Source organism: Rutidosis leptorrhynchoides, chromosome 4 (assembly GCF_046630445.1).
Source record: "Rutidosis leptorrhynchoides isolate AG116_Rl617_1_P2 chromosome 4, CSIRO_AGI_Rlap_v1, whole genome shotgun sequence".
NCBI classification, from domain to species: domain Eukaryota; kingdom Viridiplantae; phylum Streptophyta; class Magnoliopsida; order Asterales; family Asteraceae; genus Rutidosis; species Rutidosis leptorrhynchoides.
This window is the reverse complement of record NC_092336.1, coordinates 169,229,443-169,301,531: the sequence shown is the minus strand read 5'-3', so window position 1 is coordinate 169,301,531 and position 72,089 is coordinate 169,229,443. Positions and strand designations below refer to the sequence as shown.

General features: G+C 32.3%; 1 long non-coding RNA gene across 1 annotated transcript; it reads right to left on the bottom strand.

Moving 5' to 3' along the window:
* Positions 1-27,724: 27,724 nt before the first annotated feature.
* Positions 27,725-36,188, bottom strand: LOC139843401 (uncharacterized). The gene is made up of 5 exons (XR_011757569.1): positions 36,053-36,188; positions 34,592-34,649; positions 33,327-34,069; positions 28,443-28,500; positions 27,725-27,920 (listed from the first exon to the last, which is right to left on the bottom strand). It is a non-coding gene; the product is annotated as an uncharacterized lncRNA (long non-coding RNA).
* Positions 36,189-72,089: the final 35,901 nt, after the last annotated feature.

Below are 72,089 nucleotides of genomic sequence, written 5' to 3'. Positions count from 1 at the left end.
ATGAAGGATTTGAACGCAGTTTGTAATCATCGAGATACAATTGAGGTTTAAGATGAAATCAAGTGGCAAACTTGAAGAAATGTTTAGTTTCATATGTTATAATCCATATTTTAATTCATTTTAATTGTCCAATGTTATTAGTCCACAGTGGATAGTCCACAGTTAACAGTCCAATAATTCATATATAGTTTAATATATAATATTCGAATTAATTAATACGTATCATGACCCGTGTACATGTCTCAGACTCGATCACAACTCAAACTATATATATTATTGTAGAATCAACCTCAACCCTGTATAGCTAACTCCAGCATTACTGCATATAGAGTGTCTATGGTTATTCCAAATAATATATATAGATGCGTCGATATGATATGTCAAAACCTTGTATACGTGTCCCAATATTTAAAGTGCATAAAAATAAATAGCAGAAATTAAATGACAATAAATAAAGTGCGTAAAGTAAATAACAGAAATTAAATGACGATAAATAAAATTGCGAGAATATAAATTGCGATAATTAAATTGCGATAATTAAATTGCGATAATAAAATGTAATCAGTTAGCTAGGAACAGTTAGCTGGAAACAGTTAGCATGGATTCTTAACAAAATTTTTGTCATAGTTAATTTGTTTGTTTCTAACAATTTGTATTTTGTCCAATGTTTTCTTCATTATGCCACTTGTTGGATTCTAATAAGTCAAAATCCAATTATGAAATTGAATGAAAATGGTTACTATGTGGTGAACGGATTCGTATAGCTGTGGGTGTAAGTAGGATAGTAAATGACTGTTGAATCAGATTCAAAGAATGTACAGTATACTTATTAATGTGAAATCTAAATATTCCTCGGGTATTACCTACCCGTTAAAATATTTTCACCATTAACAGTTTGTACAAAAGAATTTTTAACTACAATCTTTATGAAAACATATATACATATATATTTTCTTTAGATGTAATCATGGATTTAATGAGTCAATTATGATATTAATCTCATTTGATTTATCGTTAGAACAAGAATATATAATCTCTAAAACATTAGAGATTACATAATCGCCATGTCGAACGAAGATAAATGATGTAAAACGATTCGCAGATTGATGATTATGCTCGTGGTACAGATTGTGATATCGAGGCGTGTGATGCGGATGTTGTTTTTGGTGGTAATGATACTGTTGATGTTGGTGCCGTTGTTGAAGCTGGTACGTTTTGCACCATATTTTCCAAAGCTACAACTCGGGCCCGAAGCTCGTTGGCTTCTGCTATTACTCCGGGATGATTGTCGGTCAGAACGAGCGGATGAATAAAATATAGAATTCGAGATATTGTATAATCATGACAAGATACTCTGGAAATGAGAGAGAAAATGGTATTTCGAACAGGTTCGCCGGTAAGTGCTTCAGGTTCTTTGCCAAGAGGTGAATTCAGTTGGTGAAAAGGATCGACTTATTCTCATCTTCATTGATTAAGTCGACTACAAACTCATCAGATGAATTGGGGATGGATGATTGGCTGATTCATTCTGGTGACGCTTCTTTCGGAGCTTAGGTGAACATCCATGTCAGAATAGTTGTCGGAATAACTATCGAAATAGCTATCGGAATCTGAGGGACTCGAACTGGTTGAGGGATTCATCTCGTACGATCAGATGAAGAATTTTCGATAAGAAATATATTATAGGATATAGATTAGTACCCTGCAATACATAATTTACATATGCATATATAATACTAAAATCCCATAAGTTACGAAAGAATCTACGAAAGCTGTCAGGCAAAGGTAACAATAACAGATACGCTAAGATATGAATTTATCTATACACTGTCTATGCAATAGAGGCAGTAAGACATGTCTAGACTAAGAATAATAAGCAGGTAATTTCCTAAGGATGATAAGCAGATGATTTCCGACAAAAAGATAAGTAAAACTTTTGACATGCAGACACGGTCGAAGTCCAGACTCACTAATGCATCCTAATAACTATCAATTAGACACACTAATGCAAGACATAGTTCGCTAAGACCACCGCTCTGATACCAACTCTAATGACCCGTCCTAATCCATCTGGATGAAGTCCATATCGATTATAAACGATTCATAATAGTTGATTACATCGCGAGGTACTTGACCTCTATATGATACATTTTACAAACATTGCATTCGTTTTTAAAAGACAAACTTGCTTTACATCGAAAGTTGACGGCATGCATATCATTTCATAATATATCCAACTATAATTGACTTAATAATAATCTTGATAAACTCAACGACTCAAATGCAACGTCTTTTGAAATATGCCATGATTGACTCCAAGTAATATCTTTAAAATGAGCAAATGCACAGCGGAAGATTTCTTTCGTACCTAAGAATAAACATGCTTTGAAGTGTCAACCAAAAGGTTGGTGAGTTCATTAGTTTAACATAAATAATCATTTCCATCATTTTAATAGACCACAAGAATTTCATTTCTCATAAATATACGTCACATGCATAGAGACAAAAATAATCATTCATATGGTGAACACCTGGTAACCGACATTAACAAGATGCATATAAGAATATCCCCTATCATTCCGGGAAATCCTTCGGACATGATAAAAACAACATCGAAGTACTAAAGCATCTAGTACTTTGGATGGGGTTCGTTAGATCCAATAGATCTATCTTTAGGATTCACGTCAATTAGTAGATTGGTTTACTAATTCTTAGGTTACCAAGCAAAAGGGGCATATTCGGCTTCGATCATTCACCTATATAATGTAGTTTCAATTACTTGTGTCTATTTCGTAAAACATTTATAAAAATTGCGCATGTATTCCCAGCCCAAAAATATAAAGGGTAAAAAGGCAAATGAAACTCACCTAATGTATTTTGTAGTAAAAATACATATGACTATATTGAACAACTGAACAATGCAGGGTTGGCCTCGGATTCACGAACCTATATCATTTGTATATTCATTAATACATATAATCTTAATCGAATGATTTCATATATTATAATTTTATATACTATTTATTTAGTTTGTAAATATATTTGAAAATGATAATTATTTATATAATTTTATGTAACTATTATTCATCATTAATAATAATAAAATTGTATATTAAGGTTTATATATGATAAAATATGTATTGATATTTTAATTGATATCTTTTACATACAGCTTAATTTATATCTTTCTAATAATAAAAGGGTAGCGTAATGTATTTTTATATAAAAATATCTATTTATGATAATATCGATATTTTTTTTAGTGATAACAAAATAATAATTTTAGTAAGAACGATAATAATGATATTAAGTTTAATAATAATAATAATAATAATAATAATAATAATATTTATGAAAGTACCAATAATATTAATAACTAAAATGATAATTTTCCTGCTAGTAGTAGTTATGCTAATAATATTAGTAATAACAATAATAATAATAATCCTAATTATAATTTTTAATCATGATAATAATAATAATAACTGATAACTAATATTTATCTTAGTAACAATAATAATAATTATAATACTAATTGATAATACTAATAATAACAATAATGATATTATTATTAGTTTGATTAATGATATTAATAATCATTTTATTATTGTTTGTACTAGTAACACATAACATGGTAACACTAATTAATAATAATAATAATAATAATAATAATAATAATAATAATAATAATAATAATAATAATAATAATAATAATAATAATAATAATAATAATAATAATAATAATAATAATAATAATAATAATAAAATGTATACCATTCCTAAAAAGAATTGCTCCAGATGGGACTCGAACCCGCGACCTCCCGCATACCCGGAAACACTCCAAACCACTCGACCATTGCTCTTTTTCTGATTATAACAGAACCTATATCTAGTTAACCCATTTAAGTCTGTTTTCCTCTTCCATCTTCTTCCTCACTCAAATTCCAAATCGAACAGAGAATCAAAACTGAGTAATAATGTGTTACTAATTGGCTTTAGTATTTAAAATCGACACATAACAATTAATGAATGATTAAATGGATTGCAAAAAGAAAAAAAAAATGAACAACATCACACACTGTTGCTCGACATTGTAAAGAAGGAAACAACATTTCTTGATTATGAAATAGAGAACGTTTTAAATAAAAGTTTCTACACGAATTAGTTTGTAAATCGTATATGCAAACTTTTGGATTCATCAATTTTACTCAAAACATTAAAACGATTTCGAATTTCACTATGAACACAAACGTTGACTTTTTCTTTTTAAACCTTGACTTCAAAAATTGGAAATCGATAAAAAGAATTGAGAGTTAAGATTTCACAGATACCTTTAGTAAAAGGATTTTATCAATACTGCATTAACACAATTTTGAATGGAATTCGGATTTGAACAATCGCAAGAATGAAACCAAACAGGGGACGGAAAACTGGTTACTGACTCTTTCTGTTTTTTTAATTCGCTGAAATAAAAAGGCTGTGAAGTTGTTGGTGATTGATAAAAGTAGTAGTGGTTGAATGATTTGTATAACAGTTGGATTGATCAAATATATCAAGATTGGGTGTTCAATATTTTTTCTCAATCGGCCAAAATATAACCGAACAAATAAATAAAAAAAATATTAAATCGTACGTTCCTTTCTCTCTGATTTGTACTATGATAGAGATGGGGAAAATTCAATCTAATACAGTAGGTCAATGATTTATAACAGATTTAAGATCCCATTGTTAAAATTCGTATTTGTCTATATTTATATAGGTTTAAATCCTTATTTATCTATCTATATCCATAATTGTATATATATATTTATAAATCTGTATTTTTATATATGATATGTATATATATATATATATATATATATATATATATATATCATTAGTTATATTACTTGTTTATTAAATTTAACTAATATTAACAAGTACTAATGTATTAATGATAATAATATTATTTAACACTTACGATAATAACACTATCCTAATTATTTATATTATTACTGATAATAATATTAGTAATAGTAATAATAATGTAACAATTTATATATCTCCGATTTCATATCTTGTATGTCATTTATTTAAAATAATAGTACTAATAATATTAACCTAGATGTTAAGATTGAAAGTAATAATAATTTATAATAATAATAATAATAATAATAATAATAATAATAATAATAATAATAAATGATCAAAATATTTAATAAAAATAATACACATGATAATACTAGAAGCAACATCAAAATAATATTAATAATAATAAGAATAATGTTTAAAGTAATGAAAAGGACAATTTTTAGCAATCATAATAGTAATCAAAATTATAAATTTTGCTACTATATATAGTACTACTAATATCGATAAAGATAATATTAGTAATTAAATGTATTTAATTATATATATATATATATATATATATATATATATATATATATATATATATATATATATATATATATATATATATATATATATATATATATATATATATTAATAATACTGATAATAATAATGAAAGTAATAACATTAATATAATAACTTATACTCTAACTTGTAGTTTAATACATTACCATTACCATTACATATTAAATATATGATATATATAATATATATATATCTTTTATATAGATTCAAATATATATATCGTAATAATTATTTATAAAAATCATATATATTATTATAAATAACATTAGTATGGATATTAATATTGAAAGTATTGACAATATTATAATAACAATTATATCCAAACTTGTAATTATATTTTAATATATTACCATTTATTAATTATATCATATTTACTAAATATGTAATATATTGAATCTTTAATATATATATATATATATATATATATATATATATATATATATATATAATATTACTTATGTATAGAATTCATATATATGTATATCTTCATTTTAATAACAACTTAATTATTCTGTATATTATTTTACACATTAACTTTCTAATGATTCAATTACATTTTATTATTTCCACTACTTAAATTTATATGTATATTTATATTTATTTACAAAGAATTGTTTCGTGAATCGTCGGGACTGGTCGAAGGGTAAGTGAACAGTTCAAAAATTTTAAGACTCGGTTTAACAGACTTCACTTATCTTGTCAAGATCATATAAAAATTAAGTTTAAATTTGGTCGGAAATTTCCGGGTCATCACATACAAGACCATGTGGGAATGCAGAAGTTTAATGCATGTGCAGACATGGGTTATACTTTGTCAACACCTAGGGAACACAACATTCTATTTTTTTAATCAAATAGTGGTGCCAAACCGAATTGGGGTGTTCCTGCAAATAGCTACCAAAGAGGAAAGAGGAGAGCATGCTCTCTGATGCAGTTGTCCCCACAAGTACAAACATCCTATGTACCAGTGGACAATAGAACCATTACACGGTTAATAGGACTACTATAAATTGGTGTATCCACTATTGTAACAACTAGTGGTGTGGGTTTATTTATTTAGAGTCAAAAACGTGTAATAGCTTTTAGTTTACCTCTTAGCTATATTCTAGGTAATCTGTATCAACCAACTATCATTCCGTCAAGGATAGTTGTGATTCTTTGTGATTCAATCAATAAAGAATAACCGTTAAAAATTACGTGTGACTCTATTTAATTTACATGCTTGAATACTAATCGTGTTTAACTATTAAGTTAATTAAAAGAAATTGTATTCACCCCCCTCTACAATACTCCTGTTGTTATCAAGGGACCAACACTTACATTGGTATTTTTTGGGGTATATAGCCTACATTGAAACAAAATTGAAAGTATATGGCCTATTTATGGCTTTAACCCTAAAAAAAATACTACCGTTAAGAAAAGTGTACATCAAGCTACGAGAGTTAAATAGTTATTATATATATATATATATATATATATGTATATATATATATATATATATATATATATATATATATATATATATATATATATATATATATATATATATATATATATATATATATATATATATATATATTGATGTGTTAAATATAACCTCTAAATTAACCTATAATTACTATTAACAATTAACATATAAGTAGGAAACTATCGTAATCGTGCAATAATAGATTAATGATAAATCCTTTGTTCCACACGGAACAAGTGTATTAAGAATTTTAAATTAATAATTATATAAGTTAAAAAGCGGGTTCTGTAGACTGAATTGTATTAAACTAAAAATAACACGTCAAATAAATGAACAAGAAATCAATTGAGACAAATGTATCCACTTAGATTCAATTCCCCTGACTAGGATTGTTATGTTGAACCTGTTATAACAATTGTAAATATAGTGACACTTGAATTATCTATCGATTTTCACCAATTCTTAACAAGTATTTAACCGAGGATCTGTGACTAACCTAGATACCAGTCAATTCACTGCTAAGTTAAATAAGAATGTGACTTAAATCAGTTTTACTCATATAAACCAAGGTTACACTGGTATCCCGAATAAAACCACACGGCTGTAAGAATTAGACGCAAACCAATCACCAATTATGTTCCTACACTGGTATCCTGCATGTAATCACACAATTGTCCAGATCACTCTGAAAGGACCCGTCCTAATCCATCCGGATGAAGTCCATATCGATTATAAACGATTCACAACAGTTGATTACATCACGAGGTACTTGACCTCTATATGATACATTTTACAAACATTGCATTCGTTTTGAAAAGACAATTTTTCATTACATCTAAAGTTGACAGACATGCATACCATTTCATAATATATCCAACTATAATTGACTTAATAATGGTCTTGATAAACTCAATGACTCGAATGCAACGTCTTTTGAAATATGTCATGAATGACTCCAAGTAATATCTTTAAAATGATCAAATGCACAACGGAAGATTTCTTTCGTACCTGAGAATAAACATGCTTTCAAGTGTCAACCAAAAGGTTGGTGAGTTCATTAGTTTAGCATAAATAATCATTTCATAATTTTAATAGACCACAAGATTTCATATTTCCATTTCTCATAAACATACGTCCCATGCATAGAGACAAAAATATCATTCATATGGATTGAACACCTGGTAACCGACATTCACAATATATATAAGAATATCCCCATCATTCCGGGATCCTCCTTCGGACATGATATAAATTTTGAAGTACTAAAGCATCCGGTACTTTGGATGGGGCTTGTTGGGCCCGATAGATCTATCTTTAGAGTTCACGTCAATTAGGGTGTCTGTTCCCTAATTCTTAGATTACCAGACTTAATAAAAAGGGGCATATTCGATTTCGATCATTCAACCATATAATGTAGTTTCGATTACTTGTGTCTATTTCGTAAAACATTTATAAAAGCGCATGCATTCTCAGTCCCAAAAATATATATTGCAAAAGCATTTAAAAGGGGATTAATGAAACTTACGCATATAAATATTGCAAAAACAGTTATTTAAACGTTGCATGTATTCTCAGCCCAAAAATGTAATGAGTAAAAAGGGAATCAAATGAAACTCACCAAATGTATTTTGTAGTAAAAATACATATGACTATTTTGAACAATGCGGGGTTAGCCTCGGATTCACGAACCTATATCATTTGTATATTTATTAATATACATAGTTGTAATCGAACGAATATATATATATATATATATATATATATATATATATATATATATATATATATATATCAATTTATTAGTTATACCCTTTTTATATTAGTAATATATATATATATATATATATATATATATATATATATATATATATATATATATATATATATATATATATATATATATATATATATATATATGTTTCTTATAGTCAATTTTGTTATATAAAAATATTAATCTTTGTTATCTTATATGTGTTAAATATATTTTTAATATATATAATCATTTGTATATTAATTATAATAGTAGTCAAAATAATATTATTAGTGGTAAAAATGATAATAATTATAATACTTAATATAACTAATAAAAAGTTAATGTTAATAATTCTATTAATAATTATAACTATAAAAACACTAATTTTACTGTTACTGATAATTTTAATAAAAATGATATCTTTAAAAAATTTTAATTTAATGACACTTTACTTTAATAGTATAATAATGATAATAATAATAATAACAATCATGGTTATGATACTTATAACTATAGTAATATTAATAATTCTATTATTTATGGAATGATACTAATACTAATATCTATAATAATAAGTTGTATTAATTTTATAGTAACAATAGTGGTACTAACACTAGTAATACTTATATTATTAATAATAATATTAATTATAATACTTATAGCAATGAAAATAGTGATAATAATAATTGTATTAATAATATTAATCATAATAACATTAGTAATAATAATAATAATAATAATCCTAATAATATCAATAATAATAATAAAAATAATAACACTTGTAATAATAACAATTATTAATAATAATAGTAATAATAATGAAAAATAATAAAAGGTTTATACCTTGTAAATGATTCTGTAAAAAGATTTGCATGCGACAAGGCTTGAACCCACGACCACTCGCTAACCGCACACCATCTAAACCACCAGTCTATATCTATTTTTCTGTTATCATACCCAATCGAAACTTATTTATAACCTGCTTACTTTTGTGTTCTATATTCTCTTCTCTTTAACCAATTCAAACCGTCACGAACCAGAACCAAATTGACAGATATTAAATGTTTTAATTTAGGATTTTATATTGAAATACAAATTCAACTTGTAATTGGAATTTTTAAATTAACAGATACTAAATAAATATTAAAACAGACAGGAAACTGGTACGCGAGGAAGAAGAAAAAAAAATGAATTCAACATTTGATCCAACAAAATACCAATTTTGATTCATCACTTGGAATTTTAAATAGAACGCATAAGTATTTGACTTGGATTATCAGAAGAGAAAGAAAAAAAAATAATAAATGTAAATATATGTATCTGTTTCAGTTCATCACGAAGAACACTAAACCCAAAACTTGATTTTTGAAATTCAGATGCGTTAAGATAATAATTACAAAATGAAAAGTGTTTTAAACGTTTCACAGAAACTTTAGAATTCATAAATTTCAACAGATACAAGCTGTAAATCCTCAATTTGATCTTTAAACATTCGTTTGACTTTTTACTCGTAAACTTTGACTCCCAAATTTGAAATCAATAAAATGAATTGAAGGTTCAAATCTTGCAGATAGCTTAAATTAAAGATTCCTAACAGAACTGAAATTAGAGATTTTGAGGATTGAAAAACAAATCGAGATTTTTATAAAATTGAATACAACAGAGATATCGACTAAAAAAAAACCTTTGCTTACATTATCTGATTTTAAGAATCAATGGATGTAAGATGTGATGTAGAGGGTGGAGAAGAACGTGCGTTAATCAATTGAATAGAGGATCGATTATTATACCACCCAAAGTGTCGTCCAGTGTTTTAAATCAGACAAGGCAATAAAAGAAAATAATAAAGCCAATAAAAAGTGATCCTGATTGCTAACAAACTTTGTCTGTAACTGTGGATGAAGAATCATCTAATTGATATACAAACAAATAAAAGAAGGGATCGATTGAGACTTTGTTTTGTGGTTGAATGGTTGAGTCGATAGCTCTTCACGAGCAGAAGGAAAAAGAGTAAAAAAAAAACAAAAGATTGATAGTGATATGATAATCAATTATGAGTAAATATATATTTATATAAATTTATAGTTAACTGTATTTTTATTTATATTTATTTGCTGTATTTATATATCGTATTTATCTGCTATATATTTATATTTATTTACATCTATTTATCTGTTTATATATAACAGTATTTTATGTATGTATTTATATTTGAGTACAACTTGTATGTTATATACGTATTTTATTATTATTACTAGTTATAATTATATAAATAATAATAATAATTATTATTATAAATGATAATATCTAATAATACTAGTAATAACAAATTATATGTTTCAATTCCTACATCTGTATATTATATATTATAATAATACTACTAATACAGATAATGCTATGTATAGAAGTAATAATAGCAATATTAATATAACAATTATAATTTAACTCATAATACAGCTTAATACATTAACCTTATATTTCATTAATTATGTATTAGTTATTTTATATAAAAATTTTATTTGAATATTTATATTATATACATATATACATATTACAATATACATATTAATTATTTGTAGTAATCATATATCGGTTCGTGAATCGTCGAAAATAGTCAAAGGCGTAAATGATGTAGTGACCCGAACTTTTCCATGTTTATATATATTAATTGAGATTGATATTTACATGATTAAATGTTTCCAACATGTTAAGCAATTAAACTTGTTAAGACTTGATTAATTGAAATATGTTTCATATAGACAATTGACCACCCAAGTTGACCGGTGATTCACGAACGTTAAAACTTATAAAAACTATATGATGACATATATATGGATATATATATATATATATAGTTAACATGATACTATGATAAGTAAACATATCATTAAGTATATTAACAATGAACTACATATGTAAAAACAAGACTACTAACTTAATGATTTTTAAACGAGACATATATGTAACGATTATCGTTGTAAAGACATTTAATGTATACATATCATATTAAGAGATATTCATACATGATAATATCATGATAATATAATAATTTAAAATCTCATTTGATATTATAAACATTGGGTTAACAACATTTAACAAGATCGTTAACCTAAAGGTTTCAAAACAACACTTACATGTAACGACTAACGATGACTTAACGACTCAGTTAAAATGTATATACATGTAGTGTTTTAATATGTATTTATACACTTTTGAAAGGCTTCAATACACTTATCAAAATACTTCTACTTAACAAAAATGCTTACAATTACATCCTCGTTCAGTTTCATCAACAATTCTACTCGTATGCACCCGTATTCGTACTCGTACAATACACAGCTTTTAGATGTATGTACTATTAGTATATACACTCCAATAATCAGCTCTTAGCAGCCCATGTGAGTCACCTAAAACATGTGGGAACCATCATTTGGCAACTAGCATGAAATATCTCATAAAATTACAAAAAAAATGAGTAATCATTCATGACTTATTTACATGAAAACAAAATTACATATCCTTTATATCTAATCCATACACCAACGACCAAAAACACCTACAAACACTTTTATTATTCAATTTTCTTCATCTAATTGATCTCTCTCAAGTTCTATCTTCAAGTTCTAAGTGTTCTTCATAAATTCCAAAAGTTCTAGTTTCATAAAATCAAGAATACTTCCAAGATTGCAAGTTTACTTCCAAGTTTTCTAAATCCATTCCAAGTAATCATCCAAGATTAAGAAACCTTTGTTACTTACAGTAGGTTATCTTTCTAATACAAGGTAATAATCATATTCAAACTTTAATTCAATTTCTATAACTATAACAATCTTATTTCGAGTGGAAATCTTACTTGAAATTGTTTTCGTGTCATGATTCTGCTTCAAGAACTTTCAAGCCATCCAAGGATCCTTTGAAGCTAGATCCATTTTTTCTCTTTTCCAGTAGGTTTATCCAAGGAACTTAAGGTAGTAATGATGTTCATAACATCATTCGATTCATACATATAAAGCTATCTTATTCGAAGGTTTAAACTTGTAATCACTAGAACATAGTTTAGTTAATTCTAAACTTGTTCACAAATAAAAGTTAATCCTTCTAACTTGACTTTTAAAATCAACTAAACACATGTTCTATATCTATATGATATTCTAACTTAATGATTTAAAACCTGGAAACACGAAAAACACCATAAAACCAGATTTACGCCGTCGTAGTAACACCGCGGGCTGTTTTGGGTTAGTTAATTAAAAACTATGATAAACTTTGATTTAAAAATTGTTATTCTGGGAAAATGATTTTTATTATTAACATGAAACTATATCCAAAAATTATGGTTAAACTCAAAGTGGAAGTATGTTTTCTAAAATGGTCATCTAGACGTCGTTCTTTCGACTGAAATGGCTACCTTTACAAAAATGACTTGTAACTTATTTTTCTGACTATAAACCTATACTTTTTCTGTTTAGATTCATAAAATAGAGTTTAATATGAAACCATAGCAATTTGATTCACTCAAAACGGATTTAAAATGAAGAAGTTATGGGTAAAACAAGATTGGATAATTTTTCTCATTTTGGCTACGTGAAAATTGGTAACAAATCTATTCCAACCATAACTTAATCAACTTGTATTGTATATTATGTAATCTTGAGATACCATAGACACGTATACAATGTTTCGACCTATCATGTCGACACATCTATATATATTTCGGAACAACCATAGACACTCTATATGTGAATGTTGGAGTTAGCTATACAGGGTTGAGGTTGATTCCAAAATATATATAGTTTGAGTTGTGATCAATACTGAGATACGTATACACTGGGTCGTGGATTGATTCAAGATAATATTTATCGATTTATTTCTGTACATCTAACTGTGGACAACTAGTTGTAGGTTACTAACGAGGACAGCTGACTTAATAAACTTAAAACATCAAAATATATTAAAAGTGTTGTAAATATATTTTGAACATACTTTGATATATATGTATATATTGTTATAGGTTCGTGAATCAACCAGTGGCCAAGTCTTACTTTCCGACGAAGTAAAAATCTGTGAAAGTGAGTTATAGCCCCACTTTTAAAATCTAATATTTTTGGGATGAGAATACATGCAGGTTTTATAAATGATTTACAAAATAGACACAAGTACGTGAAACTACATTCTATGGTTGAATTATCGAAATCGAATATGCCCCTTTTTATTAAGTCTGGTAATCTAAGAATTAGGGAACAGACACCCTAATTGACGCGAATCCTAAAGATAGATCTATTGGGCCTAACAAACCCCATCCAAAGTACCGGATGCTTTAGTACTTCGAAATTTATATCATATCCGAAGGGTGTCCCGGAATGATGGGGATATTCTTATATATGCATCTTGTTAATGTCGGTTACCAGGTGTTCACCATATGAATGATTTTTATCTCTATGTATGGGATGTATATTGAAATATGAAATCTTGTGGTCTATTATTATGATTTGATATATATAGGTTAAACCTATAACTCACCAACATTTTTGTTGACGTTTTAAGCATGTTTATTCTCAGGTGATTATTAAGAGCTTCCGCTATCGCATACTTAAATAAGGACGAGATTTGGAGTCCATGCTTGTATGATATTGTGTAAAAACTGCATTCAAGAAACTTATTTTGTTGTAACATATTTGTATTGTAAACCATTATGTAATGGTCGTGTGTAAACAGGATATTTTAAATTATCATTATTTGATAATCTACGTAAAGCTTTTTTTTAAACCTTTATTGATGAAATAAAGGTTATGGTTTGTTTTAAAATGAATGCAGTCTTTGAAAAACGTCTCATATAGAGGTCAAAACCTCGCAACGAAATCAATTAATATGGAACGTTTTTAATCAATAAGAACGGGACATTTCAAATGAATCTATGTAAACAGTTACAGAATTTTAAGACTCGACATTATAGACTTTGCTTATCATGTCGAATTCGTATGAAGACCAAGTTTAAATTTAGTTGAAATTTTCCGGGTTGTCACAGTACCTACCCGTTAAAGAAATTTCGTCCCGAAATTTGAGTGAGATGGTCATGGATAACAATAAAAATGTTTTCATGACGAATATGAGTCGATAAATAGAGTTTTATCATTATTGAATAATAAAGATAAAACAATTCAATTATGTGAAGCGTACGAGTGAAGCTGTCACAACAGATTGAGATAGAGATTTAACTGTTGACGTAGTTACGGTGGAAATTAGAAAATAAGGTGCGTCTTAGCTTTTGACCTTGTCTTGGTTGAATTCCGGAATTCAAGGGATTTAAAGAAAATCTTCGAAATCTAAAGATTTGATTCTTCGGGATTTATGGAAATTAAGATCTTTTTAATTAAATGCGATCATTTGTCTCAATTGCTCTGTCAGGTATTTCCATTATAAATGAACTTCTTCCGTTCCATTATTTTCACCATTCCAATACTTTCTTTCTTAGTTCGTACATCCAAAGGGTTGTGAAAATGCTTAATCCATTTCTAATCCTTGATATTTTCCTAATTATCATTTCTGTCATCCTTCTTTTCAATCTTCCACCAGAAAAGTCTATTTACTTCTACTATTATCTTGGGGTGCTAGTGCTTTTAATCCTCTCGTGTCTTTATGTTGCTATAAACATTGATATACACGGTTTGTAATTTATGTGTTGTTATCGGGCTTTATATTTTCCCTTATACCTCGAAGTCCTTGCTTCTGTTTTCTATAATCATTGTCATCCACAGTTAATACTCCCTCCTATTTGCTGCGATTTATACTCCAATTTCTATTTCAGAGCTTAGTCCTTTCGTTTCTTCTTCTGGCGATTTGGCATCTCTTGTAATGGTCCAGAATTCGTAGATATGGAGTTTTTGAATGAACTCCATGTTCTAAGCAAGAAAGAACGTGATCGCACGATTTGATTTGTCAAATTACCAGAATCACTGAGAATAGAACTATCAAGAACATATTTTCTTGATATGTTCAGAAGTTAAACAGAATGAAAGAGTTATGTAGCATGACACATGATGATGTTATAATCTGTGATTCATCATGTTCCAATTAAAAACTCAGCATGAATTACTGTAATATAATCACGTTGATTGTTATTATATTATACTAACTCATGCATCAGTTCCCAACATTACTTCAATAACATTCATATTTTAAGCTCGAAAGTTTACAGAATATAGTAACTAACAGTTTCTATATGATGTAATACTGATAGCACGAAGAGATTAATGATTTCAGATAAGAATAGTTATAAAAATATCTCCAGAATATGGAGGATATATATAATGAGAGATATGATAATATCTCAGATTATCTAAGATCAGAGGATGATATAAACTATTGCCTGCAAGGGTTTAGAGTAAGGAGCAAGATATTCACTAAAGACTTTAGCAGACATTGAATCATTTGGATTCTTTGAAGTCAAACTTATTCTTTGTGATTTGTCCACGGCTTTCTTCATAGTTTCGCATAATCTGCTTTTCGGTACTAAATTTTCTGTTGAATGTTTCCAATATAATGATACACAGGAAGCACGAAGAGGTATATAATTTCGGATGAGAATATTTATGAAAATATCCTCAGAAATATCGAAGATATTGATGATGATATTTTGGAATTTCTAAGTTCGATGGTTGATGAAGAAAAATTTTCCGCAAGATTTTAACATGACTTCGGAGTAAGATATTCTATAAAGATTTCAACGGATCCCGAGTTACCTGGATTCTTTGAGTATAGGGTATGGTCCTTGTATTTGTCATTGGGCTCCTTCATGGTTAGCTCAATCCGTTTTCCATTTCCAACTTTTCTGAGCTTTTCCAATATACTATTCTTTATCATCAAACTTTCGATGATTATGGTCATTTACGGTTGTCTATGGCTTCTGCTGCTTTATTCAGCTTTTTCAACCTTCAGAGTATTGATTTGTGACTGAGTGCTTTTCAGAATTCCAGAAGGAGAGATCATAATTCTAAGAGATAAATTTCATACATATAACTGTTGATGTAGATATGCTGTGAGTTTTTAAAGTACTGATTGCTGATTCCCGGTAATTGGTATGACGGTTCTCGTTACAAGATGCGGATGAGTATATGATAGGGTTTCAATGAACAAATATAATGATTTGTCAGAGAGATTTAAGCCAAGAAGTAACGAGGTTGCTGGTATGTCTGCTGGTAATATGGTGGAATATAAAAGAATTCTCCGGTATCAAAAGGGTAATCGTATATACCAGGATTATAGTAAGGCTACTTCGAATGAAAAGTCGAAGTTGACTTGCTGGAGCTGTGACAAAATTGGTTACCTTGAAAAGGGATCGCAAAATTATTTTTGCTAATAAATGCCAAAGGATCTGACGCGGCTACGTGTTAAACTTTTACTCAGTTGCCGAGAGTTTCTCAAGTGCATAACTATATGCATAAGTCTTTCCTTCTGTAGATGAAGTGCGGTTGGTTCATCCTATCGATTAAGGTGTTTTCAAGAATCATGAAAGGTTTGAACGCAGATTGTAATCGTCAAGATACTAATGAAGTTTAGAATGAAATCAAGTGGCAAACTTGAAGAATTGTTTAGTTTCATATGTTATAATCAATATTTTAATTCATTTTAATTGTTTAATGTTATTAGTTCACAGTCGATAGTCCACAGTTGACAGTCCAATAATTCATATATATAGTTTAATATATAATATTCGAATTAATTAATACGTGTCGTGACCCGTATACGTCTCAGACTCGATCACAACTCAAACTATATATATTATTGTAGAATCAACCTCAACCCTGTATAGAGTGTCTATGGTGATTCCAAATAATATATATAGATGCGTCGATATGATATGTCAAAACCTTGAATACGTATCCCGGTATTTAAAGTGCGTAAAATAAATAACAGAAATTAAATAACGATAAATAAAGTGCGTAAAGTAAATAACAGAAATTTAATAACAATAAATGAAATTGAGAGAATTAAATTGCGATAAAATAAATTGCGATAATTAAATTGCGATAAATAAAATGTAATACGGAATTTACAGTTAGCTAGGAACAGTTAGCTAGGATTTTGTTAGCGTGGATTCTTAACAAAATTTCATATTGTTAATTAGTCTGTTTCTAATCAATTTTTATTGTGTCCATTTTTTCTTCATTATGCCACTTGTTGGATTCTGATATGTCAAAATCCTAATATGAAATTTGAATTTGAATGAAAATAGTTATTCTTTGGTGAACGGATACGTATATCGATGGATGTAAGTAGGATAGTATATGACTGTTGAAACATATTCGAAGAACGTACAATGTAACTTATTAATGTGAAATTAAAATATTCCTCGGGTATTACCTACCCGTTAAAATATTTTCACCGTTAACAGTTTGTACAAGAGAATTTTTAATTACAATCTTTATGAAAACATATATACATATATATTTTCTTCAGATGTATTCATGGATTTAATGAATTAATATGATATTAAACTCATTTGCTTTTCGGTTGGAACTAGAATAAATAATCTCTAAAACTTTAGAGATTACATATTCGTCATGTCGAACGAAGATAAATGAGGTAGAACGATACGTAGAACGAAGATCATACTCAAAGTACAGATGATGATATTGAAGCATGGATTGTTGATGGTACTGGTGCTGTTATTGATGGTACCGTTGGTGCCGGTGATATTGCTGAAGCTGGTACATTTTGCACCATATTCTCCGAATTGATTATTCGAGCGCGAAGTTCGTTGACTTACTACTCCAGGATGATTGTCGGTCGAAAAGAGCTGATGAATAAGGTTTAAAACTTGAGTTATGATATAGTCGTGGCGAGATATTTGGGAAATTAGGGTGAAATGGTGTTACGAACAGGTTCGCCAGTAAGTACTTCAGGTTCTTCACCAAGAGGTGAATTTGGTTGATGGAAAGGATTGCCTTCTTCTCGTCTCCATTAATTAAGTCGACTACGAACTCATCATATGAATTGGGGATGGTTGATTGGTTGGTTGATTCATTCTGGTGACGCTGATTTCGGAGCTTAGGTGAACGTCCACGTCGAAATAGCTGTCGGAATAACTATCGGAATAGCTATCGGAATTCGAGGGACTCGAACTGGTTGAAGGATTCATCCTGTACAATCAGATGAAGAATTTTTGATAAGAAATAGATTATAAGATGTAGATTAGTACCTTGCAATACATAATTTACATACGCATATATAATACTAAAATCCCATACGTTACGGAGGAATCTACGGAAGCTGTCAGGCAAAGGTAACAACAACAGATATGTTAAGATATGAATTTATCTATACACTGTCTATGCAATAGCGGCAGTAAGACGTGTCTAGACTTTAAGGATGATAAACAAGTAATTTTTGACACGAAATGATAAGCAAAACTATTGACATGCAGACACGGTCAAAGTCCAGACTCACTAATGCATCCTAACGACTTATCAGTTATACACACTAATGCAAGACCTGGTTCACTAAGACCACCGCTCTGATACCAACTGAAAGGACCCGTCCTAATCCATCCGGACGAAGTCCATATTGATTATAAACGATTCACAACAGTTGGTTACATCGCGAGGTACTTGACCTCTATATGATACATTTTACAAACATTGCATTCGTTTTGAAAAGACAATCTTTCATTACATCTAAAGTTGACAGACATGCATACCATTTCATAATATATCCAACTATAATTGACTTAATAATGATCTTGATAAACTCAACGACTCGAATGTAACGTCTTTTGAAATATGTCATGAATGACTCCAAGTAATATCTTTAAAATGATCAAATGCACAGCGGAAGATTTCTTTCGTACCTGAGAATAAACATGCTTTCAAGTGTCAACCAAAAGGTTGGTGAGTTCATTAGTTTAGCATAAATAATCATTTCATAATTTTAATAGACCACAAGATTTCATATTTCCATTTCTCATAAACATACGTCCCATGCATAGAGACAAAAATATCATTCATAAGGATTTAACACCTGGTAACCGACATTCACAATATATATAAGAATATCCCCATCATTCCGGGATCCTCCTTCGGACATGATATAAATTTCAAAGTACTAAAGCATCCGGTACTTTGGATGGGGCTTGTTGGGCCCGATAGATCTATCTTTAGAGTTCGCGTCAATTAGGGTATCTGTTCCCTAATTCTTAGATTACCAGACTTAACAAAAAGGGGCATATTCGATTTCGATCATTCAACCATATAATGTAGTTTCGATTACTTGTGTCTATTTCGTAAAACATTTATAAAAGCGCATGCATTCTTAGTCCCAAAAATATATATTGCAAAAGCATTTAAAAAGGGATTAATGAAACTCACGCATATAAATATTGCAAAAACAGTTATTTAAACATTGCATGTATTCTCAGCCCAAAAATGTAATGAGTAAAAAGGGAATCAAATGAAACTCACCAAATGTATTTTGTAGTAAAAATACATATGACTATTTTGAACAATGCGGGGTTGGCCTCGGATTCACGAACCTATATCATTTGTATATTTATTAATATACATAGTTGTAATCGAATGATATATATATATATATATATATATATATATATATATATATATATATATATATATATATATATATATATATATATATATATATATATATATATATATATCAATTTATTAGTTATACCCTTTTTATATTAGTAATATATATATATGTTTCTTATAGTCAATTTTGTTATATAAAAATATTAATCTTTGTTATCTTATATGTGTTAAATATATTTTTAATATATATAATCATTTGTATATTAATTATAATAGTAGTCAAAATAATATTATTAGTGGTAAAAATGATAATAATTATAATACTTAATATAACTAATAAAAAGTTAATGTTAATAATTCTATTAATAATTATAACTATAAAAACACTAATTTTACTGTTACTGATAATTTTAATAAAAATGATATCTTTGAAAATTTTTAATTTAATGATACTTTACTTTAATAGTATAATAATGATAATAATAATAACAATTATGGTTATGATACTTATAACTATAGTAATATTAATAATTCTATTATTTATGGAATGATACTAATACTAATATCTATAATAATAAGTTGTATTATTTTTATAGTAACAATAGTGGTACTAACACTAGTAATACTTATATTATTAATAATAATATTAATTATAATACTTATAGCAATGATAATAGTGATAATAATAATTGTATTAATAATATTAATCATAATAACATTAGTAATAATAATAATAATAATAATAATAATAATAATAATAATAATAATAATAATAATCCTAATAATATCAATAATAATAATAAAAATAATAACACTTGTAATAATAACAATTATTAATAATAATAGTAATAATAATGAAAAATAATAAAAGGTTTATACCCTGTAAATGATTCTGTAAAAAGATTTGCACGCGACAAGGCTTGAACCCACGACCACTCGCTAACCGCACACCATCTAAACCACCAGTCTATATCTATTTTTCTGTTATCATACCCAATCGAAACTTATTTATAACCTGCTTACTTTTGTGTTCTATATTCTCTTCTCTTTAACCAATTCAAACCGTCACGAACCAGAACCAAATTGACAGATATTAAATGTTTTAATTTAGGATTTTATATTGAAATACAAATTCAACTTGTAATTGGAATTTTTAAATTAACAGATACTAAATAAATATTAAAACAGACAGGAAACTGGTACGCGAGGAAGAAGAAAAAAAAAATGAATTCAACATTTGATCCAACAAAATACCAATTTTGATTCATCACTTGGAATTTTAAATAGAACGCATAAGTATTTGACTTGGATTATCAGAAGAGAAAGAAAAAAAATAATAATAAATGTAAATATATGTATCTGTTTCAGTTCATCACGAAGAACACTAAACCCAAAACTTGATTTTTGAAATTCAGACGCGTTAAGATAATAATTACAAAATGAAAAGTGTTTTAAACGTTTCACAGAAACTTTAGAATTCATAAATTTCAACAGATACAAGCTATAAATCCTCAATTTGATCTTTAAACATTCGTTTGACTTTTTACTCGTAAACTTTGACTCCCAAATTTGAAATCAATAAAACGAATTAAAGGTTCAAATCTTGCAGATAGCTTAAATTAAAGATTCCTAACAGAACTGAAATTATAGATTTTGAGGATTGAAAAACAAATCGAGATTTTTATAAAATTGAATACAACAGAGATATCGACTAAAAAAAAAACCTTTGCTTACATTATCTGATTTTAAGAATCAATGGATGTTAGATGTGATGTAGAGGGTGGAGAAGAACGTGCCTTAATCAATTGAATAGAGGATCGATTATTATACCACCCAAAGTGTCGTCCAGTGTTTTAAATCAGACAAGGCAATAAAAGAAAATAATAAAGCCAATAAAAAGTGATCCTGATTGCTAACAAACTTTGTCTGTAACTGTGGATGAAGAATCATCTAATTGATATACAAACAAATAAAAGAAGGGATCGATTGAGACTTTGTTTTGTGGTTGAATGGTTGAGTCGATAGCTCTTCACGAGCAGAAGGAAAAAGAGTAAAAACAAAAACAAAAGATTGATAGTGATATGATAATCAATTATGAGTAAATATATATTTATATAAATTTATAGTTAACTGTATTTGTATTTATATTTATTTGCTGTATTTATATATCGTATTTATCTGCTATATATTTATATTTATTTACATCTATTTATCTGTTTATATATAACAGTATTTTATGTATGTATTTATATTTGAGTACAACTTGTATGTTATATACGTATTTTATTATTATTACTAGTTATAATTATATAAATAATAATAATTATTATTATTATAAATGATAATATCTAATAATACTAGTAATAACAAATTATATGTTTCAATTCCTATATCTGTATATTATATATTATATTAATACTACTAATACAGATAATGCTATGTATAGAAGTAATAATAGCAATATTAATATAACAATTATAATTTAACTCATAATACAGCTTAATACATTAACCTTATATTTCATTAATTATGTATTAGTTATTTTATATAAAAATTTTATTTGAATATTTATATTATATACATATATACATATTACAATATACATATTAATTATTTGTAGTAGTCATATATCGGTTCGTGAATCGTCGGAAATAGTCAAAGGCGTAAATGAATCTATGTAAACAGTTCCAGAATTTTAAAACTCGACATTATAGACTTTGCTTATCATGTCGAATTCGTATGAAGACCAAGTTTAAATTTAGTTGAAATTTTTCGGGTCGTCACACACTCACCGTGTTGAAGCACGAATTTCATATTGTAAACTAAAAGTCATTAATTACTTAATAACTTATGTGACCGGATCAAACCGAACAACTCAAACAATAATGGATCTTTTAACTAAGCACAATCAAACATCTTTAACTTACTTAAGAGTATAATCCGATTTAGTTTATTCTGGTGTCTCTTTATAACCTCACAATTATCTCAGCAAATCTATAGTTTAACCGCAAATCGTCTAATCATATTTGGTGAACCCGCATATAATTCAACGAATCCTAAGTTATTCAGCTTGAATAATCTAGTAAAGATCATTAATTTAATCTACAATCGTTAAACAATCTATAACCTTCGCGATAAAAACTAGTAATTAATAGGCATAAACAACAATCATTCATCAATCAGACATATTATAAACAGGTTATTCAATTATATAAAACCTAAAAATAACAATACATCACGAGGGTTCAATCATCTAAACAGATACAAAATATTTAGCTACTCATAATTGTAAAAGAGATCAACAAACACAAAGATACACAATTCATAACCATTGTATTAATCAAAAAAATAAATATAAATGTTACTAATGATTAATTGTAGTTAAAATTAGAATCCAAGTGTTAAATCTCTATGCTCCATAAATTCATAATAAAAGTCTACCTAAATTAGGAGTTTAAACTTGGTATTTATAGGAAAAATAAACAGATACTGACCGCCATACTTTTCGTGACCGCGACTAGAAATCTCACGATCGCGAGATGCTTGATCTTAAAAATTTCGGGACCCTGACAAAGGGCTCGTGACCGCGACTTTCTTGTCCATCTGACATATATCTTTTGTGATGCTTCTCGTGACAGCAACCAAATCTTCGTGACCAAAATTATTTTCGCGACACTAACTCCCAAAATTGCGGTTGTGAGAATTGCGTTGAAGAATTATTTTGTGTTGCTCGTAGGGAATCTTCTTTTAAACGTTATTTGAGCTGAAATTTTTCTAAGTCCATAACAAAGCTCCTCTAAACCATTTCATCTTCCTAATCATTACTTTTATTAACCACGAACCGAAAGATCTTCAAAACCACTCGAAACCATAATGTCCGGAACCGATATTGCGACTATAAGTGTGTATAATTAGGGCAATATCATATATCATATATCATATATAATTATATTAAGGGTTAAAGTCACAAATAGGCTATATACTTTCTCAAATGTCCCGATGTAGACTATATACCCATTTTTGTCTCACTGTCGCCTATAAATTATTAAAAGTGTACTAACATAAACGATTATACTTTATTAACCTTCAACTAAAAAAGTTGATAACGTGTCATCATATTTTATCTTTTACATTGGAACAATAAAAGAAACGATATAGTCTACATTAGAACAAAAGATAAACTATATAGTCCACGTCACCTTTAGAAAAAATACACGTAATTATGTGACCAGTTATACAAGTAACTGGTAACCAATTGTTAACATGAGAACACTTTTTGAAAATATATAGTCGACAGTGAGACAAAAATGGATATATAGCCTACATCGAGACATTTAAAAAAATTTATAACTTATTTGTATTTTTAACTCTTATTACTATAATATAATATAAGTTGACCATCAATTTAAAATCGTTTAATTTGATTTTATGGTCATGTAGTTAAAATAAGATTGTTAGTTTTTCATATGAAAATTAAACTGAACTGAATTCAAATTCAATTTTTGGTTTGGTTTCAATTTTGCAAGTTGAATTCGGTTTTGCTCTCAACAAATTCAAAACTGGAATAAACTGAAGAACTGAACCGAACCGAACCAATAACACCATATCATATATTTCATATGTTTACGTAAGAAAATATATTCACCTTAAGAAATAACACATTAGTAATTCAATTTTTTTTCAAGTAGAAGCTTGACATAAGTAGAAAACCATGAAAAGCCAAAAGTGTTTATAAATCAAGACCATAATGCAAAATATCTCATACGAGGCGAGCTTGAGATAAGTATCTTGAAAGTCACTGTTAGATGGTCTTCTTTGCAAGTGAGGTGAGTTTGAGATAGTTCAAAGTGGGGCACAAGAAAAATGTTGCCCCAAATCAGCTTTCACTCGGATTGAACCCCACAAATCATCAATATCTACATTGTTATTATGGGCCAAATTGATTGGGAAAAAAATGTTTCAACAAAAGTAATTCCCTTTGACCATAATGAAAGCTTCCTTTTTTCCTTTATTGTCATCAAATACACCTACTTACACACCAAACTCACCCTACACAAATTTCGTATCATATATCACTCAAGGTACATTAATGTAATAATCTTAATCTTAATACTGCATTAAAACTTGTACATAATTCTTTACAATAAAGTGATGGATATTTTTTTAGAATGTTTTTATCTATTTAGTCAAACCAACATCGACCATTTTGTGTACAAGTTGTCAAACCTCCTTTTGAGGTAGGAGTAGAAATCATTTGAGCGTGTGGTGCATGTGGTATAACTAAACATCCAAAGGGTCAACCTTTTTATTTATATACGTACACACATAAATTTGGAAAGTCAAGTATTTATGAGAAATGTTTAATCCAATTATAGTCAAATGATTATTAAAAAAGCGGTATTGGCGTGTCATTTCAACCACGAGATTATGAGTTCAAGTACAATCGCAGACAACGGCCACATGATTTTTTTCTCTAGTATGTAGTAATGTGTTACTACTTTCGTATGTTATGTCATGCTTGGTAGTATTAGCTAATTACACGTATTTACTCACTAAGCTTTTTACTTACTTGTTTAGTTGTATGAATCGGCTCTAGCGATAAGGAAAAAGGCAAAATCTAGCTTGTATGGTTGATAGAACGTTTGGTAAGTGGATGCTCCGGTTCTAGACTGTTTGAAGATACATGACTTGAAAGTAAAACGCTCCTTTTGTGTTCTTGAATATGTTATGAATTGTTGAATATCTTTGATCTTATCTATAGTATCTAATAAATTCATATAATGATGATGTCATAAATAAGGATTATCCAAGTTTAAAAAAATTTCAATAATAAAGAAAAAAATTCTAAGCCTCACGATGATGTCATTAAAATAATTAATTGTATTTTAATAAATATATCAATATGTTAAAAAATCCTTTTTTGACTATTATATAGCGAAGTTTGATTGTACTATTTCTAATCAACCATTTCCTTCGATGACTCCTGTTTATTCGTTGAACACAATGGAAGCAAATTCAATCGAATGTGATATTGATGATGATGAAATTCGGAGAGCTATTTGGAATTGCGGAAACGATAAATCTCCGGGACCCGATGGTTTCAGTTTCGGCTTCATAAAACAACACCGGGATCTATTTAAAGTTGATTTATGTGCTGAAGTTAAGTCTATATTTTCGAATGCTAATTTCCCCAGAGGTTCTAATAGTTCTTTTTTGACACTTATTCCAAAGGTCAAAAATCCTAAACTTATTAGTGATTTTAGACCCATCTCTCTCATCGGCATCATTTACAAGGTTGTTGCTAAGTTATTGGCAAATCGGTTGTCTTCAGTCATTGATAAGGTGGTGGGTAAAGAACAATCAACATTCATTGCTGGTAGACAGATTCTTGACGGGCCTTTGATCTTGAGCGAAGTTATATCTTGGTATAAAAGAACCAACAAGCAACTAATGATACTTAAGGTGGACTTCGAGAAAGCCTATGATACGGTTCGATGGGATTATTTAGACAACCTTCTTAATCTTTTCGGTTTTGGTTCTAAATGGAGATCTTGGATTCGTATGTGTTTGTTATCGTCTAGATCTTCTGTTTTGGTGAATGGTAGCCCAACTTTTGAATTCTCCATAAAAAAAGGCCTTCGACAAGGCGACCCAATGAGTCCTTTTTTGTTCATCATCATCATGGAAGGTTTGAACTTGTTATTGCAACAAGCGCTTGCTACGGGTAGATTAAAAGGAGCGAAAGTCGGAGATTCTAATGTTAAATTATCTCATCTATTGTTTGCCGATGATGTGATAATTATTGCCGAATGGGGTAATTCTAATTTGTCTAACCTAATGTCCATTTTTAATGATTTTTATTCCTCATCAGGTTTAAAGATAAATTATTCCAAGTCAAGGATTTACGGTGTTAATGTTGACATGAATGAAATCGAACGAATGGCCTGTGAAAACGATTGTGCTGCTGCATCTTTTCCCTTAAATTATTTGGGGTTTCCTATCGGTTTGAATATGTCTCGAGTTACTAATTGGAATGATTGGATTGTTCATTTCAAAAAGAGACTAGCAAACTGGAAAGTAAATCTCATCTCGGGCGGTGAAAGGCTTACCTTAATCAAGTCGGTTCTTGGGAGTCTCGGAATATATTTTCTCTCTATTTTCAAGTGTCCCGAGAAAGTCATTAATGAGGTCGAAAAACTTCGTGCTTCATTTTTTTGGGGTAGCAATGGTTCGGACCGTAAGATGCATTGGGTTAAATGGCCGAATGTTTTAACTTCTTCGTCCAAAGGAGGTCTTGAAGTTGGTAGCTTAAAGGCGTTCAATTTAAGTCTCATTTATAAGTGGCGTTGGCATTTTTTGACTAAGCCTAACGACCTTTGGGTTCAAGTAATCTCTTCGATTCATGGACACGATTTTGCTCTTGTTCCATCTAAATGTAATGGTAGCGGATTCTGGCCTAATATTGTGTCTTCTTTTATTTATTCGAATCGTAATCAAATTGTTCCATTTCACTCTCTTTAACACCCTGGATTTTTTTTTTTTTTAAATACACAGCGGAAGTCAATTATTAACCATTAATTACACATATAGTCATATTTCACAAAATCACTGGTGTTACTTAATTACAGATCATGTTGTAAAGTCGTTTATATAAAACATCAGAGTCACACTGTGTCAAACATCTTCACTGCTATACCCACCAAAAGCCACTAATACACACCTGCAAGGCAAAACACTGTGGGGGAATTAGCGCACCGCTAAGTGAATGAAAATATCAAATAGGATATCACTATAAGCTCTAAGCACAGCTTAAGGTCACAAGTCACCAGCTACTAAGTCACTAGCACAGAATTGATCACAAGAGGACCGGCGGCCTGGCCGGGCCATTAACTACTAGCTGATCGAGCTAGAGTTTACCGATAGTTCTTAATACTGAAACACTGGTATAGTCTTCCAGACGTGACACACTCGTCATTCACACTATACCACCACATCAGTAACACAAGAACCCAACCCAATTCCTATCGTACAAGACACCCCGCTAGGAATGGTTGACCCCTTCCGTCGCACACAACACCTCGACAGGATCACTGAGTGTACACATAATCACGTAATATCACAGTCACTGGTCACTGACTAAAGGCACAATCTAATCATACATATCACTGGTCACTGGGAGCATATCATTAATCATAGCACAAGACACTATACTGTCTTAGCACTATATAACAATATCTGAAAGGATAGTCCCACTCACCGATACCAGCACAACTCAGTGATCTAATGTTACTGAGTCTTCACTTCCACTTTGTCACCTAAAAACAAACGCACAAGTTAGTAAATCGTATTTCACTTACTAACTTTACTATAAAATCAAAATCACTTAACACAATACAAGCGATACATGTTGTCTCATACACAACACCATACGAAGTATATATATATATATATATATATATATATATACATACACTATATATATATATATATATATATATACATACACTATACATATATAATTATATATACACACACTTATTACTTATATATGCATATATATACACTTATATATATTCGTATATACACACACATATATACAGTATATATACACTTATATATACATACATATACACTTGTATAATTATATAATCATACAATCTCATATATGCATACACATATTTAATCCTACACAATATCAACTTAGTACTAATTAAAAGTCCCAATTTATGCAAACGGGTCAAGGGTTAAAGGGGGGACTAAACCAACACATGAACCACAAAATAGTGGCACAACAGGCCTGCAAAAACAGCAGCAAATAGCAGCAATATGGCTGCAAAAACAGCAGCAAATAGCAGCAATATGGCTGCAAAAACAGCAGCTACAGCTGCGAAATTGCAGCAGAAACAGTAGCGAACAGCAGCAGCAAAAGGCTGCACAGTACCAGTAGAAACATCGGTTTTTAACCCCCAATTTCATGTCTTGAGCAGTTTTTTATAACCAATTAACAAGTTCACAACAAGCACATACAAGTCTATAATAATTAGCAAGCATAAAACAAGATTAATATCATACACAAATCGAGTTTCATCACTAAATTGCAATTTACACAATTAGTACACTTACACAATTACGACCCAAACTAAAACTCACAAAATGGGTCAAGCCTAAAATGAGCGAAATCAAAATACTCCTAAATAAACATGAACGGTTCGGGGTCTAAACGGGTAAACCGAACCCTCGCATGCACCGAAAAACAACAAACACCACCACCGGCCGCCACCCACCACCGCTGGCCGCCAGCTGCAGCCGGCAGCGGCGGCAGCCGCCCAAAATCAGCAACAGCAGCAGCTACGGCTGGCTGCCCTCCCTTGGTGGTTCCCCAAAATTGTTGATTCTTGCAATTTTTCAAGATAAAATCAACCCACAACAATTTATCTAACATCAATTAAGCATATTCAAGTAATCTTAACACAAACTCATGATTTCAAGTCACAAAATGCATCTTTAATATTTCTAGCATGAACCCTAATTCTTTTTTTGCACAAATCAAGCTCATAACCAATCACTAGTATGTTATACATAATTAATCTAGTCTATTTCAAACAATTCCATCACTTAATTAAGATTAAAGCTCTAAAAATGCATTTTTCCCAAATTTGTCAAGAACCCTAAATATTAAGAATTAAACATGGAATTACAAAAGACTAACCTTGTTGCTAGATGTTGGAGATGCAAGAAATACGAATTTAAGCTAGCAATTTCTCTTAATCTTCAATTAATCAAAAGCTAAGGTTTATGGTGGTGGAATCGATGGGAACGAGAGGAAGAAAGAGGAAAACAGAAACTGATAAATAAAAATAAGTCATGGGAGGTTTGACTAATTAAATGGGTATTAAACCCATACCCAATAATACAAGGGTATTTATCTATTTTCAGATATCTTTCGTATTCGATTCGGTAAACCAAACTATGTCCAAAATAAATAATAAAACCTGTTTCAGGACTCTGGTCATAAAACGAACCCTACGGACTAATAAAATTACATAAACAATTAATAAATAAATATTACACTAAAATGCACCTTAAAACATAAAAAGGGCAAAAAGTAAATTTCATCTAAGCCCGACACGGGTATGTTACAAATCTACCCCCTTAAAGAAATTCCGTCCTCGGAATTTAATCAAACACAGTCAACACGGGTTCTGGGTATCTATCATCAATACACCGGGTCACAATAAGAACCAAGTCAGAACACGTATTATGATCACACACGTTACTAGGTTCAGTTCATTACTCCAACGGTCAAGTTAAAAACTCGCGGGTCTAAAGTCAAACATACTTTCCCGTTCCCTTTTTTTTTGTCAACACCTCATCCAAGTTAAACACAATCTACCAAATAAGATTACCATTTCTAAACATCAACAGATTACAATACCTATCAAAATCACATTACTTATATGCATATAAGTCACATTGTACACGCGGGTTAAAAGTCAATATAAACTGGAAAGGTCACCAAATCATTGGTTGATGTCAGTTGCACACTATTTGTTTATGAACACTAAGGAATTCACGTCAAAGATCCGGCACTTTATGTCAATCAATCTCATTTTGCGGTTATTCCTAATTCAATTCCACCAAATTTCAGAATTAGTTAAGTCTGGGTCACTGGTCAAAAGCTAACACTAACCTTTATTCACAAGGAATTTAGCCAATTCCTTAGATATTATAACGCTAGGTTAACACTAACCACAACAAAGTAACCCGAATCCCGCAATTAAATACCTAATTCAAACTTATATTTAAGAATTTTATCATACTCTACGTAACCACGTCAATATTTACCCGATAATTTGTCACGTAAATCGTATCACTTGTTCAAAATTCTGTCAGAATCCACAATTCAAACCTATTTAACCAATAACTACACAAAGTCTAGGTACATAACATCTGTCAGTACCACGTAAATGAAGTCAACTTTCGGTCAAAATCTTCTGAAAATCACAATAAATGATCAATCACGTCTAGTCTATCACTTTCTACATCTCCTCCGACTCGAAAATACTGTATGATTTACCACAATGTATTTTCGTTGGCCAGACGTAATACATTATCCCAAATCATATTTTCATTTCGAGTATCTCGGAGCAAGACCTTATTCATGTTCACCAATCTATAGGGAGTCTCATCCACACTAGTCACTATTAGTTACAATTCACTAACAAGAAACAGTTTTACACAACACCAGGTCTGCATATCTAAACTTCAACACTCGGTTACCACCACTACTGCCTGTTCAAAATCGATTACTACCAACCCTTGTGTCCACACCACGCAAAAGAATCCTACACTGTTGTGTCTTATCATTCAAAACTATCAAAACCATGCACGGGGTCTCAAAAGTTAAATATTCAAGTTCAATTCCTTCAGTCACATCAAGCATCCTGCCCATTAAGGAAGAATGAAAACTACACTTAGGTCACTTTCACATACAACAAAAACAATCAATGTCTAATACGAAATATTATTACATCACATCTAGATGTAGCATAAATCACAAAGTGCAATAACTTACAAGATGTAATAAAAGCTCACTGAAGGTCAAGTCAACGACATCATTAGTCTCTACCTTCAATTCACCATAGGTACTCGATATCTATTCCCACTCAGGTCAAGGCTTCTTATTTTCTAAAGTGACAACACAAGAAACTTTACTCTCACCCACTTCACATGGGTCACTACTAAAAGATCGGATTCGCCCAACAAGAAAAAAAAACACTTCCCTAAGTCAATACATTGGTTCCTACACAACCAGTCCAATTATGCAAGAGTACGGTAGGGCTAGACGCACCTACTCATTTAATTATATCCCATATACAAACAATTCACATATTATATGGCTACAACATAAAGTTCAAGCCTGTACTCAATAATCCAGGGATTTCTACTCTTTACTAATTCTTATAAGCCACCCAGTATGTCTAGCCGGTCAACATTAAGGAACAACATTTTATATAAGCCCTACTCCACACTATCAGGTCACATTTATCAATATGTTAAATCCAGGCTAACAGACAAAACACAATTCAATATCACATAACTTACTTAAATTATGGCAACCACCTTGCATGCGAATAGCAACCAAATCCCAAAAAGCATGGAAAACACACAGCATGCATCACATCCATCAAAGCCTAAAAATCATAGCCATCAATTCACGAGGAACATGACAATAAGACTCAAAATTAAAGTCCTTTATCACTACACGAGTAGACTACTACCCACTCTTAATCCCTATGGGCCACCGCGTGTGTCCCATTAACCGGAGGGATATACATTGCATATCAATTTTACAGAACTTTATCAGACCATGCATATCATATCCTTAAGACAAGCAACAGATATCACGGTCAAGTTATGATCTACATACATGCAAATCGTAATTAATATAATCACAAAATACAGGGTTCAAGTCAACCATCATACACAGATGGACTCATATTCAACCCTACGCCTCACGGACAACTACAGTTGTCCCGTCTGTCAAAGGAAGGATATCCATGTCATATAAATTCCTACATATTCTTATCTGATCAGGCATATCATTTTATCAAGTCTAACACAATAGATAAGTCACATGCAAAATTTTTTTTTTTTTAACCAAAATTTACAAAGAGCATGGCAATATGTCACATACATCATATCTGAAAAGCCATAAGGAACATGACCTTCAGATTACATAAGCCCTAACAGTTTTATTAGACTATGCATATCACTATATCCAGTCGAGCATAATAGACACGTCGCATATGGTATCATATGCAGTACAAAATCAATAAATCTCACTAATCAGGGCAAGCATGTCTGATGCATCACATGTGATCAGTCTCAGAAAACATGGCAATCAGTAAGAAACATGGCAACCAGTCTAACGGAATAAGATCCCAAAAATATCAATGGTAACTCCAGACACAATTGTTGTGATCGAAGCCATCAAACCACTGGCTACTTCTACCTTATTAGGAAGAAACAATCACATCACATCTAGTCGCAGTTAAGCACAATATATAACAAAAATAGGTAGACATTTATTCACAATCAATGGTACACTAATAATTACAACAATGTAACAAGGGCGTACTTTTTTAAATAAGAAGGCATCTTCTCATCTATCTCACAATCAACACATCAATCTCACCTGCACCCCTGACCCCGCCTCAACACTAGTATCTCATCACTGAAGCGACCGTAGTCGAAATTTTCTCCTGTTGTTGCCATTCCATCTCACATATCTTTCTCTCTAAATCTCGTCCTTCCATCACTGGATATTACATCAAACTTTATCCATCTCGATACTTTGATGCGATGCTCTTGACTTGTCACACTCAGTCCTGAAATCATCCAACGGAGCTCTGACAATGCGGAGGGTCAACGGGGCATCTGCAGGGTTTGATCGATTGCCATACCTGTCTTATCACAACATCTCACACAAAAGCTTAGTAGATAATTCGTTAGTTCCTATCACTAACCATAATTATCTAATCACATGGCACCTACATTCACTTATCCTTCTCCCCCACTTGTATGTTTGACACAACTCGGGGTTTGGGAACATGACACTCACGTGTACATGCTGCCAAACCTATGCTCTGATACCAAGTTTTAACACCCTGAATTTTTTTTTTTTAAATACACAGCGGAAGTCAATTATTAACTATTAATTACACATATAGTCATATTTCACAAAATCACTGGTGTTATTTAATTACAGATCATGTTGTAAAGTCGTTTATATAAAACATCAGAGTCACACTGTGTCAAACATCTTCATTTGCCCTGCTATACCCACCAAAAGCCACTAATACACACCTGCAAGGCAAAACACTGTGGGGGAATTAGCGCACCGCTAAGTGAATGGAAATATCAAATAGGATATCACTATAAGCTCTAAGCACAGCTTAAGGTCACAAGTCACCGGCTACTAAGTCACTAGCACAGAATTGATCACAAGAGGACCGGCGGCCTGGCCGGGCCATTAACTACTAGCTGATCGGGCTAGAGTTTACCGATAGTTCTTAATACTGAAACACTGGTATAGTCTTCCAGACGTGACACACTCGTCATTCACACTATACCACCACATCAGTAACACAAGAACCCAACCCAAGTCCTATCGTACAAGACACCCCGCTAGGAATGGTTGACCCCTTCCGTCGCACACAACACCTCGACAGGATCACTGAGTGTACACATAATCACGTAATATCACAGTCACTGGTCACTGACTAAAGGCACAATCTAATCATACATATCACTGGTCACTGGGAGCATATCATTAATCATAGCACAAGACACTATACTGTCTTAGCACTATATAACAATATCCGAAAGGATAGTCCCACTCACCGATACCAGCACAACTCAGTGATCTAAGGTTACTGAGTCTTCACTTCCACTTTGTCACCTAAAAACAAATGCATAAGTTAGTAAATCGTATTTCACTTACTAACTTTACTATAAAATCAAAATCACTTAACACAATACAAGCGATACATGTTGTCTCATACACAACACCATACGAATATATATATATATATATATATATATATATATATATATATATATATATATATATACACTATACATATACATATATATATATATATATATATATATATACATACACTATACATATACATATATACATACACTATACATATAATTATATATACACACACTTATTACTTATATATGCATATATATACACTTATATATATTCGTATATATACACACATATATACACTTATATATACATACATATACACTTATATAATTATATAATCATACAATCTCATATATGCATACACATATTTAATCCTACACAATATCAACTTAGTACTAATTAAAAGTCCCAATTTATGCAAACGGGTCAAGGGTTAAAGGGGCGACTAAACCAACACATGAACCACAAAATAGTGGCACAACAGGGCTGCAAAAACAGCAGCAAATAGCAGCAATATGGCTGCAAAAACAGCAGCTACAGCTGCGAAATTGCAGCAGAAACAGTAGCGAACAGCAGCAGCAAAAGGCTGCACAGTACCAGCAGAAACATGGGTTTTTAACCCCCAATTTCATGTCTTGAGCAGTTTTTTATAACCAATTAACAAGTTCACAACAAGCACATACAAGTCTATAATAATTAGCAAGCATAAAACAAGATTAATATCATACACAAATCGAGTTTCATCACTAAATTGCAATTTACACAATTAGTACACTTACACAATTACGACCCAAACTAAAACTCACAAAATGGGTCAAGCCTAAAATGAGCGAAATCAAAATACTCCTAAATAAACATGAACGGTTTGGGGTCTAAACGGGTAAACCGAACCCTCGCATGCACCGAAAAACAACAAACACCGCCACCGACCGCCACCCACCCCCGCTGGCCGCCAGCTGCAGCCGGCAGCGGCGGCAGCCGCCCAAAATCAGCAACAGCAGCAGCTACGGCTGCTGCCCTCCCTTGGTGGTTCCCCAAAATTGTTGATTCTTGCAATTTTTCAAGATAAAATCAACCCACAACAATTTATCTAACATCAATTAAGCATATTCAAGTAATCTTAACACAAACTCATGATTTCAAGTCACAAAATGCATCTTTAATATTTCTAGCATGAACCCTAATTCTTTTTTTGCACAAATCAAGCTCATAACCAATCACTAGTATGTTATACATAATTAATCTAGTCTATTTCAAACAATTCCATCACTTAATTAAGATTAAAGCTCTAAAAATGCATTTTTCCCAAATTTGTCAAGAACCCTAAATATTAAGAATTAAACATGGAATTACAAAAGACTAACCTTGTTGCTAGATGTTGGAGATGCAAGAAATACGAATTTAAGCTAGCAATTTCTCTTAATCTTCAATTAATCAAAAGCTAGGGTTTATGGTGGTGGAATCGATGGGAACGAGAGGAAGAAAGAGGAAAACAGAAACTGATAAATAAAAAGAAGTCCATGGGCGGTTTGGCTAATTAAATGGGTATTAAACCCATACCCAATAATACAAGGGTATTTATCTATTTTCAGATATCTTTCGTATTTGATTCGGTAAACCAAACTATGTCCAAAATAAATAATAAAACCTGTTTCAGGACTCTAGTCATAAAACGAACCCAACGGACTAATAAAATTACATAAACAATTAATAAATAAATATTACATTAAAATGCACCTTAAAACATAAAAAGGGCAAAAAGTAAATTTCATCTAAGCCCGACACGGGTATGTTACACTATCCATAAAAGAATAGGGAATGGAACTTCTGTTTCTTTTTGGAAAGATAGTTGGAATCCTGGTGGACCGTTGATGATTCGTTATAACCGCTTATATCATCTAGATGGGAATAAAGACTGTTTTTATCCGAAAGATGGGTAATTGGAATTGGAACCGTAAATATATAGGTGCTCGTAATCTCAGTCTGCTGCAACGATTAATTGAGGATGTTGGCATTGTTAATCTTACATCGGAAGACGACTCTTGGAAGTGTTCTTTGTCATCAGATGGTTTTTTTCTATAAAATCCACTCGGCAACACATTGATAACGTTATTCTTCCATCTCTTCCTGTTAGTACCAACTGGGTCAATTTTATCCCTCGCAAAGTGAATATTTTTCTGTGGCGTTTTTCATTGGATCGTCTTTCGATTCGCATCAATCTATCTATGCGTGGTGTGGTGATAAAATCGTCTAACTGTGCAGTTTGTTCTTCTCACTTGGAAATATTGGATCATTTGTTTTTTTCGTGTGAATTTGCTGAAAGTTTATGGAGACAAATATGTATTTGGTCCGATCAGATTATTCCCATTTGTACATCTTGGTCTGAATGGAAAAGTTGATTTGAGAACAATGCTCTAAATGCTTTAAGCAAGAAAAAAGTGTATGCTATTGCTTCAGCTTGTCTATGGATGATATGGAGATATCGAAACGATGTTGTATTCAACGGTGGTCGTCTAAGGAGAAGCCCAATATTTGATCAAATTCGCACTTTTTCTTATGTGGTTAAGATATAGAGGGAAATGTAATTTCAATTGGAATGATTGGCTTATAAAGCCTTTGTAACTTTCTCTTGTCTCCTCTTCTAGTTGCTTGCTAGAGAGGTTTTTCTTTAAATAAAATTGTTGTTGTTCTAAAAAAAAAATGTTAATTGTATAATATATGAAACATTATGAAAAATTTTATAATAAAACACCCCCATGACCATTTGTACAATATTTGAAACATTGTGTGCAACCTTATGGTAAAACACCCCATGACCATATGTACAACATTTGAAATATTATGTACAACTTTATGATAAAACACTCTCATGACCATATGTACAATCTTTAAAACAAATTGTACAATCTTTTATAAAACACCCCTATGAACACATGTACAAACTTTGAAGCATATTGTACAACTTTCATATAATAATTTAATTTTTAAAAATATTTCAAGAAACATTTGTTATTACTAATTACTAATCATTATCATTAAAAACTAGTAAAAGTGGCTCGCGCGATGTCGCGTGGCCTTTCGGGTTGCATATTCATAATTAACGTAACGTTATGTATTTACAGAATTAAAAACGTTTTGTTACGGGTGTGTTTGGATGCACGTAGTCAGTACCTAGTATACCTAATGGCCTGCGCGTTTTTAACGCTAGGAAGATTGCGTAAAAAATGGAGACGGAACCATCGATATGATCTAGGTAGGTTGGGTTGTTTGTTGTACGTGTATGTATATGTATGAAATATAGCCTAAAGTATTTAGTGTTTCTTGAACGACGTCCGTTTCGCGTATAGTTAGTCGCATTGTGTTCGTAACATTATTTCGAGTTGAACGGTGGTCTCGTAAAATTCTAACGTGTGGCGAGCGAGAAGATATGTCCCGTTAAAAATATTAGTGAAGTTTGTTTTAGTTTTTTAATTAAAATATTGATTTTACACTTTATACCCCTGTTTTGAGGGTTTGGGTGTAAATTGGCACATTTTTTGTGGGGTGATTTGGTTTTTTCCCCTTTTTTCCTGCTGTCGTTTTGACCAAATTTTGGCCGGGGTTTGGGGCAAAACGACCAAAACCAGCGTGCCTATTAGTATATATTAATATAAATACTCGATTTTTAAGATAACTTTATTATTATTATTTATTATTTTATAATTATAATTATAATTATTATTATTATTATTATTATTATTATATTACTAATCAAATATGGATTCTCTTTACGGGATTACTTACGTTATATATGTATGCGAAATACATGTCTCAATAAAAATTTGTAACGTAGGCTTTTATGACAACGAAAATTAAGTGTGATGAAAATTGGAAGAGAGTGGTGGGAATGAATGTTGTTCATTTATTCTGGTCAAGTTAAGTACATCAATATAATTGTAGTTTATTTATTATTATTTCGGATCATATGTTCCAGGCAAAATATTGCTGATACGCTTTCGTTGTAATTATTTCCTATATGCATTTTATAAACTTCAATAATTTGGTTATTTTTCTCAATGGTTTGGTAAGTATTCTCCATAATAGTATGTTCAAACTTGGATTATTTAATAATCCCGTGATTTCATGGCTATAATAGTACTTATTTTGCATCTAAAAACTCATTATATTATAGATACACATTTATATAAGATTCACATATTGATTTAATAATGTTTGTCAACTACATCATATCATTCAATAATTCTTTTTCAACAAACCCGTAATTTAACGGGTCCTTCAACTAGTGTATGTTAAATGTCTAGTACTATGAAGTTTTTGGAAAGTCATGAACTACGATTTCGCCTCATTTAGTGTCCCTCATTTAGAAGTGTTAATGAACTAACACATCTACATAAGCTAAAGGAACACGTCTAATTAACATTCTCTAAAATAAAATCCTGAGCACGTCTAAGTAATAGAAGGAACACGTCTATTTAGAAACCTGCTAATAAGTTGTACCAGGAACACGTCTAAATAAGTATAACACCTCTAATTGATGACCACGTCTTATAAGTTTTACCAGGAACACGTCTAATTGACAACACGTCTAATTAGTTGTACCAGGAACACGTCTAATTGACAACACGTCTAATAAGTTGTACGTCTAATTGAAAACACGTCTAATAAGTTTTACCAGGAACACGTCTAATTGATAGTAACACGTCTAAATATGTTATTATTTACACGTGTTATTGATTTTTTTAGGCGGGCTTGTTTCCTCTAAATCACTTTAAACTTTTAAACCTCCATCTTAGTTCATTCTTGCCTTAATTCTCAACCCCTCTCTTCAATATTCAGCCTATTATCTATTCAAATACTCCGCCAATATCTATTTCATTCTCCCCAATGATTTCTCAACTGCTAACCCTAACTCCCAAACTAAATTCACCTACAAACCCTACATCTGACACTTTTTACCCTACCTTCTGACCGGTTGCTATCATCTTCCATTAAACCTATCACCACTACCGCTAATAAATGGTAGGTATAAAGTGGCGTTGGAGGTGGAGTACACGTCAAACGGCCAGGACCAATCGTGCTGCCTTTTTTTCAATTTTTTTGAGTTGTCATCTCCTTCTGTATTGTTGTTCTTATAATTTACGACTGTTTTGCAAATTTTTTCCAGATTCTGCTTTAGAAGATCACTTATGCTGTTTCCAGGTAATTATCCTCCCAGGAAATACATACATCATTTGTTGAGTTTCTTTAATGAATATATATTTTATGTAGCACACCATGTGTTTGTGTAAATGCCTGAATGAACGTAATTGTTTTCCTTTCTGCTAACATCGTTTCTTTGTATATATTGCATATTTTTTGGTTGACGTTCCAGTTGATTAAAGTATTGAACTTTACTTTTTGGAAAATTTAATAGTCTAATTCACTCTTAATAGAATGAGATGCATGTATTTTATCTTTTAAATGTAGGAAACAATATTTTTACCTTCTTTTTTACTGCGATTGTTCTTTGCCTATGAAGTTTTAAAGAGAGTATTCATCCAGGGTTTGATTCTATGTTTCCTTCGATCTTTCCTTTGTTTTTATGCATATCATGTTTATTATTGTTCTTAATTTCGAACTGGATGTTAGATTTTCGCTTTGCTTCGGGCATTTGCTGCTACACTTGCGAATGTCAACATAATTGGTTATCGTCTTTATTTTCAAGTATCATTTTTAATTTATTTATGTTGTCTTTTAAGTTTGCTCGTTCGAATTAGATGCTTATCGTTATTCTTTTCATGCTTTTTTTAGTTCTTATTGTTGCCTCTGAGATGAGCTGTTTATCAATGATGCTTTTGTGCCCTGCTCTCAGTTGTAGGCACTTTATTTTGTGTATTTTAAAAGGCTTTGAAGCTGAACAAGACTACAACATGATGAGCCTATGTTGAAGGCTTGTGGGATTAACATATCACTCTAGCAATTGTTGGTAATCCAGTAAGAATTGAGCTTACTGATGGTAAGTTCTTGTTTATGTTTTTTCTTTGTTATGTTGTCATGTTAATGTCTTTTTGTTTGTAAATATATATGTGCTAACTCATACTGATCAAGCTTACAAGTTTTCCATGAAGGTTTACCTTATAATGTTTTTAACATTGCTGTTCTGAATTTGCAAACAGGTTTTGTTTTGTCCAGACATAATGCAAACAATCTATGTTGTGTAGCATAACTGGTGATTCTGCGTATTATACTCAAATGAGTTAGTAGGAATTTCAATTTCTCGGATTTTTTGATATAAATTATCTTTTTTGGTTTTCAACGGTTATTTGTTTATTGTTATGCTATCTTCAGGTACTTGATTTCATTGCAAATTTTTACTGTCTTACATCTTATGGACATACTGTTAAACCAACATGTTATATCACTGGTATGGTTTTATTTAGTTATTGATTAATATGAATTATTTACCAAAATTCAGTTTTATAATCAACGAAATGGTGTTCAGACTGTGCCAACTTCAACTATTTGTAGGTTTTATAAATAAGTTCACTTTATCAATTTCTTATAAATTCACAACCATATGAATTTTGCAGCATTTGACCTTATTAGATATTGACATAACGCTTAAATAAAATGTTTGATGATACCCTCTAAATTAGTGTGAATTCTTACCTAAATAGTAGAAGTGAAGGCATGAAGGCAAGAGGCAGGAAGGCGGCATGAGGACGTACAGATAGCAAGATCAGAGGACGTACATAATAACTAGCTTATATTATTATATTAGCTTTTTAAGTTTAGAGTTATGTAAATGTAATTTTTTTGTACATACTTTAAAGATATTTATATTTATATATATACTTTGGTTTTCTAGTAAATTTGATTTGTTTTATTGATTTTTAATTTTGAACACGTCTAGTTGTAGTTGAATCATTTCTGGTGGCAAAAAATTTGGCAGGTGTTATGTGGCAAAAAATTTGGCGGGTATATTAGTTGAAATATTAAAAATTTTAACCACGATTAACCAATGGAACACGTCTAATTGAACTAACGGAACACGTCTAATTGAACTAACGAAACACGTCTAATTACAACTAACGGAGCAAGTCTAATTGAAACTAACAGAACACGTTTAAATGAGAGTTTTAAGACCGGTTCCTTGAACCACTCTAATTGACATCGACCAATTAGTGTTGTCACATCTAGACGTGTTGGAAAACACGTCTTAAAGGCTTTTTTAACACGTCTTAATGGCGATTTTTATAGTTGTGAGATTTGAATGCAATTATGGCTTGGTAGCGTGTTTTGAATATTGAAGAATAGAACTCTGGTTATTTTGAAGTTTCGTATAGGTGATGAAATGGGTTAGATATAATTTTTGAAAACTGCAGGACTGATTAGTTATATTGCGCGCCTCGCAGATTTCTGGCGCGACCCAGTACAACGTTCTTTGGGACAAGTAGTTTAACTATTTCTCAAGTGTCTTTCTCAGTTATACTGCGTCGCGCAGGTTCCTAGCGCTCCGCTCAATATAATAGGGTCCAGTGTTAGTTAGAAATTTTCAAAACAAAAGAAAATTTATGAGTCAAGGGCGTTTCATCAAGTGTAAATATTTATCCGACGTTTATATCTTTTGGTTTTATTCATGACACATAAATTAAACATTAAACATATCGTATATTTGATTACTCAACACATGTACAATGATAAACATCTCTAAATAATCGAGATAGTCTAGACTGCTTTTAGATATATCAAAACCTATCAACACTTGTGTGTTATCATGACGTCTTTTATGGAGTACTTAGTAAAATATCGAATGATACCAATTATAAATAATTGTGACACGTTAAGCTTGATTTCACTGTGATTTTGTATTTGAAAGACCTTAGATGTTGTTGGAAACTATAAATAACTACTACACTTAATTTGACCAAGCCTCACTACGGCTGACTAGCATTCCTACCACAACTTATCTGTAGATTAACAACTATTATGTCTTATTTTACGTTTTAATTTGCTAGATAAATGTAAATTTATGAACTTATGTGTTTACTTAATTTTAATTGTTATTCATTATTGCATGTTAACATCATCAAAATTAACATTAATTAGTAATGTTTGAATATTGTTATTAGATTATCAACCAATATAGACAAGTATACAACACAAACTTGAGTTTATTTAAATGAATTTTTATATGCAACATTAGAAACTGTTATTAATTAACATGCATCATTTTGTAATGTCAACGAACTGTTCAAATTACCATGTCGTCGGGATACCGTTTGATCAAACTAAATCGTTAAGGGTAAATAGATTTCGGATTTGAGTGCTTGATTTGTGGAAAAGAGTGGATCGAATGTTTTAACTCCAATAATTGTTCAAACTCCGATTTGAAATCTGGATTTCAAGGACGTAAAACAATCTATGGGATTAATCTTATTCGATTGGAATCGAATAAGTTAATATCTTAGATTAGAGGTTAACTCCGATATCGACCGGAATCTTTATCGGAATTGTATTATCGGCCGGAGAGATGTTTACTGCAATTAATTTGCGCAGTGTAACATTAATTGAAGCGACCCGTCCTAATCCATCCGGACGAAATCCATATCGATTACAAACGATTCACAATAGTTGGTTACATCGCGAGGTACTTGACCTCTATATGATACATTTTACAAACATTGCATTCGTTTTTAAAAGACAAAATTTCATTACATCGAAAGTTGACGGCATGCATACCATTTCATAATATATCCAACTATAATTGACTTAATAATAATCTTGATGAACTCAACGACTCGAATGCAACGTCTTTTGAAATATGTCATGAATGACTCCAATTAATATCTCTAAGATGAGCAAATGCACAGCGGAAGATTTCTTTCGTACCTGAGAATAAACATGCTTTAAAGTGTCAACCAAAATGTTGGTGAGTTCATTAGTTTATCATAAACATTCATTTCCATCATTTTAATAGACCACAAGATTTTCATTTTCATTTCTCATAAATATACGTCCCATGCATAGAGACAAAAATAATCATTAATATGGATGGAACACCTGGTAACCGACATTAACAAGATGCATATAAGAATATCCCCTATCATTCCGGAAAATCCTTCGGACATGATAAAAATAACATCGAAGTACTAAAGCATCCGGTACTTTGGATGGGGTTCGTTAGGCCCAATAGATCTATCTTTAGGATTCGCGTCAATTAGGCGTGCACTAATTCTCAAAATTAGTGATGTTCCCTAATTCTTAGGCTACCAAGCAAAAAGGGGCATATTCGGTTTCGGTCATTCAACCATATAATGTAGTTTCGATTACTTGTGTCTATTTCATAAAACATTTATAAAAGCAGCGCATGTATTCTCAGTCCCAAAAATATATATTGCAAAAGCATTTAAAAGGGGAGTAATGAAACTCACCTAATGTATTTTGTAGTAAAAATACATATGACTATATTGAACAATGCAGGGTTGACCTCGGATTCACGAACCTATATCATTTGTATGTATATATTAAAACGTAAAATCGTAACCGAACAAATTTATTTATTATATCCTTAATTTATATCTTATGTATATTTAATTTGTGTATATATTCAAAATGGTTAATATTTATATAGTTATATTAATATATTTATATACATACTTGTTCAATGTTATATTTAAAAATTGATAGTTTGTTATTTGTACGTATTTATATAAATAATTTTAGTAGGGTTGATATATATATAGTTATATGAAATTTTAATATAAGTATAGTTTATATAATAAGTATATTTTATGTACAAAATATTTATCTGTTTAAAAAGGTAGTTTTTTTGGTATTAATGATTTACTAATAATAATAATAATAATATCTTTATTAAAAATGATAATATTAGTAATAATAGTGATATTGTTAATAATGATACTTTTGTTTAATAATAAAAGTAGAAATACTAATAATTACAAAAATGATATCAATACTAGTACTAGTGCTGAAAATAATAATAACGTGTATTATTGTTATAATAATTCTAATAATGTTAATCATAATAATATTAATACATATATAATAGCTATAACACAATAATGATAGCATTTAACAATAATTAACATAGTAGTAATACTTATAGCAATAATAATGAGTATGATTTTTATAATTAGGATAATATTAATAATAATGATAATTATAATACTAATACTAAAAACAATTATAATACTTATAAATATAGATGTGATAATAATTATAATAATAATAATAATAATAATAATAATAATAATAATAATAATAATAATAATAATAATAATAATAATAATAATAATAATAATAATAATAATAATAATAATAATCATCATCATAATAATAATAATAATGAAAATGAAAATAACAATAATAATAATAATTTTGATATTAATAACTACCTTAGAAGCCCAAAAAAAAAATGGTTGCACCCAGCAAGGATCGAACCCGAGACCTCCCGATTACCCGTCAAATTAAATATAAATATAAATATAATAATAATACACTTAATAATAGTAATACAAATTTTTAGTAACATTAACTTTATTAATAAATTAAATATAAATATAATAATAATACACTTAATAATAGTAATACAAATTTTTAGTAACATAATAGTAATAATAACATTAATGTTAATCATTATAAATTTTCTACTAGTTATATTGATATCAACAATGGTAATAATAATAATATAACAATCCATTATATCAAATTTCATAAATATGTATTATACATAATAATAATAATAACACTGTTATTAATATTAAATACATATTCTAATAATAGTAAGAAAGTAATAATAATAATAATAATATTAATAAAGATGACAAATTAAATGCGTTAACTTTCATATCTATATACCATCTATAATAATATAATTAATATAGAGATTAATTATTAATGTTAATGTTAGTATTAATAAAAATAATGAAAGTAATAATAATATTACTATAACAACTATATTTTAACTTGTTATTAATATATTATTAATTATGTAATAGTTAATACTTATATAATAACATTTATTTAATATTTAAACATTTTATTAATATACATATAATAATAATCATGTTTATATATCATATGTATTTTCAGATTACTATATATAATTATGTTTTACATATCCAAATTTATTACTTAGATAGATGTATTAGTTATATACATCAAAACAATTTAACTCAAAGTATAACATTATGCACTTAATACTTTGTTAATCGTTGACAATTTATGTTCGAAATCATTTAATAACAAGTTTTAGTTATTTTAATTTATCTTTCATAATATCTAAATCACATATCAGTTCTTTACTATATTTGTTTTACAATATATAATTATTTATATGTATAGTAATTACATGTACATTCCTATTTACGTTTATAGATTCGTAAATCGTCGGAATCAGTTGAAGGTCAATTGAATCCATGAAAACAGTTTCAAAATTTTGTAACTCAATATTACAGACTTTGCTTATCTTGTCGAAATCATATAAGATTTAAGTTTAAATTTGGTCGGAAATTGCCGGGTCATCACAGTACCTACCCGTTAAAGAAATTTCGTCCAGAAATTTGAGTGAGGTGGTCATGGCTAACAATAAAAATGTTTTCATGATGAATAGGAGTTGATAAATGGAGTTTTATTACTGTTGAGTAATATGGATAAGATAATTCGATTACTCGAAAAGTACGAGTGAAGTTATCACAAAAGAGTGAAATAAAGAAGTAAAGATTTGTCTTAGCTTTTGACGTAGTCAGAGTTGAATTCCGGAATTCAAGGGATTTAAAGAAAATCTTCTAAATCTAAAAGATTTGATTCTTCGGCGAATAAGAAAATTAAGATTCTCTGATTAAATGCGGAGATCTGCCTTGATTTTTTTTATCAGATATTTTACTATAAATTAACTACTTCCATTCCGTTACTTTTACCATTCCTATACCCAATTCCCAAATTCAAAGTTTATGAAAATGCTAAATCCAGTTCTGATCCTTGTCCTTATCCTTACTATCACAACCATCATTCTCCTTTTCCAACTTCTACCAGAGAAATCTGCTTATTTCTACTTTGCCCTTGGGGTTATAGTGCTTTTAATCCTCCCGTGTCTTTATGTTGCTATAAACATTGATATACATGGTTTGTAAGATATGTGTTGTTATCGGGCTTTATATCTTCCCTTATACTTCGAAGTCCTTGCTTCTGTTTTCTATAATCATTGTCATCCCCAGTTAATACTTCCCCCTATTTTCTGCGATTTATACTCCAATTTCTATTTCGGAGCTTTGTCCCTTCGTTTCTTCTTCTTGCGATTGGGCATCTCTTGTAATGGTCCAGAATTCGTAGATATAAGTTTCAGAATGAACATTGTTAATGTTCTAAGAAAGAAACGGTAATAACATAATTTGACTTGTCAAATTACCAGAATTCAAGGAAAGATAGGACTATCAAGAAAATATTTTCTTGATATGTTTATAGATTAGACAGAACGTAAGAGTCGTGTAACATGGCACATGATGACGTTATGATCTGTGAATCATCACGTTCCATTAGAAACTCAGCATGACTTACTGTAATATAATCACGTTGATCAAGTGTCATTATATAATACTAACTCATGCATCAGTTCCCAACACTACTTCAAAAACATTCATATCTTAAATTCAAAGGTTCGCAGAATATAGAAACTAAAACAGTTTCCTTTTATGATATAATACGGATAGCGCAGAGAGATATTTAATATCGAACGTGAATATTTATGAAGATATCTTCAGAAATATTGAGGATATTAATAAAGAAAGGTACGATGATATCTTAGGATTTCAGAATCAAATTGTGATGAAGAAATTCATTCACGATGATTTAGAGTGGTTAAGGAGTAAGGTATTCGCTAAAGATTTCATCAGTTGCAGAATCATCTGGATTCTTTATGTACAAGTTTAGTCCTTGTAATTTGTTCAGAGTCTCCTTCATAGTTTGCTCAATTCGGTTTCCAGTTCCAACTTTTCTGAGCTTTGCCAACATACTATTCTTTATCTTTATACCTCCGACGGTTAAGGTAGTGTACAGTTTTTGTTGCTTCATTCAACTTTTTAAAATTCAGAGTATTAATTCGCAGACTAGGTGCTTTTCAGAATTTCAGAATGGAAGGTCATTATTCTAAGAGATAAAGGTTATATGTATACATATAACTGTTGATGTAGAAACGCTGCGAGATTCAAAATACTGATTGCTGATTCTCAGTAATTGGTATGCAATTCTTGTTACAAAATGTAAATGAGTACTTGATAGGTTTCAACAATGTAATGATTTTTCGGGAAGTCAAAGATCAATGAAGTTGTTGGTAAATTTACTGCTAAACTGATGGAATATAAACGGTTCTCCGGTAACGATGATGAAATGACAACGTATATATCGAGGTTATAATAAGGCTAGTCTGATTGAAAAGTCAAAATTATCTTGCTGGAGCTGTGACAAAATTGGCTACTTTGAAAAAGAATTGCAATGTTATCTTCGGTAATAACAATGCCAAAGGAGCTAGCACAGACACGTGTTAAACGTTTACTCAGGTTCTGAGTGTTTTTCAGGTGTATAACTATATGCATAAATCTTTCCTTCCGTAGACGAAGTGCGGTTGGTTCATCCTCTCGATTGAGGTGTTTTCAAGAATCGTGAAAGGTTTGAACGCAGATTGTAATCGTTAAGATACAAATGAGGTTTAAGATGAAATCAAGTGGAAAACTTGAAGAATTATTTAGTTTCATATATTGTAATCAATATTTTAATTCATTTTAATTGTCCAATGTCATTAGTCTACAGTCGATAATCCACAGTTAACAGTCCAATAATTCATATATAATTTAATATATAATATTAGAATTAATTAATACGTGTCGTGACCCGTGTACATGTCTCAGACTCGATCACAACTCAAAGTATATATATGATTATAGAATCAATCTCAACCCTGTATAGCGAACTCGATCATTACAGCATATAGAGTGTCTATGGTTGTTCCAAATAATATATATACATGGGTAGATATGATATGTCAAAACCTTGTATACATGTCCCGATATTTAAAGTGCGTAAAAATAAATAACAGAAATTAAATGACGATAAATAAAGTGCGTAAAGTAAATAACAGAAATTAAATGACGATAAATAAAATTGCGAGAATGTAAATTGCGATAATTAAATTGCGATGAATAAAATGTAATCAGTTAGCTAGGAACAATTAGCTAGGAACAGTTAGCGTGGATTCTTAACACAATTTCTCATAGTTAATTTGTTTGTTTCTAACAAATTTTATTTTGTTCAATGTTTTCTTCATTATGCTACTTGTTGGATTCTGATAGGTCAAAATCCAAATATGAAATTGATTGGAAATGGTTATTCTGCAGTGAACGGATACGTATATCTGTGGATGTAAGTAGGATAGTAAATGACCGTTGAATCAGATTCGAGGAATGTACAGTGTAACTTATTAATGTGAAATCTTAAATATTCCTCGGGTATTACCTACCAGTTAAAATATTTTCATCATTAACAGTTTGTACAAAAAAATTTTTAATTACAATCTTTATGAAAACATATATACATATATATTTTCTTCAGATGTAATCATGGATTTAATGAGTCAATATGATATTAGACTCATTTGATTTATCGTTAGAATAAGAATATATAATCTCTAAAACATTAGAGATTATATAATCGCCATGTCGAACGAAGATAAATGATGTAGAACGATTCGTGGAACGATAATTATACTCGAGGTACAGAATGAGATGTTGAGGCATGGATTGTTGATGGTACTGGTGCTGTTACTGATGGTACTGTTGGTGCCGGTGATGTTGCTGAAGCTGGTACATTTTGCACCATATTTTCCAAGGCTACAACTCAGGTGCGAAGCTCGTTGACTTATTACTCCAGGATGATTGTTGGTAGGAACGAGCGAATGAATAAGGTTTAGAATTTTAGATATAATATAATCTTGGCGAGATATTCAGAAAATGAGTGTGAAAATGGTGTTTCGAATGGGTTCGTCGGTAAGTGCTTCAGGTTCATCGTCAAGAGTGCAGGTTAGTGGGTGGAAAGGATCGCCTTCTTCTCGTCTCCATCGGTTAAGTCGACTACGAACACATCAGATGAATTAGGGATGGCTGATTGGTTGCTCCATTCCGGTTACACTGCTTTCGGAGTTCGAGTGGAAATCCATATCGGAATAGCTGTCAGAATAACTATCGGAATAGCTATCGGAATCTGAGGGACTCGAATTGGTTGAGGGATTCATCTCGTACGATCATATGAAGGATTTTCGATAAGAAATAGATTATAGGATGTAGATTAGTACCCTGCAATACATAATTTACATATGCACATATAATACTAAAATCCCATAAGTTACGGAGGATTCTACGGAAGCTATCAGGAAAAGTCTACAGTAACAGATACGCTAAGATATGAATTTTGTCTATACACTATTCGTGCAATCAATGCAGTAAGATGTGTCTAGACTTGAAATGATAAGCAAGAAACTTCCTAAGGATAATAACCAGATAATTTCAGACTAGAAATGATAAGCAAAACTTTTGACATGCAGACACGGTCGAAGTCCAGACCCACTAATGCATCTAAACAACTATTAGTTAGACACACTAATGTGGTTCGCTAAGACCACCGCTCTGATACCAACTGAAGCGACCCGTTCTAATCCATCCGGACGAAGTCCATATCGATTACAAACGATTCACAATAGTTGGTTACATCGCGAGGTACTTGACCTCTATATGATACATTTTACAAACATTGCATTCGTTTTTAAAAGACAAACTTTCATTACATCGAAAGTTGACGGCATGCATACCATTTCATAATATATCCAACTATAATTGACTTAATAATAATTTTGATGAACTCAACGACTAGAATGCAACGTCTTTTGAAATATGTCATGAATGACTCCAAGTAATATCTCTAAGATGAGCAAATGCACAGCGGAAGATTTCTTTCGTACCTGAGAATAAACATGCTTTAAAGTGTCAACCAAAAGGTTGGTGAGTTCATTAGTTTATCATAAACATTCATTTCCATCTTTTTAATAGATCACAAGATTTTCATTTCCATTTCTCATAAATATACGTCCCATGCATAGGGACAAAAATAATCATTAATATGGATTGAACACCTGGTAACCGACATTAACAAGATGCATATAAGAATATCCCCTATCATTCCGGGAAATCCTTCGGACATGATAAAAACAACATCGAAGTACTAAAGCATCCGGTACTTTGGACGGGGCTCGTTAGGCCCAATAGACCTATCTTTAGGATTCGCGTCAATTAGGCGTGCACTAATTCTCAAAATTAGTGATGTTCCCTAATTCTTAGGCTACAAGCAAAAAGGGGCATATTCGGCTTCGATCATTCAACCATATAATGTAGTTTCGATTACTTGTGTCTATTTCGTAAAACAGTTATAAAAGCAGCGCATGTATTCTCAGTCCCAAAAATATATATTGCAAAAGCATTTAAAAAGGGAGTAATGAAACTCACCTAATATAGTTTGTAGTAAAAATACATATGACTATATTGAACAATGCAGGGTTGACCTCGGATTCACGAACCTATATCATTTGTATGTATATATTAAAACGTAAAATCGTTACCGAACAAATTTATTTATTATATCCTTAATTTATATCTTATGTATATTTAATTTGTGTATATATTCAAAATGGTTAATATTTATATAGTTATATTAATATATTTATATACATACTTGTTCAATGTTATATTTAAAAATCGATAGTTTGTTATTTGTACGTATTTATATAAATAATTTTAGTAGGGTTGATATATATATATATATATATATATATATATATATATATATATATATATATATAGTTATATGAAATTTTAATATAATTATAGTTTATATAATAAATATATTTTATGTACAAAATATTTATCAGTTTAAAAAGGTAGTTTTTTTGGTATTAATGATTTACTAATAATAATAATAATAATAATAACTTTATTAAAAATGATAATATTAGTAATAATAGTGATATTCTTAATAATGATACTCTTGTTTAATAATAAAAGTAGTAATACTAATAATTACAAAAATGATATTAATACTAGTACTAGTGTTGAAAATAATAATAACTTGTATTATTGTTATAATAATTCTAATAATCTTAATCATAATAATATTAATACATATATAATAGCTATAATACAATAATGATAGCATTTAACAATAATTAACATAGTAGTAATACTTATAGCAATAATAATGATTATGATTTTTATAATTAGGATAATATTAATAATAATGATAATTATAATACTAATACTAAAAACAATTATAATACTTATAAATATAGATGTGATAATAATTATAATCATAATACTAATACTACTAATAATAATAATAATCATAATAATAATAATGAAAATAACAATAACAATAATAATAATAATTTTGATATTAATAACTACCTTAGAAGCCCCCAAAAAAAAAAAAGTTGCACCCAGCTAGGATCGAACCCGAGACCTCCCGGTTACCCGTCAACACCTTAAACCCCTCCTCCGTTTCTATCTTTCTGTTATATCTCCTAGCCTAATTTATTTAAACCGTACGTTTTCTGTTGCTATAAATCTTCTTCTTCTTCATATTACCTCGTTGACCAGAGGGTGTAGCAAGCAACACAATCAAACAAAATGTTTTAAATTCAACATTAGAAACAGAACGACTAGTGAAGGATACACTTGATCAAAAGAAAATAAAAGAAAAAAAAATTTTACAAGCTTGCTTCTGTCGCAGCTTTTCTAAAAAAAAAAAAAACATTGATTTTCGTTTTAATAAAGTTTTAGCTCAAGGGTTCAACATGAAACAAGTTCTAATTCAATTCTATAAACTATTGGAAGCATCAATTGCTCAAGAAACATCAAAACAAATTTAAATTTTCTGATGAACCAATTATTTGACTTTTTAGAAAATTTTCTTTGACTTCAAAATTGATGATCAATACGAAGAATTGAAGCTTGTAAATTTGCAGTTAGTTTGAGTAAGGGATTTCATACTTAACTGCATTTTTATATTTTTGAAAACGATTCAAAATCGAGTTATTGCATAAAAGTTATAGCGAAAGAGATGAAGGAGCTGTGTTCTATTATTTTTTATTTTTATATAAACGACAGTTATAGCTGTAAATGGTGCTGATAATTGACGTTGGTAAATGAGTGCCTCTTCCAATAATATAAAGTAGCTTGATCGAATTATAGAAGAGAATGAGGAGACCAGAGGAATAAATTCAAGCAGAAAAATACAGAAATAAATAGGAAAGGGACAACGACTTGTAACAACAATTGTATTTATCTGAAATTGCAACTGTATATATATGTATTTATACTTCTGTATTTATGTACATGCATATATATCTGTATTTGGTATAATTTTAAATATTAAATTATAAACTGTATATATAGATTCATATATCTGTTATTTTATCCGTATATATATTTATAGGTTATCATTAACTTTATTAATAAATTAAATATAAATATAATAATAATACACTTAATAATAGTAATACAAATTTTTAGTAACATAATAGTAATAATAACATTAATGTTAATCATTATAAATTTTCTACTAGTTATATTGATATCAACAATGGTAATAATAATAATATAACAATCCATTATATCAAATTTCATAATTATGTATTATACATAATAATAATAATAATAACACTGTTATTAATATTAAATACATATTCTAATAATAGTAAGAAAGTAATAATAATAATATTAATAAAGATGACAAATTAAATGCGTTAACTTTCATATCTATATACCATCTATAATAATATAATTAATACAGAGATTAATTATTAATGTTAATGTTAGTATTAATAAAAATAATGAAAGTAATAATAATATTACTATAACAACTATATTTTAACTTGTTATTAATATATTATTAATTATGTAATATTTAATACTTATATAATAACATTTATTTAATATTTAAACATTTTATTAATATACATATAATAATAATCATGTTTATATATCATATGTATTTTCAGATTACTATATATAATTATGTTTTACATATCCAAATTTATTACTTAGATAGATGTATTAGTTATATACATCAAAACAATTTAACTCAAAGTATAACATTATGCACTTAATACTTTGTTAATCGTTGACAATTTATGTTCGAAATCATTTAATAACAAGTTTTAATTATTTTAATTTATCTTTCATAATATGTAAATCACATATCAGTTCTTTACTATATTTATTTTACAATATATAATTATTTATATGTATAGTAATTACATGTACATTCCTATTTACGTTTATAGATTCGTGAATCGTCGGAATCAGTTGAAGGTCAATTGAATCCATGAAAACAGTTTCAAAATTTTGTAACTCAATATTACAGACTTTGCTTATCTTGTCGAAATCATATAAGATTTAAGTTTAAATTTGGTCGGAAATTTCCGGGTCGTCACATTAATGCATCTAGCGTTGTTGAATGAATGATCTTGTTTGTGCATTTATAGTTGTTATGAGGGAATGGTGACGTGGCACGTGTCCCTTTCATGGTTATAACAAACTTTGCTAATCCCTAGGGTTGACGTGGCACATGTCCCTTTCATTGGAATAACAAGCAGCTCCTAACAAACTTTCCTAGATTTGTGAGCTGACGTGGCGTGCAACTTGTTTGTGTATTTGCTCCGGGATCATGTGCTCGATCCGGGACGGTGCACTTGTTCTGGGACAATATGCTTGTTCCGGGACTGTGCACTTGTTCCGGGACAGTGTGCTTGTTCCAGGACAACGTGCTTGCCCCGGGACTGGACACCTAAGCTGGGAAAACATGTTAGTTCCGAGAGTGTGGTAGGTCCGTCTAGATCGTGACGGATGGATGTCTTGCTCTTTGTTCAGGCAAGAAGGTTTTGCTTGATGTTTATCTCAATTGTTTCTTCACGGTAGTATTATGACCGGGCAAGATTGTTACCGATTTTATAAGTAACTTGGTAAAGGTTGTCGGGTGCCCGACGTTCATGATCTAGCAGGCCTTCATATGTGATGATATGGTTCTTGGCTTCTCAATGTCTTTGCATCCTGCTAGGTGATGTCGGTAACCTGCTCATTCGTTCGGGCTGGAACTTTATGTAGCGTTCCGACTAGCCTTTGTCCGGTATGATCCCTCTCGGATGCATGCATAAGTAGCCTTCTGATCAAGTTACTAAGGTGAGGCCGGGAAGATGTTCCTTGCCCGTGATGGTTCACGCCGGGTATACTCTAGCCGGGATAGTGCTAATAGTGTGCCCTTCTGAGACGGATCATTATGCGTATCATCACTGTTCAAATTACTATTTTGTTGTCGTTGGCTAAGATTACTTTAATCAAAAAAGTCAAAATCAGTCAACAGTTGACTTTTCAGTTAGAGACGACATGTCGTTACAAAAGGGTTGTCGCGAATGGTAACTAGTCAGCATTTGACCTTTTGATTTCTAGCGATGTGTCGTCGCAAAATATCGTCGCAAAAAGTGATCTTTGCTTGTGTCTGTCAAAGTGGGTCCCACCGTCGTCGGGATAGACGCAAATAGGCGTCAGGAAAACCTTTTCGTGACGAGGCTTTAGGGACGATTTATAAGCGACGACATGTCGTCGGAAAATAGCTTTCTATACAATATGTCCTCGCAAAATGTCGTCTGGTACTCCTTTGGTGTATTGTTGATTTAGGGTAGCATATTATATTTAACTAGAAAAAATCCGACCGCGCGTTGCTGCGGTTGTATTCGACGCGCGGTCCAATTTGGATATACGATGTCCGTTTCGCGTATAGTTAGTCGTGTTGTATATGTATATATATGTATGTAATATAGCCCGAAATATTTATTTTTTTAACGATGTCTGTTTCGCGTATAGTTAGTCGCGTTGTGTTCGTAAAATTATTTCGAGTTGAACGGTGGTCTCGGAAAAATTTAACTCGCACCGAGCGTGAATATAGGGCCCGTTATTTAGTGTTTTTTTAACGATGTCCGTTTTGCATATAGTTAGTCCCGTTGGGTTCGTGAAATTTTTTCGAGTTGAACGGTGGCCTCGGAAAAATTTAACTCACACCGAGCGAGAAGATAGGGCCCGTTATAAATTCGGGTGGAGTAAGTTTTTTTATTTTAATTAAATTATAAATTTACGTTTTTTACCCCTGAAAAAGTGTAAAGTTGAGGGGTTGTTGTGTAATTTGTGCGAAAGTTGGAGGACCATTTGTAGTGTGAACGGAAACTCAAAACGACAATTCGTTATAGCTGAAACGATCAAAAATGGGAGGAGGTTTAGTATATAAGTATAAAAAAAAAATGGGAGGAGGTTTAGTATATATAAGTATAAAATTGTATAAAATATAAAATTATGTACTCGTAATTCATTATTGCATGTTAACGATAGTATTACGGGTTACGTTTGAAAATATGATTATCTTGATTAGATAAATCATGCCACACTTGAAAAGTGTAATTCATTACATATATCTCGTCTAATTTATTTGTTACACCTTATCTTAATGACCAAGTTACCATTTAATAACATCTTATCTTAGATTCATATAAAATATAATGTGTCGCTATAATAATGTTAGTTATTAGTTATTATTATTATTTGTTCTTTTAAGTTAATTATTAGTTCCTTGCTAATGACAAAATTTAAAAACTAATTAGGCATTAGTTCTACTATACCCACGTTGTTTCAAATAGATTCACTATTTCAAATTATTTAATAATATTAAATTATTCTATTTTTACTTTTTAGCTCGATTGATCGTTTTTCAATTTATTTTTTATTTTTACTTATTCTACAAAAATAACGATAACTATTAAAATTTTAAGTTCTTCATCAATAAATAAAGGATCCATTGAACTGGTACATACAATCCATAAAACACGGCTCGGTAATAGTAAACTTTGTTAGACCCGCAATAGAACCTAAACATAGCAAACTTCAACCGAGCCTCTAGGATCAGTGTTGTAAAAAAAAACTCAATTACTTACCTATTAATCTCCGATTAATCATTTTTAAGAGTAATCCGTTCCGATTTCTAAAAATTCGTTTAATGAAACGGTCAACGTCAATTAATGGGTCAAATGGTAACCAAATTGTGTCGAAGTAAAAAATGGTTAATATTTTAACATGAATTTAAACTAGAACTTTATAGGTTTGAAGCAAAATGAACAATTTTAGACAATTATCTTAAAGTTTATTTTTATATTTATGGTTTTTCCTATATTTACACATATAATTTTTAAAACTTAATATTTAAACGTATACAGTACAATCCGATTAATCCCCGATTAATCTCCGAATTGCCGATTAATCTTTTCAAAGTCCCGACCGATTAATCTCCGAATAGCGAATTTTGCAACCTTGTCTAGGACCAATACTTAAAACCAACACTAAAGAGCTAAAAGAAAACATCTCGACACCACCGAAACAACTTACAAGTGACAAAACAACATGAGAAGTAGAGTCCGTAGACACAACAACAGATATAATTATCTATAAAAAGTTAAAAACCAATCCAAAGAAACGATCGTTTTTCAGTTTAGCTATATATAATTTATATATATAATAATTTATATATTTAAATATTTAATAATTAATAAAAATATAATCTAGTTCTTTACTTCAAAAATAGAATAAAATAAAAAGAAATGCATGAAGCACGTGCGACCTACCAATGGAAAGTAAGTAGACGACAAAATGCATGTGGCGCTAGGTACGCTAGTTGCGCCAAGTGTCCACAGACGTCATGATATGCCGCTCGGCGCGTTAAAACCATAGATTATGCAGGCTTCCCCTTCTCAACTTTCTTTTACTCTATGTCTCTATCCATCACTATTTAATTCGATATCGATAAATATATAATTTTAAAAAAATAATTATTATATGTACTGTTTTTACTTTCATTTAAAACTATAAATATGCTATAATATACTTTTGTCAAATTTTTCGAATTCAAACATATATTTATTTTCATCTCACGTTGGCTAATACATTTAAAATGTGTATCAATGTCAACATTTCGTTACCGGTTACCTATTGAACTGGTAAAATTAATTATTTAACTTTTTATTTTATTTTATATGACTATAAATAGGTGATATACTTTCAATTGTGTTCCGATGTAGGTTATATACTTTCAGTTTTTGTTCTGATGTATCACCGACGTGTCATAACTACTTAGAAATCAATTGTCTTCGTTACAGGTAAAAAAGTATAGTGACTTATATGGGTACACTTTTTGAAAATATATAGCCGACATGAGAAGAAAATAAGTATATGAGCGACATCGGGACATTTGAGAAAGTATATAGCATACTTGTAGCTTTAACCATTTACTTTATAGTGTTCACTTATTTTCCATTTATCTTTTTATCATAGATGCATAAAATAAAAATATTAAAATTTTTTATCATCTCTCTTATTTCTCACTCTTATTTATTTATAAAAGTAACAATTAAATCGAGACATTGTAAAAAAGAATTACGAAATAATAAATTATAGTAATTTTTATTGAAATTAAAAAAACATGTTTGATACATATCAACAATAATTCAATAATGAATAAATAACCATACACTGTAACACCGGTCATTTTTTTTATAACACAGCGGAAGTCTTAGTTAATAAAACACCACATTAATTACATTAGTACAAAAGCTTAAGTTTAACTTTAACAAACGGTGTTACTTTATTACAAACACGGTTACAAAAGCCTACATCAGAGTTCAAACATGTCTTCTACATCATGTTCCGATCCCAGTAGCAGTAGCTAAACCGACATGGGAGGTATGTGGGGGATTAGCGCACCACTAAGTGAATGGAATCTATCTACAGATTAAGCTTAAGTAATCCATCATACAATAGTCAACTAACATGCTTACAACCATCAAGGATACAAACAACGACAATATGAGGATCGGCGGCTTGCACGGGCACACGAACCTAGCTGATCGGACTAGGATCTACCGATAATCCTTCCTACCAGTCTATGCATAACTATCCAAACGCAACACATGCGTTCTTCTATGCTATACTAAACAGACTGTAAGACTTGGACTCAACCTCCCTTGAAATGGTTGACCTCACAAGGACTTCAACTGCCCTAGGAATGGTTGAAAGTCCCCAACCGCTCTAGGAATGGCTGGTGTCAAACACAGTGCACATATACAACATATATAGATCACATAGCATGCAACTATCCACCTAACATGGCAATCACTACGCTACATAAGGTAACCAGAGTATCTACAGTAGCATGATTTGCTACTTAAACTCTTTTCGAAGATAGACCCACTCACCAATTACCAGCAACTGAAGTTTCTCAGAGGTCTAATCTTTCTGAGTCTTCTCTTTCTCTTTTTCACCTGAGAATAGACATAATCAAGTCAGTAATCATGTCTTGATATCATCCCAAAATAGCATCAATAAACAAGTACTTGAACACTTAATCAATCTGACATGTCAACCGTACGAGTGACACTCATTCGCACGTCTGAGAAACCTCAACGGTGCAGTTGACACCTCACTCGTACGTTTGGCCCTTAGCCAAATATCTAGTTAGACAACAGTAGATTCGTACGGTTGACCACACGAGTGACATATGACTCGTACGAGTCACATCTCAATCGTACGATCCAACTAGACAATATAACAGTTCAAGTAACCACTCACTCGTGCGGTTCACCATGCGGTTGACCGCCTCAACCGTATTAGTGAAAGCTCACTCGTGTGAGTGAAAGCTCACTCGTGCTTGTGAAGGCTCACTCGTGCGTGTGAAAAGGAACATCAATAGCAACATGAAATAACATTTTCCAACCTATATTCATCATATATTCATTCATTCATAAGCCTATATCAAGAATTCAACCCATAATAACATATTAACGCATGCATACTAGACACACACGCTAATACCTCTATTTCTGACCCAAATACATTTTGATATAGCTTCTAAAAAGTTTACCATTGGAAAGGATTTTTCATTACGATTCCAACGATACTTGATTCATCAAAAATGGAGTTACGGTGTGAAAGTTATGACCAAAACAAGTTTCCACAAAGCTGACCGGTGCTCACACGCGTGGCACTCGTACGAGTGAGCCCCCACTCGTGTGGTTGACCCTCAAATGTGTGGTCACTCGTACGAGTAACCTGTCACTCATGTGGGAGCTGAAGAACAGCTCCTGCACGCTGATTTTTGCCATTTTGGCCCAAAAACTCAATTTTTGCAAGTTCTAACATCAAAACCACTTCAAAAACATCATATAAACTATATAGCAACTATTTCTAACATCAAATAAGCATAACTAACACAAATCATGAAGATTCAAGCTCAAAATTCATCAAAAACCCATTTACACCCAAAACTCAATTTCTATTAATTAAAGCACGAATTTAATCAATCAAACCTGGATAAATGATCATAAGGATGATATGATTCAGTTCCTAAAGCCTCTTGATTCAATTTTTAGCTCGGATTAGATTAGGGTTTTGTGTAGGAGATGAAGTAGATACGAGCTTCTTTTGGAAATTTGAAGAAATGGATGGAAACATCTAGATATTACACACTAAATGGGGTTTAAAACCCATACCCCACAACACACTGGTATTTATCAGTTATCTGATATCTTTCGTACTTAATTTGGCAACCTTAACGGAGTTCAAATTCAACAAACGAACCATTTCTGTGACCCTTGTCACAAGCTGGTCTTAACCACATATTCAATTAATAATAAACATATTATTAAAATAAAAGCATATTTTAAACACAAATATAAACCTAAGGGCAATTAAGTAATCTTACTTCTAACTCCGGTTTCAGTCTGTTACAAATCCACCTCCCTTAAAGAGATTCCATCCTCGGACTCCAGTCTTGGTCAAACAGATGAGGGTAACGGGTCTTTATCAACTCTTCTGTCTCCCACGTCAAGTTAGACCCTAAGCTATGTTTCCATTCTACTAAAACCATCGGGATCTCTTTCTTTCTTAACTTAGTAACCTTTCAATCGACCACTCGAATTGGTTCCTCAACCAACTTGTTACTCAAATCAACTTTCAAATCTACTAGCGGTACAATCTGTGTCTCGTCATCGACTTTACTGTAAGACCCGAGTATTTGTAGTGTATATAAGTGTAATGTACGATACTTGAAACGGGGTTTTGGTTGTATATATTTAAAAGCAAGAAAGAAGCTGAACTGGAGGTGTCGCGCGCCGCGCGGCCTGGTGGCGCGCCGCGCCATCTGTCTGCGACAGATTCCTTACTTCTTTTTAAAATAGATATTTTGAGGGCAATTGTGTAATTTTACTTTGGGGCCGAATTTAATACCCTAGATCAGTTTTGGGGAGCTCATTTACTACTCCCACAACAACCTTATCTCCTCCAATTGAATTTTAGTGAGAGAGTGAAATCCTTGAGAGTGAGAGAGCTCCATTAAAGGGTGAAAGAGGTTGAATCGGGTCTTGGTGCAAGTTTTAAAGACGTTCATCTAGTCGATAGCTACGTGGTGATTGTGTTGGTAAGTTATAAAACCCAATTTCTTACTTTAAATTGCTTTAAGGGTTAGGGTTTGGGTTAGTGATGAACCAAAGACCCATTTTGTTAGTATTTTGGGGATTTTGGGCGAAAATGGGTTATGAAGGCTCATTAATGACTAACCTAGGGTTTGAATGTGTTAATTGGACTTTTGAGTCTTAAATTTGGTTAGTTAGTTGCTAGAACACTTTAATAATATGTAAATGGGTGTTATTGGGTGTGGATGACCCAAATGGGTGTGTCAACCTTGAAATGGGTCAAATGAGTTTTTAGTGACCTAAGTGGCCTAGCAAGTGTGAAAACAAGTTAGCCTTGTGACCTAAATGTGTTTCAAACCCATCTTGACGAATGATTAGGGTTTTGGTGTGTGTCGACCCAAATTAGGGTTATGGGTGCAAAATGGGTTGAAATTGCACCTTGGGTCAAAATGGCTTTAGAATGGTGAAAGAATTTTTTGACCAACTTGAGTTATGCGATTGATAATATGTATAACATGATAGGTACGTTATTTTGAGGTCTTGCAAGCTCGGGTGTCCTTTCACAAGACTTGGAGGTGAGTGGAATAATTATACATGTATGTATATGGTATATTTATTTGTAAGCTATGGTGTGACCAACGGAGCCGGGAATGCCATAGAGTGTGTGTGAACGTGCTATGATGTTAACCACGGTGCTGGTATCATAGTGCATGTTTGAGATGTGAACCATGGAGCCGGTAGCATCGGAGTGTGAACCACGGAGCCGGTAGCACTATAAAATGAGGTGTGAACCACGGAGCCGGTAGCACCAAAGTGTGAACCACGGAGCCGGTAGCACTATAAAAGAGTATGACTCAAATGCGTACTGACGTGAACCACGGAGCCGGTAGCGTCATAGCATTTCGTACGGTGTGAACCACGGAGCCGGTAGCACCAAGACGCGTTTATAGTTAACCATATAGTTGTTATATATATGTTGTGAGATATCGTATTATATTATTGGAGCTTATGATATTGACATTGCTAGTTGCGGTATTGGGTAGCGTATAGCTTACTTGGAGTTCGGTATGCTAATTGTTTATACTAGCGATATTACGGTGTGTAAGTGGGTGCAAGTAGGTATATTATATATGTATATGTATATGTATAATTATTGCATTCACTAAGCGTTGCTTACCCTCTCGTTGTTTACCCTTTTTATAGGTTCGATGGTGGATAAAGGTAAGGGCATTACCTTGGACTAGAGATCCCGCTTTATTGTAGGGGACGCTTTTGGATGTGTTGACTTTTGGGAGTTTGACCGAGACGTGGGTAGTTTAATCCCAAACGCCATGCTCCTAGTGTAGTTTGGTACTTAAACTTTTTGGTGGTCGAAACTCAGAAATTGTATTAAACTTGTATTTTGGTTCGTGTGGGCCCCGCTTGTAAAACATCATTTTTATGTTTGAATCGTGTTAGTTTTACATATTTGAATGTGTGCTTAAAAGCGTTTCGCCTAAAAATGTCGGGAACTAGTCGATCTTTTTCGTATTTAAGGACTTTTGGGACAGACCACTTCGGCGCGCCGCGCGGCCTTCCTGGCGCGCCGCGCCAGTTGCTGGGTAGTTAATTTTTTTTTTATTTTGCTTTTCACGCGGTTTAGTCGTGGGTTGGTTTGGGTTGTTACAAGTGGTATTAGAGCATGGTCTAAGGGATTTAGGTGACTTGAGATAGGCGCCTAGACTTAGACTTTTTTTTGTGTGCGCGTTATGCGGGACTTGTAGGACTTTGGGTCGGATCGGAATTTGGTTAGTGCATAGGTTTATGTGAATTAATCATGCGCTGTTTGTTTGTGTTATGTGTTGCAATCATCAAGCGAGATAGACGTTGTACTAGCAAGTTAATGCGACGTGCTCGCGTAGTAATGACTAGCTACCATTATTACAGGTGCAAATCGTGTCAAACAAGTGATGTACGATGATTGTTGAGCGAGATGGGATAGTGTGGTGTATATGTACATATACGTGTTATTTCCTTGTGTTTCGCCTTTTAACCCATTCCGTTTTATAGAATGAAGATGAGAAACGGACATGACACCGATAATGGGGGCACGAGTGAGGACCCCGAGTTCACGGCCAAGGTTGAGGCCATCTTTAAACGTCAAAAGGCAGAATATCTTGAGGAGATTAAGAAGATGTTTCTAGACTCGATTGACGAGCAATTAGTCAATGTAGTCAAAGAGCAAGTCAAGGCCGTTCTTCAAGATGATAATGTGGGAAGACGAGACTTTTTCTACAAGAACTTTAAGGATTCTCAACCTCCCACTTTTGAGGGTGAAAGAGATCCTCTTAAAAGTGCCCGTTGGATCTCCGATATGGAGGGGGCATTACGTACTTGCGAATGTCCTCTCGATAAGAAGACAAGGTACGGGTCTAGCATGTTAAGGGGCGATGCTAAGTTATGGTGGGACGCGAAAATCCATCTTTATGGTGAAGTGCAATGTATGGACTTCACTTGGGACGAATTCAAAGCGGAGTTTTTCGATGAATACCGAACTTCGGCCGATCTTACAAGGCTTAAGGACGAGCTACGTTCCTTGAGGCAAGGGTCGATGGATTTGAACACTCTCAAATCCGTGGTTTTGTCCAAGACCCAATTTTGCCCGGAGTATGTCGGGAATGATAAGATGTTGAAGGAAGATTTCTATCGAACTTTGAATGATAGTTATCAAGAAAAGATTAGTGTGAACATGGTGAAAAGCTTCGATGAGTTGTTTAATATGGCTAAAGGTTTTGAAGCGCTTGTGATAAGAAAGGGTGGTTTTACTTTTGGTAAGAGGAAGTTCGAGAATTCGAGTCAATCGAACTTTTCCAATAAGAAGAGCAAGAAGGGTTCTGAGAGCGTTGGTAGTGTGAAGAAGGGTGCGTCCGAGGGTTTTGGGCCCAAATGCTATAATTTTGGGCAACATGGGCACATGGCTCGTGATTGTACAAGTGCGACCTCAACACCAAAACTCACTTGCTATAATTGTGGTAAGGAGGGGCACAGGAGGATGGAATGTCCCGAATTGAATAAGGATAATGTTAAACGGTTAGAGAAGGCGGCGGGGACGGCTAGAGGTCGAAATTATTTGATGACAAACGAAGAAGCCAAACAATCTAATGAAGTCGTTTCAGGTACATTCATGGTTAACTCTAATCTGGCATGGATACTTTTTGATAGTGATGCTAATTTGTCTTTCTTGTCTCCAAGATTTGTGCCTAAGTTAAATAAACCGCTAGTAAAGTTGAGTCGTCCGGTAGAAGTTGAAATAGCGAATGGCAATACGACGCTAGTGGTTGATGTGTGTAAAAATTGTAATGTTGTGTTTGGTGCCGAAAGTTTTGAAATTGATCTTATTCCGATGACCTTGGGTGATTTTGATATTATTGTTGGTATGGATTGGCTCGATCGTTATAGAGCCGATATTGCATGCCATGATAAGTTTATTCGTGTGAAGACCCCTAGCGGGGGAGATATGGTTATTCATGGTGAGAAGCGAAGGATACCGGTGCCGATATGCACTTTTGCACGGGCACGTCGCTTTGTTGTTACCGGTGGCATGGCTTTCCTTGCTCATGTTGTCGATACTCGTAATGAGCCACCACCCATTCGTGAAATTCCGGTGGTTAATGAATTTGAAGACGTTTTTCCGGACGAGTTACCGGGTGTTCCGGCGGAAAGACAAGTTGAATTTCGCATTGAGTTGGTTCCGGGGGCTACCCCCATTGCTAAAACTCCTTATCTTTTAACACCAATGGAAATGCAAGAGTTGTTAAATCAAATCCAAGATTTACTCGAAAAGGGTTTTATTCGACCGAGTGCTTCGCCGTGGGGCGCTCCGGTATTGTTCGTAAAGAAGAAGGATGGTAGTATGCGGATGTGCATCGATTATCGGGAGTTGAACAAAGTGACGATCAAGAATCATTATCCTTTGCCTAGGATTGACGATTTGTTTGACCAACTCCAAGGTGCAATGTATTTCTCTAAAATCGACCTACGGTCCGGCTATCACCAAATGCGGGTCCGTGAGGAAGACATCGAGAAAACAGCCTTTCGAACACGTTATGGGCATTTTGAATTTGTGGTGATGCCTTTTGGTCTTACGAATGCACCGGCGACATTCATGGATCTTATGAACCGAGTGTGCCAACCTATGTTGGACAAGTCGGTAATAGTGTTCATTGACGACATACTAGTCTACTCGAAAAGTATGAACGAACATGAACGTCATTTGCGTGAAGTATTGAAGACGTTACGAAAGGAGAAGTTGTATGCAAAGTTCTCCAAATGTGAATTTTGGCTAAGGGAAGTCCAATTCCTTGGTCATATTGTGAACAAAGACGGCGTTCAAGTGGATCCGGGGAAGATCGAGACGGTGAAGAGTTGGGGACGACCGACTACGCCTACGGAAATCTGAAGTTTTCTCGGATTGGCCGGTTATTATCGTCGGTTTATCCAAGACTTTTCCAAGATTGCTTCTCCATTGACGAAGTTGACGAGGAAGAATGCTAAATTTAATTGGGAAAACGAGCAAGAAATTGCTTTTCAATTGTTAAAAGAGAAGTTGTGCCAAGCTCCGGTGTTGGTATTGCCGGAAGGTGTGGAAGATATGACGGTTTATTGTGATGCTTCTCTAAACGGGCTCGGGTGTGTTCTTATGCAAAGAGGTAAAGTCATCGCTTATGCCTCTCGACAGTTAAAGGAACATGAAACGAGATATCCGACTCATGATCTTGAGTTGGCGGCGGTGGTACATGCGTTGAAAATTTGGCGCCATTACTTGTATGGTGTCAAGAGTACGATTTATTCGGATCATAAGAGTTTGAAACATCTCTTTAATCAACGAGATTTGAATTATCGTCAGCGTAGGTGGATGGATGTGGTAAAAGATTATGATTGCAAAATACTTTATCATCCGGGCAAGGCGAATGTGGTCGCGGATGCGTTAAGTCGAAAGAGTCATCACCCGGCGTTACGATTGGGATTGTTACGTATGATTATTACTAACGATTTTCTTGAAAAGCTAGGTGTAATTCAAATTGAGGCTTACGTTCACAACAAGCATGAGAAGCGAATTGTGGGGCAATCGGAGTTCATTACTATGGGCTCGCGTGGTTTGTTGTCTTTCTAAGGAAGGGTGTGGGTGCCTAAGATGGGTGATTATCGACAAGTGCTACTTGATGAAGCACATAAGTCAAGGTATTCCATTCACCCGGGCGCGACGAAAATGTATCTTGATTTAAGGAAAGATTATTGGTGGCCGGGCATGAAGCGTGATGTTGTAAAATATGTTGAACAATGTGTTACTTGTTTGCAAGTTAAGGCCGAGCACCAAAAGCCGTATGGTAAGTTGCAACCGTTAGAAATCCCGAAATGGAAATGGGAGCACATTACCATGGATTTCATTACAAAGTTACCAAAGACGGCGAGAACCCAATTTGATACGATTTGGGTGATAGTTGATCGCTTGACGAAAAGTGCTTTGTTTCTTCCCATTAAAGAAGCGATATCGTCGGAGGCCTTGGCTAAGTTGTTTATCAAGGAAGTGGTCTCGCGACATGGGGTTCCTATATCTATTATTTCGGATCGAGATACCCGTTTTACATCCCGGTTTTGGGAAATATTTCATGAAGATATGGGTACGAAATTAAAGCTGAGCACGGCGTATCATCCTCAAACGGACGGTCAAACCGAACGTACGAATCAAACTTTGGAAGATATGTTACGGGCGTGCATTATTGATTTCGGTGGTAGTTGGGATGAGCATTTGCCCTTGGTGGAATTCTCGTACAATAATAGTTATCAGACTAGTATCGGGATGCCACCTTATGAGATGCTATATGGGCGAAGGTGTCGAACTCCCATTTGTTGGGGAGAAGTGGGTCAAAGGGAAATTGAGAGTACCGATTTGGTTTTGGAGACGAATAACAAGATTGATATTATTCGAGAACATTTGAAGAAGGCTCAAGATAGACAAAAGTCGTATGCAGACAAACGTAGACGAACGATCGAATTTCAAGAAGGTGACATGGTGATGCTTAAGGTTTCGCCATGAAAAGGTATTATTCGATTTCGAAAACGGGGAAAGTTAGCTCCTAGGTTTATTGGGCCATTCAAGGTTTTAGCTCGTGTTGGTGAAGTTGCATATCGATTGGAATTACCCGAAGAGCTTGCGGGGATCCATAATACATTTCATGTTTCCCACCTCCGTAAGTGTCTTGCGGATGATTCTTCATGGATGCCATTAGATGAAATCGAGCTAAACAACAAGTTAGAGTATGTCGAGGAACCGATTGCTATCCTTGACGAGAAGGTGAAAATGTTGAGGAATAAAGAGGTGAGAACTTTCAAGGTTCAATGGCGGCGAAGTAAAGGTTCCGAGTTCACTTGGGAACCCGAAGAGTTCGTGTTGGTTTATCTTCCCTCGTGTCATGCGGCTTGGATTACGAGGACGCAATCCGAATAAGTGGGGGAGAGTTGTAAGACCCGAGTATTTGTAGTGTATATAAGTGTAATGTACGATACTTGAAACGGGGTTTTGGTTGTATATATTTAAAAGCAAGAAAGAAGCTGAACTGGAGGTGTCGCGCGCCGCGCGGCCTGGTGGCGCGCCGCGCCATCTGTCTGCGACAGATTCCTTACTTCTTTTTAAAATAGATATTTTGAGGGCAATTGTGTAATTTCACTTTGGGGCCGAATTTAATACCCTAGATCAGTTTTGGGGAGCTCATTTACTACTCCCACAACAACCTTATCTCCTCCAATTGAATTTTAGTGAGAGAGTGAAATCCTTGAGAGTGAGAGAGCTCCATTAAAGGGTGAAAGAGGTTAAATCGGGTCTTGGTGCAAGTTTTAAAGACGTTCATCTAGTCGATAGCTACGTGGTGATTGTGTTGGTAAGTTATAAAACCCAATTTCTTACTTTAAATTGCTTTAAGGGTTAGGGTTTGGGTTAGTGATGAACCAAAGACCCATTTTGTTAGTATTTTGGGGATTTTGGGCGAAAATGGGTTATGAAGGCTCATTAATGACTAACCTAGGGTTTGAATGTGTTAATTGGACTTTTGAGTCTTAAATTTGGTTAGTTAGTTACTAGAACACTTTAATAATATGTAAATGGGTGTTATTGGGTGTGGATGACCCAAATGGGTGTGTCGACCTTGAAATGGGTCAAATGAGTTTTTAGTGACCTAAGTGGCCTAGCAAGTGTGAAAACAAGTTAGCCTTGTGACCTAAATGTGTTTCAAACCCATCTTGACGAATGATTAGGGTTTTGGTGTGTGTCGACCCAAATTAGGGTTATGGGTGCAAAATGGGTTGAAATTGCACCTTGGGTCAAAATGGCTTTAGAATGGTGAAAGAATTGTTTGACCAACTTGAGTTATGCGATTGATAATATGTATAACATGATAGGTACGTTATTTTGAGGTCTTGCAAGCTCGGGTGTCCTTTCACAAGACTTGGAGGTGAGTGGAATAATTATACATGTATGTATATGGTATATTTATTTGTAAGCTATGGTGTGACCTACGGAGCCGGGAATGCCATAGGGTGTGTGTGAACGTGCTATGATGTGAACCACGGTGCCGGTAGCATCATAGTGCATGTTTGAGATGTGAACCATGGAGCCGGTAGCATCGGAGTGTGAACCACTGAGCCGGTAGCACTATAAAATTAGGTGTGAACCACGGAGCCGGTAGCACCAAAGTGTGAACCACGGAACCGGTAGCACTATAAAAGAGTATGACTCAAATGCGTAGTGACGTGAACCACGGAGCCGGTAGCGTCATAGCATTTCGTACGGTGTGAACGACGGAGCCGGTAGCACCAAGACGCGTTTATGGTTAACCATATAGTTGTTATATATATGTTGTGAGATATCGTATTATATTATTGGAGCTTATGATATTGACATTGCTAGTTGCGGTATTGGGTAGCGTATAGCTTACTTGGAGTTCGGTATGCTAATTGTTTATACTAGCGATATTACGGTGTGTAAGTGGGTGCAATTAGGTATATTATATATGTATATGTATAATTATTGCATTCACTAAGCGTTGCTTACCCTCTCGTTGTTTACCCTTTTTATAGGTTCGATGGTGGATAAGGGTAAGGGCATTACCTTGGACTAGAGATCCCGCTTTATTGTAGGGGACGCTTTTGGATGTGTTGACTTTTGGGAGTTTGATCGAGACGTGGGTAGTTTAATCCCAAACGCCATGCTCCTAGTGTAGTTTGGTACTTAAACTTTTTGGTGGTCGAAACTCAGAAATTGTATTAAACTTGTATTTTGGGTCGTGTGGGCCCCGCTTGTAAAACATCATTTTTATGTTTGAATCGTGTTAGTTTTACATATTTGAATGTGTGCTTAAAAGCGTTTCGCCTAAAAATGTCGGGAACTAGTCGATCTTTTTCGTATTTAAGGACTTTTGGGACAGACCACTTCGGCGCGCCGCGCGGCCTTCCTGGCGCGCCGCGCCAGTTGCTGGGTAGTTAATTTTTTTTTATTTTGCTTTTCACGCGGTTTAGTCGTGGGTTGGTTTGGGTTGTTACATTTACACTTACGCAAAGAACACACGTTGAAGGTATTGTGAATACCAGCTAACTCAGAAGGAAGATCTAACACAACTGTCTGGTCATTCAGAATCTCATTAATTGGAAATGGCCCAATGTACCTTGGTGCAAGCTTACCACGTTTACCAAATCCGATAACCCCTTTCCATGGTAAAACCTTAAGATACACACGATCACCCACATTAAAAGTAATCGGACGTCTACGCGGATCTGCATACATCTTTTGTCTATCTCTGGAAGCTTTCAACTTTTCTCGTGCAATAACAACTTTTTCGGCTGTCATTTGAACAATTTCGGGACCAACAAACTATTTCTCTCCAGCTTCTAACCAACAAGTCGGAGTTCTGCAACGACGGCCGTACAACATTTCGTAAGGCGGCATTCCTATGCTTGAATGATAAGAATTGTTATACGCGAATTAAACCAACGGCAAATGTGTATCCCACGAACCACCATATTCTAATACACATGCTCTCAACATATCCTCTAACGTCTGTATCGTTTGTTCACTCTGACCATCTGTCTGAGGATGATAAGCTGTACTCAGATTCACACATGTATCCAGATTCTGTTGTAGACTGTTCCAGAAGTTCAATACAAATCTAGAATCCATGTCTGATACAATCGATAATGGTACCCCATGACGACTAACTATCTCTTTCACATATAAATCGGTAAGTTCACTTAATGACGCTATCTCACGAGTAGCAAGAAAATGAACACTCTTGGTCAAACGATCAACTATTACCCAAATCATATCGTGTTTTCTCTGAGTTCTAGGTAATTTTGTCACAAAATCCATCGTGATATGCTCCCATTTCCACTCTGAAATCTGTAACTGACGCAACAAACCATACAGTTTCTGGTGTTCTGCCTTCACTTGCGCACAATTATGACACTTTTCAACAAAATGAGCGTTGTCTGTTTTCATAGTCGGCCACCAATACACTGATTTCAAATCATGATACATCTTATTACTGCCTGGATGTACTGTCAATCTGGATTTGTGAGCTTCAGTCATGATCAAATACCTCAAGTCTCCAAGCATAGGCACCCAAATACGGTCACTTAAAGTCTTAAGTCCACGCGAATCATCAATTAGGTCAAATTTTCGTTTAGTCATAAGTTCAGATTTAATATGTTCATCCTCCAAAGCACAGGCTTGAACAGTTCGTAATTGATCGATCAAATCTGAAGTTATACTCAAACGCAGAAATTTCACATTCTCATCAGACTTTTTAAGACTTAGTGCATCTGCCACGTCATTTGCTTTACCCGGATGGTACTTGATTTCACAATCGTAGTCTTTAATCATCTCTTGCCACCGTCTTTGACGCATATTCAATTCTTTCTGAGAAAAAATATATTGCAGACTCTTGTGATCTGTACATATTACACAATGTGTCCCATACAAATAATGTCTCCATAGCTTCAGAGCAAACACTACATCATCCATTTCTAAATCATGTACAGGATAATTTCTTTCATGAACTTTCAACTGTCTGGAGGCGTACGTGATCACTTTATCTCTCTGCATTAATACACAACCCAACCCGGTGAAAGACGCATCACAATAGACCACGAAGTCATCTAAACCTTCTGGTAATGCTAACACTGGAGCCTGACACAATAACTGTTTCAAGGTCTGAAAAGCCTTTTCTTGATCATTACCCCATCAAAAGGCTATGTCTTTTCGAGTGAACTTAGTCAACGGACCCGCTATTTTCGAGAAATCTTTTATGAACCTTTGGTAATAACCAGCTAATCCCAGAAAACTCTTAATTTCTGTCGGATTTCTTAGCGATTTCCAATTCATAACCGCATCAATCTTTGATGGATCAACTTTTATACCCTCGACACAATTACATGACCCAAAAACTGCACTTCTCTCAACCAGAATTCACACTTAGAAAATTTTGCAAATAACTGTTCCTCTTTCAACAAATTCAACACTTGTCTTAAATGTTCAACGTGATCGGCCTCTGTATTTGAATACACTAATATGTCTTCTATAAACACAATCATGAGTTTATCTAGAAACGGACGACACACTCTATTCATCAGATCCATGAAGACTGCTGGCGCGTTCGTTAACCCAAACGGCATGACCAAGAACTCATAATGACCATACCTAGTTCTAAACGCTGTCTTTGGGATATCAGATTCTGCAACTCTAACCTGATGATACCCAGATCATAAATCTATCT